The sequence below is a fragment of the Spinacia oleracea genome, chromosome 3, assembly GCF_020520425.1.
Source record: "Spinacia oleracea cultivar Varoflay chromosome 3, BTI_SOV_V1, whole genome shotgun sequence".
In the NCBI taxonomy this organism is placed as follows: domain Eukaryota; kingdom Viridiplantae; phylum Streptophyta; class Magnoliopsida; order Caryophyllales; family Amaranthaceae; genus Spinacia; species Spinacia oleracea.
The window spans coordinates 82,978,240-83,050,328 of NC_079489.1; the positions used below are offsets into that span (position 1 = coordinate 82,978,240).

A 72,089-nucleotide genomic window follows, 5' to 3' on the forward strand; every position below is an offset into this window, starting at 1 on the left:
CGATATAGGTCATTTGTGGCCAAAAATGGCATTTTCGAGCCCAACTACAAACAAACGAACCTATTTCCGTATTCTAAACGTTTTTCATGATTCATATGATTAGTTATATGTTTATAAAACTCATTTTAAGTTCGTTATGCATGCCTATGGGTCATTTGGGTCAATATAGGTCATTTGTGGCCAAAAATGGCATTTTCGAAGCCAACTACCAACAAACAAACCTCTTTCCACATTCTAACCCATTTTCATGATTTATATGATTAGTCAGATGATTATAAGACTCATTTCAAGTTCGATATGCTCGCCTATTGGTCATTTGGGTCGATATAGGTCATTTTTGGCCAAAAATGGCATTTTCGATCCCAAACTATCAACAAACGAACTTATATTCAAATTCTAAACCTTTTTAATGATTCATATGATTAGTTATATGTTTATGAAACTCATTTCAAGTTCGTTATGCACGCCTAAGGGTCATTTGGGTCGATATAGGTCATTTATGGCCAAAAATGGCATTTTCGATCCCAACTACCAACAAACGAAATTATATTCAAATTTAAAACCTTTTTAATGATTCATATGATTAGTTATATGTTTAGAAACTCATTTCAAGTTCATTATTCACGCCTATGGGTCATTTGGGTCGATATAGGTCATTTATGGCAAAAAATGGCATTTTCGATCCCAACTACCAACAAACGAACCTATTTCCACATTCTAACCCTTTTTCATGATTCATATGATTAGTTATATGTTTATGAAACTCATTTCAAGTTCGTTATGCAAGCCTAAGGGTCATTTGGGTCGATATAGGCCATTTATTGTCAAAAATGGCATTTTCGATCCCAACTACCAACAAACGAACCTATTTCCATATTTTAAACGTTTTTCATGATTCATATGATTAATTATATGTTTATAAGACTCATTTCAAGTTCGTTATGCACGCCTATTGGTCATTTAGGTCGATATAGGTCATTTATGGCCAAAAATGGCATTTTCGATCCCAACTACCAACAAACGAACCTATTTCCATATTCTAAACGTTTTTATGATTCATATGATTAGTTATATGTTTATAAAACTCATTTTAAGTTCGTTATGCATGCCTATGGGTCATTTGGGTCAATATAGGTCATTTATGGCCAAAAATGGCATTTTCGAACCCAACTACCAACAAACGAACCTCTTTCCACATTCTAACCCATTTTCATGATTTATATGATTAGTCAGATAATTATAAGACTCATTTCAAGTTCGTTATGCACGCCTATTGGTCATTTAGGTCGATATAGGTCATTTATGGCCAAAAATTGCATTTTCGATCCCAAACTATCAACAAACGAACTTATATTCAAATTCTAAACCTTTTTAATGATTCATATGATTAGTTATATGTAAACTCATTTCAAGTTCGTTATGCACGCCTAAGGGTCATTTGGGTCGATATAGGTCATTTATGGCTAAAAATGGAATTTTCGATCCCAACTACCAACAAACGAACTTAAATTCAAATTCAAAACCTTTTTAATGATTCTTATGATTAGTTATATGTTTACAAACTTATTTCAAGTTCGTTATGCATGCCTATGGGTCATTTGGGTCGATATACGTCATTTATGGCCAAAAATGGCATTTTCGACCCCAACTACCAACAAACGAACCTATTTCAACATTTTAACCCTTTTTAATGATTCATATGATTCATATGATTAGTTATATGTTTATGAAACTCATTTCAAATTCCTATTTTGGTTCATTAGTTGCGAGTTGGGAGCAAAAACGACTATTTTAGTCAAAATATGACATATAACGATCAAACGAGCCTTAAATGTGCATAAATTGACCAAAGTAGATGAGGATGAGGATTGGCAACCTAATACTAAGTATTTTAAACATGTAAAGGGTTAAAAATTCCTATTTTGGTTCATTAGTTGAGAGTTGGGAGCAAAAACAGCTTTTATAGTCAAAATATGACATGTAAGGATATATCGAACGAGCCTTAAATGTGCATAAATTGACCAAAGTAGATGAGAATAAGGTTTGGCAACCTAATACTAAGTATTTTAAACATGTAAAGGGTTAATAATTCTTATTTTGGTTCATGAGTTAAGAGTTGGGAGCGAAAACGGCTATTTTTTTCAAAATATGACATGTAAGGATCGAACGAGCCTTAAATGTGCATAAATTGACCAAAGTAGATGAGAATGAGGATTGATAACCTAATACTAAGTATTTTAAACATGTAAAGGGTTAAGAATTCTTATTTTGGTTCATTGATAACCTAGTAAGGATCACATCTTATCTCCCTTTTCCTAGTCCCTTCTACTTTTTGCTTTCCTTCGTACAAAACATTTGGCCTCTCATACACATATACTCATCTTCTCAAGGAATATGCTAACTTATCCTTAGATTTAGGCAAAGGCAATAACAGTAACGGTATAACATGCAGATAAAACATTTTCTTAATGCCAATGGAGCACTTATTTCTTTATTCAAGTACAATAGAACAAGTCACATTACTTGTTAATTCTACAATCACATAAATCATCATTACTAGCATTCGATGTTTTGATCAGATCAGTTGCTGATCTACTACTGCTGATCTAATCAGCAGCAGATCAGTAGCTGATCGGATCAGAGACTGCTCAGATCAGCTGCTGATATGCTGCTGATCTGATCAGCTTTTAAAGCTTGAGCCTACTATCCATATTCTACACAATTGAGATACTCACCCAAAATAAAGAAAGAAAAATACAAGTAGAAATAATCATAAAATGTCCGACTTGGCTGTTTTGTAAAAAAATTGCATGATTTTGGGCCAAATTAAACGCCAAAAGTGTGCAGAACTATGGCTGAGTATAGATGATCGAACACATATACTTTACGGTTTTTTCATGAAATGCCCCTGAGGTTTCACGAAATTCACCAAATACCCCTGCGTGTTTGAAAATACATAGTATACCCCTATTTAAACTTAAAGTGCACCAAATACCCCTAGACTTAACGGCCGTTAGTGCTCCGTTAGCATTACTTTACCTTTATACCCTTACTCACCCATTATTCACATTTAACTATTTCTTAAAAAAAAAAAGTTATTTTCTCTCTTCTTATTCTTCTTCTATCTCCTCCCCTCTTTGTTGTTCAACACGTCTGCCATCATTTCTCTCTTCCTCTTCTTCTTCTTAATGATTTCAATGGAACAAACTTGCACAATTCTTCTGAGATTTTGCACTCGATCTCTTCCTCATATCATCATAACTCTATTTCTCCCAAAACCCAGTGCACTATCTTCCTCATATCATCATCATCGTCGATCGTCGATATCATCGTCATGAACCCAGAAATTCTATTTTCTCTTTGAACCTAGAAATTTTGTGGGAGAGTAATTTCTTACCATTTAAATTCAATCTGTTACACAATTTCGTTCAAATTTGTCTCTATTTCAATTCGTTCAAAATTGTTGAATTTTGAGTCGATTTTGCAAGCCAAACCCTTGATTTCGAATTTGGGGTTTTTAATTTGTTATTTGTTTAATGTAATTGGGAATGTATAATTGATGTTAAACATATATATATACTCATTTTTGAAACCGCATCGCTCCCTGAAACAGCGTCGCTCCCTCGAGGTCTAGAAATGTCGGGGATTTGAAACCAATTAGAAGAAGAAGATGATGAAGAGGAGGAAGCTGCCGGGAAATCGGGTGCACGGGATTGGATTGAGAGGGTGTGAATAAACCGAGGAGAGAGGAAGTGGGGTATTGAAGTTGAAGTTGAGGGTGTGATTAAGGAAGAAGATGTGATTAAATTTGCCGAAAACATGCCTCTTTTTTTTTTATATATATAAGGGATTAAGATTGTATTGCGTGACTTTTGTGATTAGGTGAGAGTTTTGATTAGAAATGGTGAATTAGAGTTAAAGTGATTGGGGATTTTGGGTTTCGAATTGTTGTTTTGTCGCCATTGAAGCTGGAGGTTGAGAGTTTTGTTTGGCTGGACTAATGAGAGTCGAAGAGATAAAAAGGGTGAAAGAACGATCCAACTTAGGCTTACTATATAATCATTTAGCTATCATACTGCAATTTAGCTAGATTCATTTGTTGTTGACAGTCTGGTTGCTGCAAGCCCCGCAAGATTGTAACTTTGAGTACACAAGTCCAACAGTTTGGGTAGAGCCAATGAACAGATCTTACTCCAATTACAATGTCGACTGCAATAGATGTGGAAACGATCCAAACACACTATGCTACAACTGCCAATCGTGCAAGGCTGCTTTTTTCCAAGACGTAACTAGTCATTGGTTTAGCTTTCCTTGTTAGGCGGCTAGCTATTAGAGCTGCACTTGTGCGGGTTGCCGGGTCAGTCATTGGTAGGCAGCTAGCTATTAGAGCTGCACTTGTGTGTGTTCTGTGTCACCCGGTTCAATTCCTTCAATCTTTATCTATCTTTCCTGCCATTCCTCCCCAAACTGACACTTCTCTATATGAGACAGTCAATATTCACTATTTTTCTGTCTGCCTTAACATCTTCAGATCTTGGCACTTTTTAAGTATTGAATGATTCGCCATTTGAGTGCTGGACCTGTTGTAGCAAACATGAACACACATTTTGTTCAAGTATAAACCGGGTCAGGAGTTCTTTAGAGGGTGAATCTTGGTGCTTATAATGAACTTCCTGCATATTTAGATTTTGATGTAAACATAAAATTACTGATAACATACGCAGTTGGTTCAACGAGAACACTAAATTTGTAAGAATTATTATTTTTATTGTGACGAAGTCCACGATGGTTATATCTTATGTAATCAGCTTTTTATGGAATATAATCCCGATTTATTGCTAGAAGTTTATTACAAAATGCTCTATTTTATTGCTAGGAAATTTAGAAATGCAAACTAGCCGTTAGAATTAAATTCTGCATATTTAAAAGCAGTTTGGGTATTTGGTGCAAATAAGTTTAATAATAGGTGTATATTGTGCAATAGGTTTATAATTAGGTGTATTTGGTGAATTATAAACATGACTTAACGGAGGACTAACGGAAAGTCATAATAGGGGTATTTGGTGAACAGTACGAAAAAAATAGGGGTATACTATGTATTTTGAAACACGCAGGGGTATTTGGTGAATTTCGTGAAACCTCAGGGGCATTTCATGAAAAAACCGTATACTTTAAGTTAAATGAAGTCCGAGTAACTTTAATAAATTCCATAGCTTCAATTAGTGGTCCAATTTGACATTGCTTATAATTTATAAACCCCAGCACTAATACAGTATATAGAAAGCTAGGCTCCAACAACCTAATCTAAGAAAAAGATACTAAGATACCTAGTGTAAGCAGGGAAGGAAAAACAAGAAGATTCATTTTCAGACATCTTGAATAAAATGCACTATCAGAGCCTTAAACGATGTGTTATTCCTCTTTTTTAGATCAGTGTAAAAAGCTTTAGTCCGTACCTGTTACTATGTGATGCGTTGATTGAGTGCACTTGCATTAAACAAGAGATTTGAAGTTTCAAACCTCGACCCCTTGCATTTATATTGGGCAAGATCCACCACATTCATTACTATCATCATCTACATGATCTTAATATGTGATCTTATCGAAATTAAGGATGCATATGAAGAGATGTACAATGAAAATCTTACAATATGTTAATATGCAGGTTAAAATAGAGAATACATAGAACTTACAAATCTGTGAAGCCAGTTTCCATAAAATTTGTCCAGTAGACTTGCAATATATCTCATCATGGAGGAGAACGCGAAATAGATTCACCAAATTCCTGCCATCCAAACTGTAATGACTGCAATTTAATCTACAGGCAAAATAAACCTCAGAGACCAAATAATTTCCTTAAAGATTTGATAAATGCATGCTGTAACAGAAACAGCTTCAGCATGCAACATTGCAACTTGATGAAAGAAATATTCACAAATAAACTATAAATGTTAACATTTTAAATATCCATTAACAAATAGTAGAAAAACAGTGTGATACATGAAACAACAGAATTATATTCACATTATTGAAAATGACAAATCAGCCTTGATCATCTATACTGATACAACACTAAAAGCCTGCAATAACGGCCAAACGACACAATAACCATTTGTTGAACACTTACTCACGAGTCATGAGTCATGAGTCATGAGTCATGAGTCATGAGTCATGAGTCATGAGTCATGAGTCATGAGTCATGACAAGTGAGAAATGCAGATTAGAATAGATACAGAAGTACCAAAATGTAATGCAAAACAGAGACTATGCGGAGTGCATTAGTGAATCATCAAAATTCTTGATACATGTGCTTGCAATGCTCTATGCTGTTACTACATGGGAAGGAAAACACAATGAAGTCATCCTCTAAACTCTAAATTATAGATGGACTGTACAGCATATTATCCATAACAATACAAGGGATGCAAGACAACATTTCCCACATTCGGGATTTCTCTCCTAGAAATTGTTGTTTAAGGCTACAACATGTAAATATGTGGATCTGCAGAAGTGATTGCAGAAGACCAGTATCTGGAGATAATGTGAGCTTGGGGCAGTTCTGAATGGTAAGGGAAATTAGGTTTGGGATGCCTCCAATAAACAGGTATTTCAGGTTATATAGTTCACCAATCCGCAAGGAAGTTAATGACGAGGGAACATCCATAGTTTCCTCAGGAAAAGACACCAGTGATTCTAAGCATCCAACAGAAATAATCCGGAGTTCTTTAAGAGTGGTGATTATGCCAATCATCTACAAGAAGCAGACACATATTTTCCCATTTTTTTCCCAGCTAAACTCCAACTAATCTCTACTGCTAGAATTATATGACACCATTAGATTTAATGAGATTGCAATGCGCGCAGTTGCTTTCTCCTCCAAGCATGTTGCATGCAGTTGCTTTCTCGGAATAGAAGCTAGCTACATTCTTCAACTAATAAAAATAAGCACAGACCAACACTAAATGCTTATGATTTTACAAACCTGTTTAGCATCATCCCTGAACTTTTCTTTGCCAACAGCCATGCCAACCAAACTAATGCATTCCATTGCTTTGGCTCGAAGCATCCGATTGGATGTGTCTGTTGCATTCATCAAGATAGCTTTCAAGTAAGGCATGACGGCGTCATAATATTTTTGGAAATGCTCCTGCCAATTTCATCATGTGAGAATCCTCATTCTTTTTTTTTCTTTTTTTTTTGGCAATTAAAGATTTTATTACCAAAAGAAGGAAGGCCCAACAACCTTTTACAAGAAAGAGCAAGCCTCAAAGCCTACAGAACACCAAACACACCAAAACAACACTGCCTAGATGCTTAACTGAAGAAGCATATCAGATAGTTTATCACTAGCTCTAGCTGCTACTCTAAATTGAACCTCTTTATACAGTTCATCAGGAGATTTACAATGCTGATTATAAACTTTATCATTCCTATTAAGCCATATAGAGTAAATGCATTCTGCAAAGAAAATCAGTAATAGCTTGTGCCTGTCACCACCTCTTCTGCTACTGTTTATCATCCATTGCAGCTCAGTTGGAAACCCACCAGGAGCTCTGTAGAATTTGAGCAGCTTCAGACTTTTCTGCCATACTTGTTGAGAAAAAGGGCACTAAAAAAACAGATGCTTAACAGAATCAGTGCCTGAATTACAAAACAAACACCTATCATTGTCCACAACCTTCCACTGAATTAGCCTATCAAGAGTAGGCAATCTATTCCATAATGCCAGCCAAAGAATGAACTTGCTTTTAGGAGTAGCACTATTGTTACAGAGAACTCTCCTCCAAGGGACCTTAGTCTGTATGCCTCTCAGAAATTGGTACATACATTTGATAGAGTAACAACCCTTCTTTTCAACTACAGACCATCCTCCAACATCCTCCACCAGTTGAAAACTTCCAAAGATCTTCTTAAGAGCCCATGACATGTTGCCAGGGCATTTAAACTCAGTTAGGGGTTTGTTTTTCATATAGTAACTGTTGATCCACCTGACCCAAAGAGTGTCTTTCTTGTGAGTGACAGCCCAAAGCAATTTGCACACAGCAGCTTTGTTCCAGATTTCCATGTCTTTAATGTTCCACCCTCCAGCACATCTAGGTAAACACATACTGCTCCAAGACACCAAAGCTTTTTTTGAAGTTGTTGTGTTCCCAGTCCACAAAAACAACCTACAATAACTCTGAATCTCCCTAATTATCTTCTTGGGAAGAAGAAAGATCTGACACCAGTAAGATTGCAGACTAAGTAAAACAGTTTTCACCAGTTGGAGTCTTCCTGCATAGGAGAGATATCTAACAGTCCAGCACTTTGTTCTTGCAAGAACCTTATCCACCAAAGGCTTACATTGCACATAAGAGAGCTTCTTAGTTGATAGTGGCACCCCCAGATACCTGAAAGGAAACTCTCCCCTAGAGATCTTGAGGCAAGTAACAATCTGGTCTTGAATCAGTGGAGACACTCCACCAAAATAAATATCACTTTTGTCCAAATTTGCTTCCAATCCTGAAGCTTGAGAAAATAACTTAAACTTTTGAAACAGCAGAGAGGCAGAAGGGAGATCACCTCTACAGAACATCAATAAGTCATCAGAAAACATCATGTGAGTGATGTTAAGCCTTTTACATCTTGGATGAAATTTGAAACTAGAGTCATATTTCAGCTGCTGCATATTTCTAGAGAGATACTCCATCCCCATAGCAAACAAGTAAGGTGATAATGGATCACCTTGCCTTAGACCCTTCTGTGCTCTAAATGGAACACAAGGTTTACCATTGATGAGTATGCTGTAGGAAACAGAATCAACACAAGCAAAAATCCAATCCAGAAACTGACAAGGGAAGCCAAGCTCTGTCATCACTTGTCTCAAGAAGCTCCACTCCACTGAGTCATAGGCTTTTTTCAAGTCTACTTTAAGCATACATCTTGGGGAAAGGTGCTTCCTATTATACCCCTTGACAAGCTCTGTAGCTAATAAAATATTGTCAGAAATATGCCTACCGAGAATGAATCCAGCTTGGCATTCACTCACAACACTTTCCACCACCTTCTGAAGTCTAGCAGTTAGGATCTTTGAGATGATGTTATACATTACAGTGCAGCATGCTATTGGTCTAAAGTCCTTAATTTTTGTAGGATTAGGAACTTTAGGCACCAAAGTGACAGCTGTGCAGTTCAATTGCCTCAGCAAGTTCTTCTTCTCAAAAAACTCCTTAATTGCCTTGTACATATCACCCTTTACCACTGGCCACACTTTCTTGAAAAAAACAGAATTAAGCCCATCAATCCCTGGTGCCTTGGAATCACCAATGCTTTGTAAAGCCATATCAATTTCTGAATCAGTCACAGGGAGACATAACTGAATTCTTTGCTCATATGTGAGTGTAGGCCCTTCCCTCATTGCTGGAGTATCAATCATAGGGAGGTGAGTAGCAGTAGAACCCAATAATTTCTTGTAAAACTGGGTGATCTCTTCCTGAATATCCTCTGGTTTCTCAAGCTTCCTGTTGTTATCATTCACCAAGGTGGAGATTCTATTAATTCTGTGTCTCTCTTTAACAGCTGCAAAGAAGAACTTGTTGTTCTCATCTCCATGTTTTAGCCACTGTAACCTGGCCTTCTACTTCATGGCTGATTCTTCAATTTTTAGCCACTTCCTGAGATTAACTGAACACAAATGTTCCTGCCCTAACAACACAGGGTTGGAAACATCAGCTTGTAATTGCAATTAGACATCTTCCAGATCCTGTCTAGCATGTTCTATCTTCTCACAAATCCCCTTAAACTCTCTATGATGAAGCTGTTTAAGTTTGGTCTTAATGACTTTGAGTCTCTCCCAAACTGTATACATAATATTTCCTCTACCTACTTGCTTCCAGCTGTCTTCAACTACTGGCATGAATTCCTCATGGTTCACCAGGTGATTGAAAAATTTGAAAGGTCTTCCCTCTCCCTTCTCCTCAGGCAAACACTTGATCAAAATAGGACTATGATCTGAAATGCCTGGATTCAAATACTCAGTGCATACTGCTCCTTTCTTACTCATCCATTCAGCATTTCCAAAGCATCTATCAATCCTACTTGCAGTCTTGTTCATGTCCCCCCCTTTATGCCAAGAATAAAAGTGACCACTACTCTTAAGTTCAGTGAGCAAACATTGATTCACACAATCAGAAAATTCCTTAATTTCAGCCAAAGTAACTGGAGCACCATTGATCCTATCAGTCACATTAATCATGGAGTTAAAGTCTCCTGATATAAGCCAAGGAGAATTACCAATACTTGTATGCAGCCCCTCTAACCCTTGCCACAACTGCCTTCTATGCCCTACAGTATGGAGACCATACACTGCTGTAAAGAAACATTCAAAGCTGCCTTTTCTTCACACTATAATGTATGAACTGCTCATGAACTACCTCAATCTGAACTGCAACCTCACCTGGATCCCAACCAAGCCAGATTCTTCCTTTATCAGTATGAATATAATTATTACCCCACATCCACTGACTACCCAGCTTCTGAGCAACAACTTGACTTCTTCTACTTTTCACCCTTGTTTCTAATATAGCTAAAAGTTTAATATTGTGTAACTTTATCAACCTCTTCACTTCAGTAACTTTTGAGGGATCATTTAGCCCTCTAATGTTCCATGTACAAATACTAATCATTTCTGACCAGGGGGAGAAGGTATAAGGTCCTCCTCATTCCCTTAATCATCATCCCCATCCCCTGCATCCCCCTCTACTCCATCTTCACCCTCTTATTCACCTACATCAGTATCTTCTTCATCAAGTACTCCAAAATGGTTACTTGTAGAAGATGGCACACCTCTCACTCTAGATTTTTTTTTTGTAGCTACCCTCCATCCCCCATCATCTCCTGAGTGTGACTGAGCAATCACCTGATGCATAGGAGTAACCATAGGAGTAGCTTGCACCTGGTTAGTCCCCTGTTGTTTCTTTGGAACCCACACTTTCTTAGTAGCTGGCTGAGTTACTTTAGTAGTTGGCTCTTTCCTAGTGGATACATCATAGCAGTTATGCCCAGGCATCTTACATTTCTTACAATACCTAGGTTTCCAGTCATACTGAACAGCTTGTTTGAACTCCTTCCCCTTTGTATCCAAAATCCATACATGGTCTGGTAGCTCCTCTGTAACATCCATTTCAACCAAAATTCTTGCAAAGGAAACCCTTTGTTGTTTAGAAGTACAATCATCTGCACAAATAGGTACTCCTAGCAAGCTACCTATCCTGCTCAGGGACTCACTACTCCAACAGTTCAAAGGTAAATTAAGCATCTTAATCCACAGGGGAATAACCCTCATTATTATAACAATATAATATGATCACACAAATTTAGTTGAGGAGGCACCTGAGAAGAATCAGCGACTGATGCCAATGCAATCAAGGCTCCCTCTTGAACCAATTGTTTTCCATTCTGAATCGATTCGCAGTTAAATGTTCACATAAATAGTGGAAACAAAAATAGTCAAGAAACTATGCAACATGATATGATAATTTCTTACTGAACAAAAAGAGAGAAATTACATATAGCTTGTATATACCTGTAAAAGAACAAGCAATTTGCTCACTACCCCATCCATGTAAGGAGTTAAGATATCCGGAGTGCAGTTCTCACTAAAATGAAGAACAGCTAAAGCAGCATGTGCCTACATAATGCGGAAAAATAAATGCAGAACTGTGAACCTTCAAACATATACTTTATAGTTTATACTACTCGGCAGAATGCAAGTGTTGTTAGATACAATAATGTTAGTTTGTTGAACATACCCATCCCCATCAATTGGGATGTAGTTTGTGATACCATTTAAAAGCTAATACTCAAGAGTGCCTTTATCCCAGAACAGGGCATTAACAAGTAGGAACACAAATCTTTTCAATGTAAGCAGCCTTAGTCCTATCCTAACAAGTGAAAACTAGTGTATATTGCAACACATGATCTATGAAACAGATAAGTTGGAACTCTGTCAACTTTCTAGGTTCTCAATAGTTAACAATCATTGAAGGAGTCAACTAACCTGCAATCTAGGATTTTGAAAGTCATCCATGGCATTAGCCAGTGCTGGAAGAACCCTCTAGTGATACTGCAATTGCAAATCTGGACCCAGGTCAGTAGACAACTGCCCGATTGCATTGATAGCTTCCCACCTCACTCGTGGATGAGGATCTTGGAATGAACCCAAAACCATATTCAATACTTGTTCCAAATTTTTAACCATCACCTAAAACATCATTAAATGAAACAAGATAATGTGAATAACTCAAGCAATGCAGAAACTACACAATAACATAAGTCATATTCAATCAAATACAAAACAATAACATAAGTCATATTCAATCAAATTCAATCAAATGAGCGAGTTTGAAGGTGAGTGAATTACGATCGGTTTGCTTGCAGAGATTGAAGGCAATTTCAGCCTGAGATCGCTGTTCATTGGAGGATGACATTAGATGAGAGATGAGAGTCTCGAATGGAGCCGGGTCAGTTTCGAGTAGTGCCGCCAGTTGGGCTTGCTGGATCTGAGTTGACTCGGCATCCATGGCTGGCGATATCTAGGGTTTAAGCGGAGGCAAAAATGGAAATGGAGATGCCACTGGTTTTTTTTTATGCTGGTTGTGTAGGAAGCATGGTTTAACAAACAAATAACCTTAGGCCTAGGATAGGCAAAGGTTGCGCTTTTTAGAACAGGAAAGAGAGACTGACGTTTTTTAATTTTTTTTTTCTCAAAGGTTGCTCTTGTGTGATAAGGGCAACCTTTGATGAGCCACCTATAAGGATTTTTCCTCTAGTGATAATTCATTCCCATAATCCATAAAACATGTCAAAACATTAAATTCATAAATTCAACCATAACCTCATATTTTCATTAATCACATTTATAAGGGGATTGCGGGTACTAGCAATAGTCGTTACCTAACTCCGCGATTTGCTAGGGATTTTCCTTGGTTCGTTCGTCCTGAGCTCCGAGTCCAATTTCTTTCAAAATAATAAATCATTGAATTAGTACTAGATCGATAAATAATTTAAAATCCATATTTTGTAAAATCATAAATTTTTATAAGTAACGAATTATAAATAACGAATTTTAATAAAATATAATTTCGAAATTTAACGAAAATATTATTATCAATCGAATTTTCAATCGAAATACATATATATTTATAAATCGATTTTCAAGAAAATATTATTTAAATTCCATTTGATAAGTAAAACTAGAATCTTATTCTCATAAAATCGTTAATAAAAGCTGAAAAATAATAAAAAATTTATGAGTAATTAATTAGATTATAAAAATAATTTATTAAAACGTAAATACTATGGAAATTCTGAAAATTTAGATTGTTCTTACCCAAAGCCAAAATGGTTATGTTTTTGGCCCAACTCAATTTATGGTTTTAAGGAAACAAACCAAAGTTTTAAAATGAAACTAGTTTGGTTTTTTTTTTCGGGAATGGGACGCACGAGAGGGGCAAGAAGCAGGGGAAAAAGGGAGGAGTGGAGGAGGGAAGATTGAGGTGGATGGCTTGGTTGGGAGGCGTCGATTAATGCGACAGTGATGGTGGGTGGTTTGCGGCGGCGGAGCAATGAGGGGGAAGGGTGGTGAGTTGCGCGAAGGGAAGGAGAAGCAGGGGAGATTTTTGCGGTGTTTGGGGTGAGTCTGGGAGGAGGCAGGGGACGGCTCGCCGGGGTTTTTGGGGCGGTAGTTGGCTGGCAAGGTGGTGATGGTGGCTGGAGGTGGTGGTGTGTGGCGTGGGTGGTGTAGCGTGGCAGAGAAGGGAAGGGAGACAGGGGAACGGGGCAGGGGATGCGTGCGGAGGAGGGAGAGGGTGAGGGAGGTGTGGTGGTGGTCAAGGGTGGTTGGGCGGTGTTGGGTGGTGATAATGGTGGTGGACGGTGGTGGCTGCAGTGGTGGAAGACGGTGGTTGTGTTAGGTTATGATACATATAATTGAATATAAATCATGCGGAAAAACCATAAAGCCAGGAATCCAAATTAATTTCCACATAACAATTAGCATAATTTAGGATACATATACTTTGTAGCGTGCCCTCCCTAGCTGTGCCCAAACCGAACAAGAACAAGTCTAGGACTCCAAATGTCATCCCTCCGTGGATAGTCCACATCACTTCAGATCCGCCTTAGATTTAATTAACTAGAATTGCACCTAAGGTTCTATGAATATATTCGAATATTTTAGGCAAATATTAGACTTAGTTTTAATCCTTCAAACTAGGTGAATGATTGAAATTATGTGTTCTTAAATTTGTGAATGCCATCACATATTTATAGAGTAGGAAAAATGGAATTAGAAGTCTACTAGGATTTAAGTATTCTAAATCTATTAGAATTAGAGTTTACTTAAAACTAGTAACTTAGGAAATTAATCTAATCCTAATCGCTTAAGGATTCGATGCATGCACAAACTTCAACACACACACGAGCACGACCCTCAAGCGAGCAGGCCATGCCCGCGCGCGCGAGAAGCCCATCGCAGGCTCGCAGCCCACACGAGCTCGCTGCCCCTTGCTCGCAGCCCGCGTGCTGCTTCGCAACCCAAGGGCGCGCTGGGCCTGGCCTTGCGATGGGCCTTGCGTGCCTTTGGCTGCTGTGTTGCTCATGCCTTGCGCGCTGGGCTTGCTAGGCGGGCGCCTGGCTTCGTGCTGGGCCTTCGTCTAGCAAGCTCGTCCGATGCTTATTCGTACGACGCGCTTCCGATTAATTTTCCGATTCCGAAATTCATTTCCGATTCGAACAATATTTAACATTTCCGATTCCAGAATTAATTTCAGTTTCGAACAAATATTTAATATTTCTGATTCCAGAATTATTTTCCGATTCCGATAATATTTCCGATTCTGACAATATTTCCGTTTCCGGCAATATTTCCGATTCCGGCAATATTTCCATTTCCGATAATATTTTCCGATACGTACCATGTTTCCGTTTCCGACAACATCTACGACTTGGATAATATTTATATTTCCGATACGATCCATATTTCCGTTTCCGGCAATATCATCGTTTCCGGAGTATTCATAATTTGCCTTTTGACGATTTCAGCTCCCACTGGAACCGAGATCCGTCGATTCCGAATATTCATAAATAGAGTATTTAATTCCATTAAATACTTGATCCGTTCACGTACTATTTGTGTGACCCTACGGGTTCAGTCAAGATTAAGCTGTGGATTAATATTATTAATTCCACTTGAACTGAAGTGGCCTCTAGCTAGGCAGACAGTTCACTTGATCTCACTGAATTATTAACTTGTATAATTAACACTGAACCGCATTTATTAGACTTAGCATTAAATTCATAATTGGACCAAGGGCATTATTTCCTTCAGTCTCCCACTTGTCCTTAGGGACAAGTGTGCATTTCCTAATTCCTTTGTCGCTTGATGCTTGCTCATGAACATAAGGTAAGAGTTGACATCCTTATTATGTCCAGAGGTATTTCTCGGTTTCAGAGTTCAACTGATCAAATAAACAGATAATCATAGCCTATGATTCATCTGAGCACGGCATGCATTTTACAGTTTCTAGCTCTCAGAGTGGTCTTGTACAACTTTCAGCATCTCATCCCGATTTATGGGAGGACAATCCCAATCTTGCGATCTTGAGATTAGACTTGTTTGATAGGTGATTACCAGAGCGTTGCCTTTATAGCCTCCTTTTACCGTGCGACGGTTGACAACGTCAAAGTAACCAGTTCTCAAACATGTAATCTCAAATCACTCAGGTATTGAGGATTAGTGTCTAATAATTTTAATGAAATTTACTTATGACAGATTTTCATCTCTTACAGTAAAGTTTCATAGTTCTGTCCGATACTAGTCTTCCGTAAGTAAGTATCTATGCAAATTATTACGACATTGCCATGTCCACATATTTCAAGAAACAGAACTACTAGTCATCTTGCATTCTAGTCGTCTAACGTTTTTTTATGCGTCCATCTTTATAGAAAACTCCGACCCGGGACCATTTTCAACCTTTGACATTCAAGTTCACTTGATAGACATTTCTTAGTCACAGGACTGGTCCTGACAGTCTATCTTGAATATATCGTCAAATTGAAGGGAATCATCATTTAATAAACCACAAATTAAATGGGAAAAATGAATTCTATTCATTTATATGAATGGTTAACCAATAACGTTTTACAAAGTATTAAACTCTAAAACTTTATAACATTAAATAAAGACATCAATGCCATTCTCCAACATGCTTGATTCCCATAGCTGCAGTGTGCGAGTTGTGCTTCGCCTGCGGCAGAGGTTTAGTTAATGGATATGAGATGTTGTCGTCAGTTCCAATCTTGCTGATCTCGACTTCTTTTCTTTCAACGAACTCTCGTAGAAGGTGAAATCTACGAAGTACATGCTTGACTCTCTGGTGGTGTCTAGGCTCCTTTGCCTGTGCAATAGCTCCGTTATTATCACAATATAGAGCTATTGGTCCTTTAATGGAGGGGACTACACCAAGTTCACCTATGAAATTTCTTAGCCAAATAGCTTCCTTTGCTGCCTCATGTGCAGCAATGTACTCCGCTTCAGTTGTAGAATCCGCAATGGTGCTTTGCTTAGCACTTTTCCATCTTACTGCACCTCCGTTGAGGCAGAAGACAAACCCAGACTGTGATCTGAAATCATCCTTGTCGGTTTGGAAACTTGCTTCCGTATAGCCTTTAACAATTAATTCATCATCTCCACCATAGACCAGGAAATGATCTTTGTGCCTTTTCAGGTACTTTAGAATATTCTTGGCAGCAGTCCAATGTGCCTCTCCTGGGTCTGACTGGTATCTGCTCGTAGCACTGAGTCCATACGCAACATCCGGGCGTGTACATATCATAGCATACATTATTGAACCAATCAATGATGCATATGGAATCCCACTCATTCGTCTACGCTCATCTAGTGTTTTTGGGCACTGAGTTTTGCTTAGAGTCATTCCATGAGACATGGGTAGGTAGCCTCGCTTGGAGTCTTCCATATTGAACCTTTCAAGCACCTTATTGATATAAGTTCTTTGACCGAGTCCAATCATCTTCTTAGATCTATCTCTGTAAATCTTGATGCCCAGTATGCACTGTGCTTCTCCTAGATCCTTCATCGAAAAACATTTCCCAAGCCAAATCTTGACTGAGTTCAACATAGGAATGTCATTTCCGATAAGTAATATGTCGTCGACATATAATACTAGAAAAGAAATTTTGCTCCCACTGACCTTCTTGTATACACAAGATTCGTCTACTTTATTGATAAAACCAAAGTCACTAACTGCTTCATCAAAACGTATATTCCAGCTCCTTGATGCTTGCTTCAATCCGTAGATTGATTTCTTAAGATTGCATACCTTTTTAGCATTCTTTGGATCCTCAAAACCTTCAGGCTGTGTTATAAACACAGTTTCTGTTAAAACGCCATTTAAGAAAGCGGTTTTAACATCCATCTGCCATATTTCGTAATCGTAATATGCAGCGATTGCTAACATTATCCAAATAGATTTTAGCATTGCAACTGGGGAAAAGGTTTCATCGTAATCCACACCGTGGACTTACCTGTAACCTTTTGCAACCAATCTAGCTTTGAAAACTTCTAGTTTCCCATCCTTGTCCTTTTTCAGTTTGAAAACCCATTTGCTTCCTATGGCTTGGTAGCCATCTGGCAAATCGACCAAATCCCAAACTTGGTTTTCAGACATGGAGTCTAATTCAGATTGCATGGCTTCTTGCCATTTCTTGGAGCTAGGGCTCGTCATAGCTGTTTGTAAGTCGCAGGTTCATCACTTTCAAGTAATAGAACTTCACAGCTCTCGTTCGTCAAAATACCTATGTACCTTTCCGGTTGAGATCTATATCTCTGTGATCTACGCGGGGTTACATTTCTAGATGGTCCTTGATTCTCACCAGATTCTTCTAAAGATCTCTGAGTTTCAACCTGAATGTCATCTTGAGCATTCTCTAGAGTTTGTTGTTCGACTCGAATTTCTTCGAGGTCTACTTTTCTCCCACTTGTCATTTTGGAAATGTGATCTCTTTCCAAAAAGATACCATCTCGAGCAACAAACACCTTGTTCTCAGATGTATTGTAGAAGTAATACCCCTTTGTTTCCTTTGGATAGCCCACAAGGATACATTTGTCAGATTTTGGTTGAAGTTTGTCTGAAATTAATCGTTTGACATATACTTCACAACCCCAAATCTTAAGAAACGGCACTTTTGGAGGCTTTCCAAACCATAACTCATATGGAGTTTTTTCAACAGCTTTAGACGGAGCTCTATTTATAGTGAGTGCAGCTGTGTTTAGTGCATGTCCCCAAAATTCTATTGGAAGTTCGGCCTGACCCATCATTGATCTAACCATGTCTAGCAAGGTTCTATTCCTCCGTTCTGACACACCGTTCCATTGAGGTGTTCCAGGAGGAGTCAATTCTGATAGAATTCCACATTCTTTCAGATGGTCATCAAATTCATAGCTCAGATATTCACCGCCTCTGTCAGACCGCAGTGCCTTAATCTTCTTGCCTAATTGATTCTCTACTTCACTCTGAAATTCCTTGAATTTGTCAAAGGATTCAGACTAATGCTTCATTAGGTAGACATAACCATATCTACTGAAGTCATCAGTGAAAGTGATAAAGTAGCATTTGTACCCATTGGTCCACATACATCTGTATGGATTAAACCCAATAGTTCATTTGCTCTTTCTCCAACTTTAGAGAAAGGTTGCTTTGTCATTTTGCCAAGTAAACATGATTCGCATTTACCATAATCCTCTAAGTCAAATGGTTCTAGAATTCCTTCCTTTTGAAGTCTTTCTAAGCGTTTCAAGTTTATATGGCCTAATCGACAATGCAACGGATAGGTGAGTTCTGAATCATCCTTTTTGGCCCTTTTGGTATTTATGTTATATACTTGTTTGTCGTGATCTAATAAATAAAGTCCATTGACTAATCTAGCAGATCCATAAAACATCTCTTTAAAATAAAACGAACAACTATTGTCTTTTATTAAAAAGGAAAATCCCTTAGCATCTAAGCAAGAAACTGAAATGGTGTTTTTAGTAAGACTTGGAACATGGAAACATTCTTCCAGTTCCAAAACTAGCCCGGAGGGCAACGACAAATAGTAAGTTCCTACAGCTAATGCAGCAATCCGTGCTCCATTTCCCACTCGTAGGTCGACTTCACCCTTGCTTAACTTTCTACTTCTTCTTAGTCCCTGTGGATTGGAACATAAGTGTGAGCCACAACCTGTATCTAATACCCAAGAAGTTGAATTAGCAAGTATACAGTCTATAACGAAAATACCTGAAGATGGAACGACTGTTCCGTTCTTCTGATCTTCCTTTAGATTCAAGCAATCTCTCTTCCAATGCCCCTTCTTCTTGCAGTAGAAGCATTCGGATTCAGAAGTGGGTTGACTGACCTTCCTCTTTACAGATTTGGCGCCAGTTTTCTTAGTTGGGCTGGCCTTGTTGCCACCTTTCTTAGCATTCCTCTTCTTTCCAGATTTCTTGAACTTGCCCCCACACACCATAAGCACATCCTGCTTATCACTTTTGAGCGTCTTTTCAGCGGTCTTCAGCATACCGTAAAGCTCAGTGAGAGTTTTGTCCAGACTATTCATACTGTAGTTCAGTTTGAACTGATCATACCCGCTATGAAGAGAATGGTGGATGGTGTCTATAGCCATTTCCTGAGAAAATTGCTGATCCAGCCGACTCATATTCTCAATGAGTCCAATCATTTTGAGAACATGTGGACTTACGGGCTCGCCTTTCTTAAGCTTGGTCTCAAGAATTTGCCTATGAGTCTCGAATCTTTCGACTTGAGCCAGATCTTGGAACATGTTCTTCAACTCACTGATGATTGTGAAAGCATCTGAGTTGATGAACGTTTTCTGCAGATCCGCACTCATGGTGGCGAGCATTAGACATTTCACATCCTTGTTGGCATCAATCCAACGATTGAGGGCTGCCTGAGTGACCCCGTCGCCTGTGGCTTCGGGCATCACCTCTTCTAGGACATACTCATTTTCTTCCTGCATAAGAACTATTTGCAAGTTCCTTTGCCAGTCAAGGAAGTTCTTCCCGTTCAACTTCTCCTTTTCGAGAATTGATCGAATGTTGAATGAATTGTTGTTTGCCATATTTAAAACTACAATTGAAAAGAATAAACAAATAAATAACCATTCACAGTTTCTCTTAATAAACTTAAATTCTAGCATACATGCATAATTCAATGTTTATTAAGCATTTTATTCAAGTTATGTGTTCCGGCAGGTGTGAATAAAATGATTCCAAGATCCTAAAATCATTGAAGAACTAAGCACAGTTTGTCGACTTAATCCTAAAACATCTTAGGTAAGCAAAAGCCTTTTGCTAATAGTCTAGAAACTATTCTTGGTTGATAGGTACGTCTAAGAACTTATTAGGTAAACCTATCGATTTTGCCACGACATAAAAGGACTCCTTACTTATATCGTTGAGTTTCACCAAAACTAACATGTACTCACAATTATTTGTGTACCTTGCCCCTTTAGGACCAATAAGTATTACCTCGCTGAGCGAAAACTATTACTAGATTGATGTAAAGGATATCCAAGCAAGTGTATATTTTGGCATGGCACCTTTTAACTCAATTTTTAAGTTTGGAACTTAAGGCTCTTACTATGTTGGTTAGATTTTAAGTGAACTAAAATCCTTAATCATGCAACATAATCAAGCTTTTGATCTCATGCATTTTAAGACATATTTAAAAGCAATAAATAACTTAAAACATGCATAAGATAAATGTGATCTAGTATGGCTCGACTTCATCTTGAAGCTTTAACTTCAAAGTCCGTCTTGAAAATCTCCGTGGGAGGCACCATTTTCTTCAAATAGGATAAGCTATAATTAAAACTAATTACAACCAATGATGGTACGCAGACCATATTTGAATTGAAAAACAACTTTGGTACTTTAGACCAATTACATTCAAATTAATGGTACGCAGACCATATTTTCTATCCTATTTGGGCCATACTAGTCACTTCATAACCTGCAAAACAGTACATATACAATATATACCATTCACCCATTCATTATCATGAATGGCCCACAAAGCTGGTTAGTAAAACACATTATGCATCACGTAAACATTTGCAGCAATTAATCAAGGGCACCAATAATATACCAATTATTCAGTCCTTATTAATTCTAATCAAGTTGTTTTAACCTTAAGGATTTGTAGACCTAATCAAGAGCTTATGACTAAAAGGGCTCCCACTTAAACCAATAAATTCATATGCTTTACTAATTTTAAACATAAAAATGTATTTCTAGTCTAACCGGAAACATACAAATTTAATTAAAATTTAAAGCTCATATAAATTTATAATTGAATCCAAAAAGTTTAATTTAATTTCAGTCGTATTTAAATTAATTCATGATTTTAATTTTAGTAAAATAATTAGAATAAATAAAATTTATTATAATTACAATATTCAAAATTAAAATCCAAGAAAATAATTTAAATTATTAATTTTAAAATTAATTAAAATTACGTAAACTGAAAATTTCAAATTAAAATTTCAAAACGATCCAATCGCAACGCAACAACCCCACGCAACGCACGCCCATGGGCCACACGCACACAACCATCGCTGGCCATGTGCGCGCAGCCCATGCGCTGCGTCGCATCGCTGCTGCTGCTCTCCTTCGCAAGGCATCACGCGAGCTGGTGCTCGCTGCGCGCGCCAGCACTCGATGCACGCGAGCCATCGCTCGCTGCGATCGTTCGCCAGCGCTCGCTTCATGCGAGCCAGCGCTCGCTTTATGCGGGCCATTGCTCGCTGCGCGCGCTCGCCAGCGCTCGCTTTATGCGGGCCATTGCTCGTTGCGCGCGCTTGCCAGCGCTCGATCCTGCGAGCCTCGCTCGCTGCGCGAGGCATCGACGCTGGGCGTAGCACTCGTGGCACGCGAGCTTGCGCTCGCTGCGCGCGAGGCTCCGCACGCTTGCGCGAGGCAGTGCGCGCTGTGGCGCAGCTCGCTTGCTGCCCACATGCGACTGCTGTGCCTTGCTTTCGCCCTCGCCCATTCGTCCATTGCTCACAGCCCACGACACAAGGCAGGGCTGCTGCCTTGTGCTCGTGCACCATGGCCTTGTTCATTACATTCGTGCCGCATGGGCGACGAGCTCCCTTGCTCGTCGTCACATGCCCGCACTACACAACACCCCTTAAGGGTAACACGTAGCGTCCATTGCTTTGTGCGTGCAAGTTATATGAGCGAATCGCATAAAATTTAAAAAATTTATATTTAAAATTAATGACAAATTAATAAATAATACTAATTTCATAATTTTAGGGCGAAAAATCGAAAATTTATTATTCAATTGATTTCCGATTAACATGGATTCAAGTCTAGGTCATAAAAATTTAAAATTTAACATAAATTTACAATTTTTATGGTGGTTTTTAATCATAGGTATCTAATTAAATTATAATTAATTATGAAAATCAAATTAATTCTAAATTATTCTAATTTTCAACAAATTAATCATAATTACAAATTAGATTGCATAATTAACAAGGCTAGGCATTCAAACTTGTTAAACATATACAATAGGTCAATCAAAAATTCAAGATTTATCAACAAGAATCGCAAATATTTAATTTAACATCTTAAATTTACGAAATTTTGCATTCGAAAAACTAAAACCTCCGAAAAGTCATAGTTAGGCTTCGAATTTGAGAATTCTGGGTTCGGCAGAAAAATTTTAGAATGCCTTTTACATGCGGAATTGACACAAAAATCACTCGATTTGGATGAGTAACGAAGAAACTGCCGAAAAATTGCGTACGTATAATTAAATAAACGCAATTTGCAATTAATTAACAATTACGAAAATTAATCACCCCTTTTAATTCTTGCAAATTTGTAATATTTAACCATGTTCATGCAATTTTAGATTATGAAAATAATAAGAGGCTCGTGATACCACTGTTAGGTTATGATACATATGACAATTCATAAATCATGCGGAAAAACCATAAAGCCAGGAAAACATATTATTTACACATAATCATTTAGCATAGTTTAGATGCATACTCTTTGTTGCGTGCCCTCCCTAGCTGCGCCCAAACCGAACAAGAACAAGTCTTTAGGACTCCAAGTGTCGTCCCTCCGTAGATAGTCCACAGCACGTCCGGATCCGCCTTAAGATTGACCAACTAGAATCGCCCTTAAGGTACTTAGAATTTTCGGCACTTTATAGGCAATTGTATGACTGAATTTTGCTCTCAAAAACTCACTTTGAATACTTGAATGCTCGATGTAAATATGTGACCCTAGGCACCTATTTATAGAGTTATGGAAAAGGATTTGGAATCCTATTAGGATACTAATTTATTTAATTATAATCCTACTAGGACTCTAATTAAATAAACTAAATCTTTTAGGATTAGATTTAATCATATGACAAATCCCGGTAGCTTTAGGATTCGAGTAGCACACAAACACACACGCACGCACAGCAGCCCACGAGGGGCGCCATGCGCGCGCGCGCAGCCCGCGAGCTCGCAGCCCACTGTCGCAAGCCCACACGCTGCCGTAGCCTTGGCGCGCGCTGGGCCTGCCTTGCGGTGGGCCTGGCGCAGCCTTGGCTGGTGCGTTTGTGGCGCGCTGGCTTGCTGGGCGATGGCCCGGCTTCGTGCTGGGCCTTCGTCTGGCAGGCTTCGTCCGATGCTAATTCGTACGATACGCTTCCGATTAATTTCCCGATTCCCGAATTCATTTCCGATACGAACAATATTCAATATTTCCGATTCCGGAATCAATTTCCGTTTCGAACAAATATTTAATATTTCCGTTTCCGGAATTATTTTCCGATTCCGATAATATTTCCGATTCTGACAATATTTCCGTTTCCGGCAATATTTCCGATTCCGACAATATTTCCATTTCCGATAATATTTTCCGATACGTACCATGTTTCCGTTTCCGGCAACATCTACGACTTGGATAATATTTATATTTCCGATACGATCCATATTTCCGTTTCCGGCAATATCATCGTTTCCGGAGTATTCATTTCTTGCCTGTGACGATCTCAGCTCCCACTGAAACCAAGATCCGTCGATTCTGAATATCCATAGATGGAGTATTTAATGCCATTAAATACTTGATCCGTTTACGTACTATTTGTGTGACCCTACGGGTTCAGTCAAGAGTAAGCTGTGGATTAATATCATTAATTCCACTTGAACTGAAGCGGCCTCTAGCTAGGCATTCAGCTCACTTGATCTCACTGAATTATTAACTTGTTAATTAATACTGAACCGCATTTATTAGACTTAACATTGAATGCATACTTGGACCAAGGGCATTATTTCCTTCAGACTTTACCCTTGCTTAACCTTCTACTTCTTCTTAGTCCCTGCGAGTTGGAACATAAGTGTGAGCCACAGCCTGTATCCAATACCCAAGAAGTTGAATTAGCAAGTATACAGTCTATAATGAAAATACCTGAAGATGGAACGACTGTTCCGTTCTTCCGATCTTCTTTAAGCTTTGGACATTCTCTCTTGTAATGGCTAATTCCATTACAATAAAGACAGCTTAATGTGGACTTGTCATGCTTTGTCTTCTTCCTTGACTCAGCATTGCCCTTGGACTTTCCACCTTTCTTGAAGGGTCTCCCTTTAGCCTTGAGTAAATATTTGGCTTCACATAGCTTGTTAGCCAGCGGTGTTCTTTTCTGGAATTTTCATGTTTATAGAAGCAGGCAAGCAGCAAGAAACAGAGAAACCCGGTTACCCCTTGTCACCCCCCGCTCCCCAAAAAAGGGAAAGAAAAGAAAAGGTGCAACTAATAATAGCAGAGTAAATGGAGGTTACTGCTATGAATTACATAGCGTAGACATCAAATAAGCAGATTGCAAGGAACAAGATGGGTGATTTTTATTAATAATCTGGAATATACAGAAAATATAACCTGTATTCAAGCTTTCGTTGTTCTTGATTCTCTCACAAGTGATCACTTCAAAACTCAATACAACTTTATACATATATCCAACATCACATTCCCTCCCTAACATGCTCTGCTACTTTATACATATATGGAAATATTCCCTCCATATATTTCCAAGTTGAAAACGAGTAGCAGTAGTATAACAGTAGCAGTATAGAACAGGGTAGCGCAGAGCAGAACGAGAAAAAAAACCAACATAGCATCATCACCGAGCAACCAACTGATCCAAACTTAATAAATAAGCCAAAATAACCATTGAAATCAACAAAAACACCATGAATAAAATCAACCAAATTCTCCAATCATCCAAATTCCCCAATTAACCGAATTCCCTAATTAAGAACCCTAATTTAGAACTCAAAAAAACACAACAAAAATCTATTATAATTGATTGAAAACTTAAACAGCAAAATTATGAAATTTAAGAGCAAATTCGATCAAATTTAAGAGCAAATTCGATCAAATTTAAGAGCAAATTTAAGAGCAATTATACGTGGTTTTTCTCGCAAATTCAGAACTGGATTTCGTCACTTTCTATATGTTGCTTCAAAGGAACGATGATGGAAGATAAAATTTGTTGCTTCAAGGAACGCAGAGGAGGAAGGCGAAAGAGAACAAGGAACGCAAATCTTGAAGAACGCAAAGCCCTAAACCGTGAAAAGCAGTGAGAGGGAAACCCAAAATAAACGCAATCTGTTGGGAAAAAAACGCGCCCATATGAAATATTTTTAATAAACCTATTTATTATTTGATTTTATTTTTAATTTTTAACATGTTTTAGATGTTTGACAAAAAAAACCGTTGCAATATCTCATTAAAATATTAAAAAACTAAAAACTGTTGCAATAAAATAGTCATAATATATAAGTATTGCAATAGCTTTTCTATAGCAACGTTTTTTCAAACTCAAAGTCTACTAAAATTAATAATTATTTAACTGTTGCAATAGCTATGATATAGCAACGCCAGGAAAACTGTTATCTAAAAAGGCGTTGCTATAGCCCTATTTTGTAGTAGTGACCATAACTCATATGGAGTCTTTTCGACAGCTTTAGACGGAGCTTTATTTAGTGTGAGTGCAACTATGTTTAGTGCATGTCCCCAAAATTCTATTGGAAGTTCGGACCCATCATTGATCTAACCATGTCTAGCAAGGTCTTGTTCCTCCATTCTGACACACCGTTCCATTGAGATGTTCCGGGAGGAGTTAATTCTGATAGAATTCCACATTCTTTCAAATGGTCATTAAATTCATAGCTCAGATATTCACCGCCTCTATCAGACCACAGTGGCTTAATGTTCTTGCCTAACTGATTCTCTACTTAACTCTGAAAGTCCTTGAATTTGTCAAATAATTCAGACTTATGCTTCATTAGGTAGACATAACCATATCTACTGAAGTCATCAGTGAAAGTGATAAAGTAGCTGAAACCACCTCTAGCATTTGAACTCATTGGTCCACATACATCTGTATGGATTAAACCCAATATATCAGTTGCTCTTTCTCCAACTTTAGAGAAAGGTTGTTTTGTCATTTTGCCAAGTAAGCATGATTCGCACTTACCATAATCCTCTAAGTCAAATGGTTCTAGAATTCCTTCCTTTTGAAGTCTTTCTATGCGCTTCATGTTAATATGGCCTAATCGACAATGCCACAGATAGGTGAGATCTGAATCATTCTTTTTGGCCTTTTTGGTATTTATGTTATAAACTTGTTTGTCGTGATCTAGTAAATAAAGTCCATTGACTAATCTAGCAGATCCATAAAACATCTCTTTAAAATAAAACGAGCAACTATTGTCTTTTATTAAAAAGGAAAATCCCTTAGCATCTAAGCAAGAAACAGAAATGATGTTTTTAGTAAGACTTGGAACATGGAAACATTATTTCAGTTCCAAAACTAGCCCAGAGGGAAACAACAAATAATAAGTTCCTACAGCTAATGCAGCAATCCTTGCTCCATTTTCCACTTGTAGGTCGACTTCACCCTTGCTTAATCTTCTACTTTTTCTTAGTCCCTGTGAATTGGAACATAAGTGTGAGCCACAACCTGTATCTAATACCCAAGAAGTTAAATTTGCAAGTATACAGTCTATAACGAAAATACCTGAAGATGGAACGACCGTTCCGTTCTTCTGATCTTCCTTAAGCTTCAAGCAATCTCTCTTCCAATGTCCCTTCTTCTTGCAGTAGAAGCATTCAGATTCAGAAGTGGGTTGGCTCACCTTCTTCTTTTCAGACTTGGTGTCTCTAGCTTGCTTAGTTGGGTTGGCCTTCTTACCACCTTTCTTAGCATTCCTCTTCTTACCAGATTTCTTGAACTTGCCCCCACGCACCATAAGCACATCTTGCTTATCACTTTTGAGCGTCTTTTCAGCGGTCTTCAGCATACCGTGTAGCTCAGTGAGCGTTTTGTCCAGACTATTCATACTGTAGTTCATCTTGAACTTATCATACCCGTTATGAAGAGAATGGAGGATGGTATCTACATCCATTTCCTGAGAGAACTGCTGATCCATCCGACTCATATTCTCAATGAGTCCAATCATTTTGAGAACATGTGGACTTACGGGATCGCCCTTCTTGAGCTTGGTGTCAAGAATTTGTCTATGAGTCTCGAATCTTTCGACTCGAGCCAGTTCTTGGAACATGTTCCTTAACTCACTGATGATCGTGAAAGCATCTGAGTTGATGAACGTTTTCTGTAGATCTGCACTCATGGTTGCAAGCATTAGACATTTTACATCCTTGTTGGCATCAATCCAACGATTGAGGGCTGCCTGAGTGACTCCGTCGCCAGCGGCTTCGGGCATCGCCTCTTCAAGGACATACTCCTTTTCTTCCTACATAAGAACTATTTGCAAATTCCTTTCCCAGTCAAGGAAGTTTTCCCCGTTCAACTTTTCCTTTTCGAGAATTGAGCGGATGTTGAATGAATTGTTGTTTTCCATAGTTAAAACTACAATTGAAGAGAATAAACAAGTAAATAACCATTTACAGTTTCTCTTAATAAACTTAAATTCTAGCATTCATGCATAATTCAATATTTATTAAGCATTTTATTCAAGTTAAGTGTTCCGGCAGGTGTGAATAAAATGATTCCAAGACCCTTAAATCATTGAAGAATTAAGCACATTATGTATTTAGACTCAAATCTAAAATATTTTAGGTAAGCAAATCCTTTGCTAATAGTCTAGAAACTACTCTTGGTTGATAGGTACGTCTAAGAACTTATTAGGTAAACCTATCTCATTTGCCACAACATAAAAGGACTCCTTACTTATATCGTTGAGTTTCACCAAAACTAACATGTATTCACAATTATTTGTGTACTTTATCCCTTTAGGATCAATAAGTAACACCTTGCTATGGCGGAAAACTATTACTAAGATTGATGTAAAGGTTATCCAAGTAAGCGTTATTTTGGCATGGCACCTTTTAACTCAATTTTTTAAAGTTTGGAACTTAAGGCTCTTACTATGTTGGTTAGATTTTAAGTGAACTAAAATCCTTAATCATGCAACATAATCAAGCCATAATCTCAAGCATAATTAAGACATATTTAAAGCAATAAATAACTTAAAGCATGCATAAGATATAAATGTGATCTAGTATGGCCCGACTTCATCTTGAAGCTTTAACTTCAAACTCCGTCTTGAAAATGGATTTGAAACTTCGTCTTGAATTTCACCATGGGAGGCGCCATTTTCTTCAAATAGGATAAGCTATAATTGAAACTAATTACAACTATTTGATGGTACGCAAACCATATTTAAAGTTAAAAACTTTGGTGCAGTAGACCAATTTTACATTCAAATTAATGGTACGCATACCATATTTTCTATCCTATTTGGGCCATACTAGTCACTTGCCAATAATCTACAAATTATTCAATCCTTATTTTTTCTAATCGAGTTGTTTTAACCTTAAAGGAATGTAGACCTAATCAAGAGTTTAATGACTAAAAGCTCCCACTAAAACCAAGAAATTTACATGCTTTACAAATTTTAAACATAAAAATGTATTTCTTAGTCCAACCGGAAACTTACAAATTTAATTAAAATTTAAAGCTCATATAAATATTATTTAAATCCCTTTATTTTATTTTCAGTTGATTAAAATTAATTAATTTAAATTTTATCGAGGTTTTAATTTTAGTAAAATAATTAGCATAAATACATTTATAATAATTAAATTAATCAAAATTAAATTCCGAGAAAAAATTAAATTACGAATTTGAATTTAATTAAATTCGTTTTCAACCGGAAAAATAAACAAAACGGCCCTTACGTACTAAGGCAAGGCCTTAGGCCGAAGCCCAAGCCTCACCCAAGCACAACACAGCCGCAGCGCCATGGGCCGCGTGCACGAAGCAGCGCCCAGGCCTGCGATGAGTGTGGCCGAGTGATGCCCATCACTGCGGGCTGTGCTCGTTGCCTTGTGGCTGCTCGCTTGCTCGCTGATGGCTGCCAGCGCTGGGAAGTGGAAAACGCAGCGCATGCGAGCTCCCTTGCTCGCTGCTGCCTTGCCTCGTGCCTGGCGCTACGTAGCATCATTGCCTTTCGTTTGCTCGATGACCTACACGGCACACATGGCACAGCCTATGGCTGCCGCGCGTGCCTCGTTTCTCGTTGCCTTGTACCGCATGGGCGACGAGCTCCCTTGCTCGTTGCCGCATGCCGGAACAATGCAACACCCCTTAAGGGTAACACTTAGCTTCCATTGCTTCGTGCGTGCAACATTGGTGATCGGTTGTATAAAAATTAATAATTATTAAACTTTAATTTAATTCACGAATTAATAAATCATATTAATTTCATTAAATTCAAGCAAAAATCGAAAATTTATTATTCAAATTATTTTCCGATTATATTTATTTTCATGGATTCAAATATAGGTCATAAAATTTTTAAACTTTTCAATTTTAACAAATTTTATGGTGGTTTTTAATCATAGGATCCTAATTAAATTGCTAATTAATTATGAAAATCAAAACAAATTCTAAATTATTCGAATTTCAACAAATTAATTACAATTACGAATTAGGTTGTATAATTAACAAGATTAGGCTTTAAAATTGTTAAACATATACAGTAGGTCAGTCATAGATTCAAGGTTTACATACAAGATTCGCAAATATTTAATTTAACATCATAAAAATTACAAATTTTGCGTTCGAAAAACTAAAACCTCTGAAAAGTCATAGTTAGGTTTCGAATTTGGAAATTATGGTTTCGGCGACAAATCTTTGATTTTTGTCAAAATTTTAAAACGTCGTTTACATGCGATATTCACTATTAGATTACAAGATTCCGACCATTATTGACAAACTGTCGAAAAATCATGCGAACATATAATCAAATAATCGCACGAATTTGCAATTAATTACATCAAGAAATTAATCACCCATTTAATTCATTGCAAATTTATAAAACGTATCCATGTTAACTATAATTGATAATGGAATTAATTACGCTCGTGATACCATTGTTAGGTTATGACAAATATAAATCATATATTTCATGCGGAAAAACCTTAAAGCCAGAAATCCAAATTAATTGCCACATAGTCAATTAGCATAATTTAGGATACATACATGTGATGCGTGCCTTCCCTAGCTGCTCCCGAACCGAACAAGAACAAGTTTAGGACTCCAAATGTCGCACCTCCGTAGATAGTCCACAGCACGTTCGGATTCGCCTTAGATTCAATTAACTAGAATATTATCTAAGGTTTTGTGTTTATTCGAAAGCTTAATTTTATATTTAGGCAATTTATTAAATTCGTACTTGAACTTAAACTATATGAATACTAATTGATTGTTGTGTATAAATTGTGATTATGAACCAAGTATTTATAGGGTGGAAATAACGGACTTAGATTTCTACCAGGATTCAAATAACTAAATCAATTAGGATTCTAGTTAAATTAATCCATTAGAATTTAATGTTTAATCAAACACAAAAACATTTAATTCATGTAGAATTAGAAAAACGATTAATCAAGCAATCCTAAACGACCAAGGAATCGATCGTACGTAGCATTGCACACACGCAGCCCACAAGGGGCGTTTGGTGCGTGGCTCGGCCGAAGGCAGGCGCTGGCAGCACGCGGCCCATCGTGGGCGCTGCTGCTGGGCCTTGCCTTGCACGCTGCTCGCGGGCTTCGCTGGCCTTGCTGCGCGCGGGCTTCGCTAGGCGCGGGCCTGGCTTCGTGCTGGGCTTTGCGTCTAGCAAGCTCGTCCGTCTATCGTTTCGTACGTCGCGCTTCCGATTCGTTTTCCGATTCCGGAATTTATTTCCGATTCGAACAATATTTAATATTTCCGATTCCGGAATTTATTTCCGATTCCGGAATTTATTTCCGATTCGAACAAATATTTAATATTTTCGATTCCGGAATTTATTTCCGATTCCAACAATATTTCCGATTCCGGTAATATTTCCGTTTCCGACAATATTTCCGATTCCGGTAATATTTCTATTTCCAATAATATTTTTCCGATACGTACCATGTTCCGTTTCCGGCAACATCTACGACTTGGATAATATTAATATTTTCGTTATGATCCATATTTCCGTTTCCGGCAATATCATCATTTCCGGAGTATTCATATTTTGCCTTTTGACGATTTCAGCTCCCACTGGAACCGAGATCCTTCGATTCCAAATATTCATAAATGGAGTATTTAATTCACTTAAATACTTGATCTGTTCATGCAATTTTTGTGTGACCCTACGGGTTCAGTCAAGAGTAAGCTGTGGATTAATATTATTAATTCCACTCGAACTGAAGCGGCCTCTAGCTAGGCATTCAGCTCACTTGATCTCACTGAATTATTAACTTGCATAATTAATTAATACTGAACCGCATTTATTAGACTTAGCATTGAATGCATACTTGGACCAAGGGCATTATTTCCTTCAGATACAACGTCGTATCGGGAGAAATTCACCAACAAAAGAAGGGGTTACCTCAGTCATACCCTTCTCTAGACATACAGAAGACGGGGTTCCCAACATCACCTCCTCACTTTGGGTAGCATCATTATGCCTGTCGAGCATGGAAATCTTCTCATCCAAACGAATATCCAACAACTGAAATATCTCTACAACTACATCAACTGTTTCTTTGTAACTAGAAGCTTTCTTACAAATGGGATCAAACAACACCTGCAACTTATCATACCTACAGGCATGGCCATCAAACAAAACATATAAATAATCACCCTTAACTAAGAACAACAAACAAGATTTTATTATGATTTGAAAGAGGATTGGATCTGACCTGCAAACAGTCTCTGTCTTCAAGGGGTCATGGTACATTACCTTCACCTTCGTATGTTTTCGTTCAAGATCTTTCCTCCAACACCGAAGTATATATTTTTCAGGAACTTCTGTTTGGTTATTTAAATCATACAAAAGAATCATGTGCTTACACATGATTCCATGGCATTCAAAGTGCTTGCACTGACAACTAACTTCTTTGGTCAAAGAATTAAACGTCGCGACATACTTTATCTTACGTTTCGTTAGGATATCCTTCCTATAGTATTTAGGTTTTGTCCACACCCTATCCTCAAGCTCATACTCTTCCACAAAATCATCCAACTTCCTCCTTCTAACACAATTCACATAAAGAATTTTACTACATTCTCTTTGAACCTCATTGAACTTAGCATCAGTATAACATTTCTGGAAGACTTCTTCTATTGGAAATCCAGTAAGAATTTGCCTAATATTTCTCGTCGTACTTTCATCTGCCTTACTTCCTGCATTTTCTCTTCCCTCCATTGCTTCACAGTAAGACTCAGCAAACTCATACAAAGGCGTATGTTTGTCAACATAACAGCCAAAACAACTGTTAATGCTTTCAACCCGTTGTGTCATCTTCACCCCAGCCCAAAATAAATTCTTCAAATACGCGGGGCCCCACAAATTCCTTTTCTCATACATATCTACACATACAAAAAAAAAGGAAGTTCAATGTCATGTCTTCTACCATACAATCAAATCAGTTCAATTGTTTATAATATATGGTGTGGTCCTGTTTTTTCAAGTGCAGTTATGAGCCTAATGAGATCCTGTACAAATCAGACTATACTAATATGTTGAAGATCGTTGTGTGCACCTCCATTTTCTTTTGTGCAAATCATTTAAACTAATGTTCTGTGCACATCATATCAGTCTCATGAAGTGTGTACTGTGTGTAGATCAGATCAGGGTGCAGAACAGTTCAACATCACGCTGTGTGTGACTATGTGCAACACTTGAACTAATCATGCATAACAATCTGATCCTCTGCATTTCATATCAGTGCAAAATTAATCTGTGCAGATCAGATTGTGAATATGAGATAAATCTGATCACCATGGTGCAAAACTAATATGTGTATAATGTGTGCAGATCAGATCAATCTTGTGCAGAACATATCAACCAGTTCTTCTCATTTGAACAACAAACAAGAATTTTATCAAGATAAACTACATCAAAAAGGAGGTTACGAGCGTACTTACCTTGAAGCCAATCATATTCATTCTCTGACAGGTTGTACCGCTCCATCACAGTTGCCCAATTCATTTCAAATTCATCACCATCAAGACTATCATAAATTGCATGCTCCAAGTCTTCCTTCAAATCAAGGTACTCTACATTCTTTCCGAGCTTCCTACAAAACTTCTGCATAATGTGCCATAAACACCACCTATGACATGATTCACTCATGGTTGACCTTAAAGCCTTCCTCATCACGGCATCCCGATCGGTCAATATTCCTATGGGTGCTTTACCTCCCATACACTCCAAACAATTACTAAATATCCACTCAAAGGTGTCGGCATTATCACGAGAAACCAACGCACATCAAAGTAATATGCTTTGACCATGATGATTTACACCAACAAAATTCTCAAATGGAATTTTGTAATGATTGGTCAAGTAGGTAGTGTCAAAGCATACAACATCACCAAACTTCTCATACGCCGCTCTACTACGAGCATCAACCCAAAGAACATCTAGAAAACGCCCATCTTCACCTTGCCTAAACACATGAAAAAAATTAAAATTATCGTCTTTCATCTTCTCAAAGTAAGAAAACATCTCCCTAGAATCACCGCCTTTCGTCTTTTCCTTTTTCATTTTAGCAACATAATCATGAATATCCTTCTGTGAAAAGGGCATGTACGCTTTACCATTCCTTCCCGTTGACATAAAATCATACACTTGATTTGGCAGCATGCCAGATTTCCTACAAACCTCAAATTCCCAGCCTACATGAGGATTATCTTCAATGAACTGCTTCTGGAATGAAGCAATTGTTCGGGACTTACCCGGGGTTGGGTGGTGATTTGTGTGTTCCATGACTGATATTCGTATAACCCACTGCCCTACCTCATTCACACTAGAAAATACATGAACGAGACATTCACATTTCTTAGAGTTGCGTACACCACTGCCAACATGAACCTGCAAATCAGAAGAAACAACACCACTGACCTTCCGTTTCCGGTCAGGCAAACCATAACACTCACAAGTCCACATAAAATTACGCTTATGTTTAACTATTATTCCGATTTCAGACCCATCATGTGACAAGCTACTGCTAGTACATTTCTTCGATGAACCACAATGACGGACAAAACAAAACCCCTTTTGCCTCCCGTAAGCCTTCAATTGAACATCAATTCCCTCCCAATCGGGGAACACCATACCCTCCTTCACTTCAGGAACTTCCTCTTCCTCCCCATAGGCAGTCAATACCAATTCTTGGAGGGAGTTTTGAAACCATCACCCCCATCCTAAAATTTCCAACAACCATATATTATCACTTCTAACAATCTTTTCACAAACAACAACAACTACTGCCACTGCATATTATCTTTAATTTTATTTCTTATCATTTTCATTCACAATTTATAACCACATATCTAATCAGCTCTAACACATGTTATAAATTATTAATAATTAAATTAACTTGCATAATATCTATCTAAAACAATAAAAGGTTCAATTACAATGTGAAATAATGCCACTAGATCAGTCCAAAAATAATCAATCAACTATAATCCTAACTACTCATACCTAACAATTACCCATTAATAATACATGGAAATCAGAGCAATCATTAATACAGATTAAATCATGAAAGTTCAATACTCATAATTATTATTCAATAATATTCATTAATTCGATCCATTTCATTCATTTCATAAACACTAACCTCTAACTAACATAATAAACACGGAATTCTTACCTCATAACTAATTCATAACTAACATATTAAACACGAAATTATAAACCTAAAAAACCCTAATTTCCGAGTTGAGAGAACAATAAAAAAAGGCTCCATTTACCTTGTTCAGATCTTCTTCATCGTCGGGAGATTGAGGTTCCCACCTCCATTCGAACGCCCCCTCTTCGTCGTTTAGTAATTGCCCAGATTCACCGTCTATTTCCCTCAAACTCATCGAGATAACATTAATCCGTCTAAAAAATCAGAAGATAATTTGTTTGTGTTTGTGGTTGCACTCAATTTGTTTGTTGAGTTCAATTTGTTTGTGTTTGTGGTTCATCAATAATTTATTTCAATTGAAGAACCAGAGGAGTAGGGATGAGAATTGGGGATGAAGAAGACGAATTGGGGACCAGCTCAATTATTTCCATGTCGCCAGGTCCAAGTTGGCACTTCTTCCATGTGTGTTTCACTATTCATTTTTAGTTTCCCCCCAAAAACAATTTACTTTTCAATTTATCTTTTTTTCTTGGTTCTGATATGTATTGGGCTTGACATATCAGATATGTGAAAATACTTCCTCGGCCCTGTACCTTGGTTCGAACGTAACTTGGGAGGTTTGCATGATGTTCACCTGACACGTCTCGAACCTTAGGAACATGTGGTTGTTCGAGAAAAAGAGAACTGATCCCTCGATGGTGTGTAATAGGAATATGCATACGCCTCCTTGGCGAGTCGAAGCTTCCATAGAGCGTTTGGCCCCTACTGATGTTGTGAGGTGAACGAGCAATGAGGACGGATGTTGTCCCGCTCAGCCCGTAGAAACTCAACATTTACGCGTCAATTGGAGACGGTAAGAATGGTCTTGGTATGGTGGTGAGGGATAGGGAAAGTGATGTGTTTATGGCTACTGGACTATGTAGCACGACCAATTGGCCAATCCTTTAAGCGGAAGCTGACGCTATTCGGTTTGGTCTACAATACTCTTATGAAGCTGGGTTTTGAAATATTGAGGTGAATCGAATCTGATTATCTCTCCCTAGTACAGCTGCTGCAGTTAGGCTCCGTTTGGTAGGGCGTAAAACGTTTTCATGGAAAACGATTTTCCCCTTTTAATCATTTTACGTTGTTTGGTTGGGTAAGGGATGTAAAACAATTTTTCATTACTCTTTCAAAGATGGAAAACCCTTTTCCATTTGAAAGGGAGGGAAACCACTTTCCTTCTTTCCTCCTTACCTCCCTCTCCTTTCTTCCCCTCAATCTTCACGATTTTCTTCCATTTTCCTTTAAGTTACCAAACAAAGGAAAACTAGTTTGGAATTGTGTTTTCTTTTGAAAACTATTTTCCATGGAAAATCATTTTACAATGAAAATGTTTTACGCCTTACCAAACGGATCCTTAGTGAGGCGCGAATGGACTAATGTCCAAGTAGTAGTAGATGATATCCTAGTTATGGCTTCTAATTTTACTTCTTGTTCTTTTGGCTTTGCCCATAGATCTTATAATATGGTTGCGCATGACATTGTCAAATCTTCCTTCTCCCTAAGTGAAGTTATGGTTTGGATGAAGGATCACCCAGCTGTTATATTACCCCTTTTCATGACTGACAAGGCCTTCCTAAATCAATGAAGTTGAGTAATATTTCCATAAAAAAAGTAAGAAAAGTTGCATGTTGAAATAATATGAGAATTTGTAGAATTTTCTAACTTTTCACTGTTAAATAAAATAAAATGAAATTATAACTACAATAATTTTTCACGTATTTTCACACTTTTACTTTTCCATAATTTTATCTCCCATTAAACAAACATGGTGAAATTGAAAATTTTACACATTTCTACAAAGTCCAATGCAACACATTGTTAGAGATGCGAACATGAGTATGATTAAGGTGGTGTTTAATACTACTTGAACTTATCTTCTAATGTGTACCGTTAAATACGGGCTTGGCCGTACCCGTATTAAAGGAGAAAGTCCACTTTACAAAACGAAAGGAGGTTCCACCTTAAAATCATATGGCAATAGGGAAGTAACCCTTTAACCTTAATAAGTGATTAACTCTCTCATCTTTTATCAATATGGGTCACTCACATATGTTATTTGAGAAGGTTTGCTTCAACACTCCCCCTCACGTGTGAGATCACTTTTCATTTCGGTCACGTGCAATATTTCATGGGTCGGAGAGTGTTTCTCGACACTCCCCCTCACACGTGACATTTTAATTTGGCCCAATGTATTAACAGTCCAAAGTCTGAGTCGTGGGTCAGGCTCTGATACAATGTTAAATACGGGCATGGGCCGCACTTGTATCAAAGGAGAGAGTCCAGTTTACAAGATCAAATGAGGTTCCTCCTTAAAACCATAGGACAATAAGAGAAGTAACCCCTTAGCCTTATTAAGTGAGTTTTTCCTCATCTTTTATCAACGTGCGACACTCACATAGTCACATGTGTTGTTTGACAATACTTGCTTCAACAATCACTAGTATCTTGTTTGCCTGTTTGGACATGTAGGGTCTTAAGCAATAAGACTCTTATCCGAACCACAATGTCTAATGAATTCTTTATCAAATGTTTTTAAACTTTTACATTTTTATGTATATGAAATATGCGGGAAAAAAAAAGAAGTTGTGCATGAATTATATTTGTATGGTAGTATTATTAAAATTTATAGTCGCCACATATGGCTACAACACAATCCGATGCATGATTGATTTCTCGATACACACGATGAGATGTAAATTTTCCTGAATGAGTTAGCAAATGCTTAATATCATCTGTTACCAACTGAATCTTCTATGGATGTTGTGGACGTTTACCCTGCAAATATGTAGTACCTCTGTTTCATGAAGATGTTTACAGTTACTATTTGCACAAAGATTAAAACAAAAGTAGAAAAGTTAGTAGAATATAATAGCATATGGATAAAGTAAAATAAATGTGTAAAAAGGTGGGTGAGTGTAAGAAAAAAATGAATAAAGTAAGGGAAAGTGAGTGAAAAATTGTAAAAATTGTGGGGGTAAGAAGGATAAGGTAGTAAATTTTTATGCCCAATAATAGAATAGAACAAAATCTAAAGAACATTATGAAACGGACTAAAACGAAAAGTGTAAAGATCATTTTGATACGGATGTACTCCCTCTGTATTTATTTAAGAGATACACTTGTCTTTTCCGGCCGTATTTATTTAAGAGATACACTTGCCATTTTTAGTAACTTATCAACCCCACCATCTAATTAAATAATATATCTACACCCCACCCCCACTCCCTAAAATGACATGGTCCCCACTTATTTTTCTTATTAAAATATCTATTCCACCCCACTTGTTTTATTACTTTACTTCATTCAATTTTTTTCTTAATACCCGTGCCCGACCATGTGTATATCTTAAATAAATACGGAGGGAGTAGTATAATTAAGGATGGAAATATCCAGTGGATGATCCATGAACCCGGTCACCCGATATAATTAAACGGATGCCGAATTAAATGGATGAAAAGCTGGTGATGGATGAAGCGGGTGATGGATGCGGGTGATGTTTTTTTATCTATCACCCGGTCCATCACCCGTTTACCGCCCGATCCGTCACCCGTTTATTTTAAATATATTATTTATATTTATATTTAAACATAAAACGTATTGATAAATCCATTACTTATTAAAGTTAGTGCTTGTTTTACTTTTTTTTAGTTATAAGTTATGCGTAATAAGAAATAATTATATGTTTCGGAGATGAATGTAGGTATATTTTTTTTTTTTCTTTTGGTTAATTATTATGCATATTATTAGGTGGTGATTTTTTAATGGTTTACCATATTCACCCGAAAATCACCCGATCCACCCGGTTCACCCGCGGGTGATGGATGGACGGAATGCGGGTGATGAGTAAAGCGGGTGACGGATGGACGGGGTGGAGCGGATGGATGCGGGTGATGCTACACCCGATCCAAATCCCACCCATTTCCATCCCTAAGTATAATCAATAAGTTTCATCATATCCTTAATGAAAATATGACGAATATGCTCAACAGCTAATAAATGACCGTTTGTAGGGAGATATTACTTCCATAAGAATCAGAGATAATGTATCAATATTGTATATACGACTGATAACATTACTCTGTATTTCCCAACATGAATTGTGATGGTTTTACGGAATGCTCCATATATATGTTAAATTGTTAGATTGCAAATAGACCTATAGAAAATCGACTCGACCCAAAATATTGGGTCTTGAACAAGATTGTGCGATTCCTAACCCGATTTAATTTGAACCCGAATAACTTGAAAAATAATGGGTCAAAATCTGACTGAACCCGTTTTTTACATGGCCGATTGAAAATCTATGTATTTATAATAATAAATTAGATAACGATGAACTTTAACAAAATAAACACATTTTTGTTATTATGATTTTGATTTGAATTATACGCCACTTTGTAGTTGCATTTGACTTAATATAAGTTTGTGTATGAAAATTTGTTATTTTGTGCGCAAATTTTGTACATTTATTACTCAAATTAATAAAAAATATAATATGTAATTTAAAATCTATCAATCCGTTCGGTTGACCTGAATTGAAAGTTTTAGGTTTTGAAAAACATTTATAAACCCGAATTTAAAAGTGATTGATAGAAATTAACCCAAACCCAAAAATAACTTTTTATACTCAAACCCGACCAACCCGTTTCTCACAGTTGTCTGACAACGTTTCAACGATGAGAAGCAGCATACGATGAAGCGTGGTGTTTGGGCGTGCGGATCTTGCCTATCATAACAGTCACCAGACGCGCAATAATGTGCTTAAGGTACTCGCCCCTACCAAATTTTTTAATCTTTGTCAATCATACCGATGGGCCTACACCCAATCCCATTCCATACATTTTTTTTGAGGGAAAATCTCATTCCATACATAATTACAAAAGTTTGTTTTTTAGGAAATTATAAAAGCTTTTAGTACAATGAGATCCCATTAGAGCATGAATAAGGGGAAGCTCTTAGGTGTCTTTTAAGGAGAGAAAAAAAATTAAGAGCTAGCTCTTAGGTGAGAAATGGGAGACTCTTAATTAGAGTTTGCAAGTAAAAATTCTGAAATAAGATCTAGTTCCAATAAATAAGAGCTAGTGCCATGTCAACATTTTTGCATGAAAATAAAATAAAATAATAGGGTAAGAGAGAATAAGAGCTAGTGTTAAGAGTTAGCCCATTTTTACAATTTTTGTGAGGGGGCTCTTATGTGGAGTTGATGCTTAGTTGTCATAAGAAAGAGAGTAAGAGACCCTTAAATAAGAGTCTCCCCTTATTGTTGCTCTTATCATCGTTTATTATTCCCTCCGTTTCTAAATAAGTGTCCACTTTAGACATTTACGTAGAATTTAATAAAACTGAATTGTGTGTAAAAGGTAATGATTGAGAATGTTTTTTTTTCGGGAAACGAAAAAGTAGAATTGTTTATTGATAAAGTATATATAAAAGTTGATGTGGTGATTGAAAAGTGGTAAAAGTGTAGAATGTGTAAGAAAAAGTAATAATGATTTATAGAAAAGTGGGAAAAGTGTGTGGAAAAGTGCGAAAAGTGTATAGAAAATGGGAAATGTGAATGTCCAAAAATAGAAACTCGACATTTATAAGGGAACGGTATTTATGAAAATTGGACACTTATTTAGGAACGAAGGGAGTAACAAACGATGATAAAGGGATCTCATTGCACATAAAATTAATTAACATTATAGTTTGAATTTGTCAAGTACATACAGTGATACAGATCCATTCATCCATCATAAGCTAACCCTTCAAAAACTTCGGTGATATAAAGATACCATTTCTAAATCGTTTCTTCAACAATATTAAACCTAACCTCCTCCTTATAAGATCCAAAAAGCATGTAATTATCTTAAGGCTCCAAAATTATTCCCAAAAAATTGAGAAAGTTATGGAGTCATACAATTAATGATTATGAGTAGATTTAATAAACGGAAATCGATTTAATATTTACATGCTCTGTATCAGAAATCACCACTTTGGGTTGATTTCTTCACAAGCTAAATATCAGCTTGCTGATTAGAAAGAGAGAGAGAGAATAAGGAAACAGAATTTAGCTAAAGCTTTCTTTTTATTGAATTGAATTAAACGATTTACAGCAAGCAACATATATATATACAAGTGTGATGATGTGGCTCAACCAATAAGATGGCCTTATATGTACACATCAGCTGTTACAAGCTAGGAGAGAATCAGTTACAAGAATGATGTCATTACATGATGCATAACAGAATCCATAACTGAATGAGAAAGTTGTTAGAGCTGTGATGTCATCATGAAGCTTCTAGAATGTTGCATTGCTGTTGTGTTGTTGCCTCGAGCTGTTTAGATGCTTGTGGTGTAGGACTGCAGAAAGCAGAAGGGAAGCAGTAGCAGTAGGTGAGTAAACACCAACACCCCCCCTCAAACTTGGGGTGGGAAGAAAATTTACCATGCCAAGTTTGGAGGATAAAACCCTATGCTGTAGACCAGGAAGGATTTTAGTAAAAATATCAGCTAATTGATTAGAAGTAGGAAGATAACTTAGATGAATTAAGCCCTCAAGAACCTTGTCTCTAGTGAAGTGACAGTCAACTTCGATATGTTTAGTTCTCTCATGGAAAATGGGATTCTTGGCAATATGCAAAGCAGATTGGTTATCACAATGAAGGTGAACTGGTTGTAGATCATGAATACCCAATTCTGTAAGCAATCTAACAATCCAAGTCACTTCACTAGCTGCTTGAGACATAGCCCTGTATTCTGCTTCAGAAGAACTCCTGGAAATTGTAGATTGTTTCTTGGATTTCCAACTGATTGGTGAGTTTCCAAGAAGAAGAATATAACCAGTGACAGATCTTCTGGTGGTAGGGCAAGCAGCCCAATCAGAGTCACAAAATGCTTGTAAAGTGAGCTGTTCAGTAGCCTTTAGGAGAATTCCTTGCCCAGCTGTGTGATTAACATATCTGGGAGTATGAGTGAGGGCATCAAGATGAGAAGTGGTTGGAGCATGCATAAATTGGCTGAGAGACTGAACAGAAAAAGCCAAATCAGGTCTGGTGTGAGTGAGAAAATTAAGTTTGCCAACAAAACACCTGTAAAGATCAGGATTGGGGCATGCTTGACCTTCAGTAGTCAGCTTGAGATTGAGAGGAAAAGGAGTGACAACAGGCTTAGAGATATCAAGTTCACAGTCACTAAGCATTTCCTTTGTGTACTTTCTTTGTGTAAGAATGTAACCTTCAGCAGTGTGAGTAACTTCAATCCCTAGGAAGAAACTTAGGAGACCAAGATCCTTAATACTGAAAGTATGATGCAAATGAGCTTTGAGAGCATCAATGGTGGTTTCATTTGATCCTGTGATAATAATATCATCAACATAGACAGCAACTATGGTGATATCAGAAGAATCATGTTTAATAAATAAGCTGTAGTCATTTTTGCTCTGAGTGTACCCTTGGGATTTCAATTCATCAAGTAGTCTAGCAAACCACTGCCTAGAAGCTTGTTTTAGACCATACAAAGATTTTGTAAGCTTGCAGACATGACCAGTAGGAGCTGAAACACCCTCAGGAACTTTCATATAAACCTCCTCATCTAGATTGCCATGTAGAAAAGCATTGTTGATGTCAAGTTGAAACAATTTCCAGTTTCTGCTGGCAGCAAGAGAAATGATGCATCTAATAGTTGACATTTTGACAACAGGAGAAAAAGTTTCATGGTAATCAATGCCATATTTTTGTGTGAAACCCTTAGCTACCAATCTGGCTTTGTATCTTTCAATGGTGCCATCTGCATTCTTTTTAATTCGAAACACCCATTTACAGCCAATAGCTTTCTTGCCCTTGGGAAGCAAAACAAAATCCCAAGTATGATTGTTGTTCAATGCTGTGATTTCCTTTTCCATAGCAACTAACCAATTGGAGTCTGTGGCTGCCTCTTGATAAGAAGTTGGTTCAATGTAATCCATGTGAGCAGCAATAAGGGTCTTCTGTTGCTCAGGGAGACTATCATATGCAACCAAATTACACCAATGTTTCACAGGTTTTGAACACACAAAATCATTGAGATGAGAAGGTGGTTTTGAAACTCTTGTTGATTTTCTTTGAGGTTGTTCAGGTGGTTCTGTGGGAGAAGAAGTAGAAATATGAGGTGGAGAATGTTCAGAAGTGTGAGTGAGAGAAGAAGGTGTTGATATTGGTGTTGATATTGGGGATGGTGAAGCAGATGGAGAATGAAGGTTGTCTAGTATAGGAGAAGAGATAGGATTAGAATCTGTAAATGGAGTGGTAATAGGAAGAAAAAATTGGTTAGAATATGCCTGTTTGGGAGAAGAGGAATAATGGAAAGGGAAATGTTTTTCATAGAAGGTTACATCTCTGGAAATGATCAAGCTGTTGGTAGCTAGATTTAGGACTTTATAAGCCTTCTGGTTTGGTGGATAACCTAAGAAAACACATGGTTCTGCTCTCTTGTCAAATTTGGATCTGTGGATCTTAGGTGTGGTTATGTAACATAAGCAACCAAATATTCTCAAGTGAGAAAGATCAGGTTTGGTTTTGTATAGTCTTTCATAAGGAGTGCAGAAGTCAATGCTTTTCAAGGGCATTCGATTTATCAGATATGTTGCAGTAAGAATACAGTGGTTCCAGTGTCTGTCAGGTAGCTTTGATTGAAAAGCTAAAGCTCTAGCAGTTTCTAGAAGGTGTTTGTGCTTTCTTTCCACAACACCATTCTGTTGAGGAGTATAAGAACAACTCTTTTGATGTAGTATGCCTTTGCTAAGGAACAAATCCTTCATTTTTCCTTCAGTAAGATCAAGAGCATTATCTGACCTAATATATTTGACTGATAGTTCAAATTGTGTTGCAACATCAATGAAAAATTGAGACATAATCTTGACTGAATCTGTTTTATTTTTCATGAAATATGTCCAAGTCATTCTGGTGTAATCATCAACAATAGTAAGAAATTGATTACATCCAGAGAAATCTAAAACTGAATATGGCCCCCATACATCAATGTGTAATAGTTCAAAAGGTCTAGTAGACTTAGTACAGCTATTTGGGAATGGAAATCTAGTCTGCTTTGCTAGAGGACAAATCTGACAGAAAGATTCAGCTATACAACCCTGTACATTTACACCTTGTAGGTTTTTTATTTTGCCAAATGACATATGTCCTAGTCTTAGGTGCCATAATTTGGCTTCTTGAACTTCAGCTGAACTGGTAGAAGAAAGTGCACATTTAGGAGATGCTATATTGGATTCTGTCACCAAGAATTCCTCACTTAAACTGTATAGACCTTTCTCCAATTTACCAAGCAGAGTATGCTTGTTCTTGGAATGGTCTTGGATAAGACATTCACCACTTGTAAATGAAACTGAACAGTTTGCATCATGACACAATTTTGATATAGAAATCAGATTGAACTGGAAAGTTGGAACATGAAGAACATCTCTGAGTGTGATTCCTCCACTCAGATTAATGATACCTTTATGTTTCACTTGGAGTTCAGTACCATCAGGTATAGTTATTGAATGTTTACCATCAATCACAGGTTCAAAAGATTTGAATAAAGACAAATCAGAATACATGTGATCACTGGCTCCACTGTCTAAAATCCAATTTCTATTAAATTTAGACATGAGACAGAATGTACCTTGAGGTTGATAGGTAGTTGCTAGACCAAGAGAGTGAGAGCTAGAATTCTCTGCTTGACTAGCAACTTGTTGAGTATGCAAGCATTGCATCAGCTGAGTGTACTGATCTTCAGTGAAAGTAGCATGAACTACTCCTGATCCTTCATCTGTCTTGTTTGCTGTTGGAATGTACTCATCTAACTGAGCTGCTGCTGCTATTCTTTTTCCTTTTCCCTTGAAATCTTTAGGATACCCATGTAACTTCCAACACTTGTCAATTGTGTGATTTCTCATCTTGCAATGTTCACAATATAGGTTGTTTCTGTTGGTGAAATTTTTGTATTGATTTCCAGTTCCTGTATTCTGAGAATTAGGGCTGTTATTGTATGGTCCTTTGTAAGGTTTATTGTCAAATCTCCTAGCATTAAATGCAGTGGACTCTGTGTGTGACTGATGTTTGTGATTGTGTACTTCTTTCTACTGTTCTTCTTGAAGGAGCAGTCCATATGCCTTTGAAATTGTAGGTAAAGGACTCATCATAAGTATAGTGCTCTTAGGATGCTCATATTTGTCATTCAGCTTCATTAAAAACTGAATTAGCCTTTGATTCTGCTGTGTTTTGAGCAACTGTTGTGTGAGTGTGCAGCTACATCCAGTGCAAACACAAACAGGTAATGGCTCTAGTCCATCTAGCTGATCCCATAGCATTTTAATCTTTGTGAAGAAACTAGCTACTTCTTCTTCATCTCCTTGTGTTAACTCACTCAATTGTTGTTGAACTGAGAACAGTTGAGGACCAGATTCCCTGCAATATCTATCTTCCAACTCAAGCCAAATTGCTCTTGCAGTTTTGAGATAAAGAACACTCCTAGCAATCTTTGGCTCAAGAGAAGCTAGCATCCAAGAGATTACTAGATCATTACACCTGATCCATATTCTGTGATTTGCAGAATTTGGTGCTGGCTGATTCAAACTGCCATCAACAAAACACAATTTATTTCTGGCTGAAAGTGCAATCATCATTGACCTCCTCCAATCACTGAAACATTTTCCTTCAAATTCAATGCTCACTAATTTTGTGGCATTCAAATCACTATTGCTTAGATAATAAGCAGAGTTAGGATTCTGAGAAGGTTCTTGCTGATCTGCAGGCATTTTGTTAACAGAAACACACAATCTCTTCGAAGAATTTTGATCAGAAAAATTTATGATCAATTGATCAAACTATGAACAAAGCTAGGAGGAATTTGCAGCAGGATCATACGATCATCTGCTCTGATACCATATCAGAAATCACCACTTTGGGTTGATTTCTTCACAAGCTAAATATCAGCTTGCTGATTAGAAAGAGAGAGAGAGAATAAGGAAACAGAATTTAGCTAAAGCTTTCTTTTTATTGAATTGAATTAAACGATTTACAGCAAGCAACATATATATATACAAGTGTGATGATGTGGCTCAACCAATAAGATGGCCTTATATGTACACATCAGCTGTTACAAGCTAGGAGAGAATCAGTTACAAGAATGATGTCATTACATGATGCATAACAGAATCCATAACTGAATGAGAAAGTTGTTAGAGCTGTGATGTCATCATGAAGCTTTTAGAATGTTGCATTGCTGTTGTGTTGTTGCCTCGAGCTGTTTAGATGCTTGTGGTGTAGGACTGCAGAAAGCAGAAGGGAAGCAGTAGCAGTAGGTGAGTAAACACCAACACTCTGATCGTAAAGATAGTTGTAGGCCATGCAGTGCTGATGAGAACGTGTGGTCGTCTTTAACCTGTGTAGGACCAATTCACGCCAAGTCCTCTAGTTTCGTGTCATATTGTATTGAGTCGGAAATTTCAAGATGGCGGCCTAGACCCAACTCAATCCCATATAGCTAGTCATATCGTGCTTAATTACGTGTCTAAGCTTATACTCCGTATTAAATTGCCACGCCATGCCTTGTCATACTTTTTAAAAACAAATGTAATCTGTGCATAATACACGACCTTGCCTAAAGTCATATTTTCAGATGAGATATGAAAATGCGTGGGTACAAAATATACGGATTAGAAGAATGAGGTATAGTCACTTTCCCATTTCCATTAAATAGACAAGACAGTGTCTCACTTTTAAATATTCATCACGACACGTCAAACAACCGCAGCTTCCAAAATGTTGCAAGCAATCCATGTTTGTACGGAATATCAGCTTCAGGTCGGGGCTCGATGTCATAGCTCTACACTAGTACGACTGTACGAGTGTCTAGTACAAAGTCAGTACACTATTTAAGGTGCATTGGCGGCAAAGTTATTTAAATATTGCAAGGAGTATTTATTGCTAAATACTTCCTCCATTTTTTATTAAATGACACAAATTTTTTTGTCACGTTTGCCAATACAATATTTCAACCATTAATACCTTTTATTACCAATGGTTAAAAGTTATAAAAGTTTGATATTATAAATCTATAGGATGAGACGATTATAACAAGACCCCACATGACTATATTTTTTGTTAAGTATAAATCACAATTGATGGTCAAAGTATATTATATGAATAGTGTCAAAAGTATAATTGTGTCATTTAAAAAAGAATGGAGGAAGTACGAAGTACGAAGTACTACTGAAGTAGGTTTTTAGTATAGGCCGTGTTTGACGATTGAATGTTGGTTATCGCGGTTGATTTTCTCAGCTAATACTAGCAGATTGGTTTAATAGATTGTTTGTATTAACTGATTTGACTATTTATTGGTTATTTGGTGTTTATAAACTTATTTAGTACGGAGTAAAACATTCACTTGACGGTATTGGTCGTAATTATGCAAGATGAAGGTTATGGTTTTGGGTTTCGTTGATACCCTGAGTGATGTCAAAATAATGCTAGCTAATTTCCTTTGTGGTAAGATACTACATTTGAAGGTAATTTGTTAGGTCATAGTATGGGGGGAAAAGTTAATTAGTTTGATTTGGTGGGAAAGGAGTGTTTGGTGGATGCGAATGTTGGTTGTGCTTTTTAGCTAGGTTTGTGAGAAATAGTTCTTTTGCTCTCCTCACTCTAAAGATCTTTTATCTGCTGTTCAAATGTAACATTTTTTGGGTTCATAGCTTGTCTAGTTTGAGTTTCTCCTTGTTAAAGGGGAGAGACTTTGAGTACCCATTTATTTGGGTGTCGAGTCGTTTTTAGTGGCTCAGTTTGTGTGAGAGTTTTTGCTCACAATATATGTTGGATACGTCAACCATTCCGTTTCTTTCTTCGTCTTATAAGTTTTATAGGGTTAAGGGGTCTTCAAGGTGCTATTTTTCCAAGATGACACAAGTAGAAAAAGGAATGGCGATGTGCAAGATAAAGCCATCATTCAACGTCCGACGAATAAGGCGATTACTACCTCCGTAGTTTCTTTTGGTATTTGCAAGCGATTTGTCTTACGTAATAGAACACATATAAGCAGCTTTGAATTAATGTATATGAGTTTTCTTTGGCCCCAGAGCTTTGCTAATGAGTTTTAGGCTGTAATTTGTGAACTCTTTGTTTTAGGTAAGTTAAAGCTTAGGTCATACAAAAATAAAAGTAAAAACAATGCAAGATGACATTTAAAGATGCTAATTAATACTCCGTACTAAGGAATATATTTCTCTTTTCGGTACGAATAAGCTATAAGAGCAATATACATTACAATCAAGGGCATAGAGATTCGAATTCGAAACCTATCTACTATCATATGCAGATTTTCAATTTTACCCAATAGGCAAAGACCTCATTAGTACAAAGTTTATTTTATAACTTACCCATTAACTATTACTCCCTCCGTTTCTTTTTGTTGTATCCGTTTCCATTTTAAGCGTTTCATATTGTTGTATCCATTTAGAATCTATTCTATTTTTGGACATACATTTTATCCTAAAATACCCTTACATTTCTATCTAATTACCAAAATACCTAAAGATTCTACCCATATTCCCACCTAATTTTCCCCACCCATAATATTTAATTCTTTTCCCTTCCCCATATACCCACTCTCTCACCTCCTTTATCACCCATCATTATCACTCCTCTCTCTTACCTTATTTCTTTATTATTTTTTCACTCCTTTATGTATTATAATCTCTTACACCCAATCATTTTTCTTACACCCAATCATTACACTTATACCCATACAAACCAATATTCCAATTTTCTTAAAAACCACACCAAATTCCAAATGGATACATCAAAAAGAAATGGAGGGAGTACTTTAAATAATTAACTTTTTAATTAATAGTTAATTATCGACTAACTTTCACATGGTGGATGAATTAGGCTTTGACTAGTTACAAGGTACAATATTTATTATTTTATTATTTATTTAGGTTTATTAAGTTCAATTCAGTTCAGTTCAGTTTAATTAATAAAGTTCATAAGAACATGGTCTAAAATGTGGGTACTGATTCTTTTATTTTATTTATCCAAAACGTGACATTTATTATTGTCTTTTTGAATAAAGTAAAACTACTCTTATTCTTTATTAAAAAAAAAAAAAAACTTAAGTTCACTAATTAAGCTAAAGTACTTTTCCACTGAATAGTTGCGACCTTTTTGATTTTTCTATCTTTAATGATATGAACTTATTTAGTTGAATTTATTTTTTCTAAAAAAACTTATTTTTGCTGGAAAAAACTTATTTTCTGAAAAATACTTCGTATATGTTTGCTAAACTTATACTACCTTCGTTCCCAAATGATTTATACGCTTACTATTTGTACGATAATTAAGTAACTTTGATGAGCATGTGATGGTGGCCTGGTGGGATAATAAGTGGGAAACTAAGTGACTATAAATTGACCAACAATGCAAGTTGATGGATATCTACACCTAGTATGTTAAAGAGCGAAATCGCATTTGATTAGATGCCACGTGTCATTTCATTTTTTCTCCATAATTTTGGTTGTTTTTTTCATTTTTTTTGTTCTTTGCTTTATTTTATAACTCCAACCGTCTCTTCCACTTCATCTTCCTCACACAACTTCAATTCACCAATTTATTCAATCAACATATTCCACTCTATCTCCCCATTTAACCTTCAATATTATTTAATATTTCGTATTAATTTATGTATTTATTTCAACCTTCAAATTCTACCTCTATTTAAATCATATTCACACTAAAATAACAAGCCCAATAAAATTAAAACTTAGAAATGCGATTAAATAACCACTTTATAACCGCTCGTTATTTGAAAGGGCTCAGAAGCTAGTTAATATTAAATTATTGTGAGTGGGTAAGTACTTTATGATGGAATTCTCAGTAAAATATTGTAATTAAGTTGTATGTTGCCGTAGGCCAAACAAAGGTATAAATGTAATATTTATATGTTAGAAATGAAATAGAGTAAAGTGTAAATAACTTTTAGAAACAGAATAAAACGGTAAACGTAAAGAACTTTCAGAAACGAGGTAGTACTTCCTATGAACTCAGGGGCGGATGTACCTTGTACATTCCAGTTTTTTAATTATAAAACCATTTTAATAGGCTGAGTATTTAAAAAAAGGAAAAAAAACACAAATTTGTTCAATGTAGGAGTCGAATATGTGACCAAAGGGGACAATACCATAACTTGATTTCTTCACTAACCACTCCTACATCTTGTCTTTATGTTTATTTGTTGCAGATTAAATATATAAATCTTATTTTTATTTGGACACGTATTTAAAATTCTAGTTTTTTTTTCTTTTTTTCTTTTTTCCGGTTAATTGGGTCCGTTATTGCGTACAACTACTTTGTTGAATCTCATATTCTCATCTGATTTGTAATTTCTATTTCGTATATTTTAAAGTTTTATTGTTATTAGCGTATATAATACGGAGTACTCCGTATACATTTATCTTGTATAATCTTTAAAATCTTAGAATTTATAAAATAACGGTGAACGTTAAAATTTGTACATTTTATGTAAACGTTGTCATTAGTACTCCGCAAATTGTCATTTTCATTGTATCATTTTTTTAAAAATTGTAGTTTTTATTTCTTTATAAAAGTGTCTACCCTATTTAAGAATCCTGGATACGCCACTGTATGAACTTATTTTTCGTGAATTTATTTTGTCTGAACTTATTTTATCCGAAAATAAATAAAGTATTTTCCTCAATTTTTTAATTCTTGTTGAACTTATTTGTTTTTTTTTTTTAGAATAAATCAACATAAGTTAAATTAAGTTGAAACAAACAAATACGAATTACGTTACTAGATTAAATTCTTTCCCTCCAAAAAATACACAATAAATTAAGTCAGGCTAAAATAAGTTTTGAAACAGCACAACTTTCACTGTACTATCACTAATTAACTACACTCCCTTTCTACCTTTCCCTATTTTTGTATCATAAAATATCAACAACCCACTTCAAATCTTTGTCCTTTCTTGTAATAGTCCAATTTACAGTATTTCCAAAATTCCACAAGAGCAAAACAACCATGAAAGACAGGGGGAAAAGAGAGCTTGAAGCATATAACAATGGAGATAATGGTTTTGGTGAAAACTCTCCAGTATTTCCATGTAAAAAACACCCAACTTCTGCATCTTCTTCAGGCGGAATCTGTGCTTATTGTCTCACTGATAGGTTAGTTCAGCTAGTTTGTCCATATTGTGGGGAACAGAAACTTTCCTCTTGTTCTTGCTCTGAGATCATCCCGTCCCCAAACTCCTCTTCTACAGAAATGGGCAGAATGTCATTCTTGCTTGAAAATGAGAAAAAGGATGTTCCTGTGAATACAGCTTCGAAGTCGAAACTCGACCGAAAACCATCAAACAATAACGATGATGGTTTCTCCTATTTGAAGAGAAGTAACAGCATTTCTGCTGTCAATGTAAATGACAGCAGTAAAAGATCTGAAACAGCAGGGAAATTTTGGAAGATTAAGAGGCTGTTTAGGAAAAAAAGAGAAAAAATAAACAAAATTAAGAATAATGAGGAGAATAATGAGTGTAATGGGGTTTCAAGATCAAGGTCACTTTGCAGTTTTAGAGGGTTTTATGATATTACTGAAGAAACTGGAGGATTTCCTGCTTCATATTCTGCTGCAAGAGCTTCAAATGTAAGTGTTGGAAATTTCATGTCAGATTCTGCGAAAAGGAGCTGTTTTAGTGAATCTGAAGCAAGAATCAGCAACTTTGATTACTGTGATTCTGCTAATCTCGTCGGTCTGAACAAGAATACTAATATTTTTTCAGTAAAGGAGACTGAATTTGTGAGTTGTGATGATCCTGCTTTTATAGATTTAAAGCTACATGACAATAATAATAGTAGTAATAGTAGTATGTTATCAGATCATTCAAAGGTGCCTGATCTTGCTGCTACGAAGAGAAACGGGCTCGGGTATTCGACCAAAGAATTCGGGTTTCGAAGGGGGGATGAGATGTTCAACAATGGTGGAGGATCATTTAGGATTAGTAGTAGTAGAGAGAGGGAATTGAACAAATGCCGGAAGAATAACAAGGTTTGGAAATGGTTTTTCAGGCCTCAGACAAGATCTGGTAAATTTGATGATCATGATTTTAAGTCATGAAAAACATTGTTTTTTTCTTTTAACTTTATGTAAATTTTTTTTTGGGCTTTAAGTTGATTTAGAAGATGGAAATGCTAATTTTACATCGAACAATAATCAAATGGGATTTGTTTTGTTTTGTTGATTCCCCTGTTTCAGCTTGTGAATACAAGTTTGTTTCGTTTTAGGATTTCATGAACTTCATTATCCATACGTGTTACACATTCATTACACTACGGAGTACTGAGTATATACTTGTGTTGCGTGTAATTTATATTGACCGTATGGATCACTTCACTAAAACAAAAATATAATTGTGTTGCGTTACTTAATCTACACTTGATTTGGTCACATTTTAGCTACTAACATGTGTCAACAAAGTACTCGTATGTGTTTTGTTATTACTCTCATCTTGTTGATGTATCATACATTATCAAACATGAGGAATAACACTCACTTAATTAGCATTATAATGTGTATCATTTATGGTTGCATAGATGCTACTCCATGTTCAAACTTAACTATAAGGTCTTTGGGATTATATCCTAGAACATGGATCAAATCTCGATAAACTATACAAATATGAGATACAAATTAATATTAAATGACTTTTGCCGATATTTTACTAAGAGAGTGTAAAAGTAAACTTGATCACGGGTCAGACAAGACATGACCCAAAATTATGACCCATTGATGTTCGTGGCTTCGTGCCCAGACTTGCTATTTCATAAGGAGCTTTTGAACCAAAATGAGTACTTCATATCGAGCTTTGTGCTGCCCAAAGTAAAAAGAAATGGGTTGGACTCGAATAGAGTTTGATCATGGGTGGGACGACCCGCTAAGCCCGGCCCAAACCTGCAAATGATCATCTCTAGAGTCTAGACTTGAACTGACTCCAGAATTATGTCCAAATACGGGTTATTGAGGTTGGTCGTGTTGCGATTAAAGCGAAAATTAGAACAAACTTATCTGATTCGATGAACTGAACGAAGAACAATTGTTGCGTCGTGGACACCCACTGTCCTAAAAGACGATTCCGCGCTACCTCCCGGTGCAGTAGAACAGAATGCGGTCGCCCTCCAGGATTAGCGCAACTCCGACGTTGTGTGCACTCACAAAGCCGGATGGAGTCAGAACGTATGCCCAAAACCGAGAGCAATTTTGTGTGAGAGTAAGAATGTGTTTTCGTATTTTGTGTGTATGATTCTCTGTGAGAAGGGAACTGAAACTCTGATTTAAATAATTAGAAGGAAAGCATTGCAACAGACAAAAACGGCTGAGGGAATGAATGTTGCAACAGCCAAAAACGGTCAGAGACATTGAATGTAGTAACGGACGTAATTAATGGTAATTAATCCAACGGTTACGTAATCAATACAGATTCCCGTAACAATGACTTAAGCAAAACGGTCCAGTTACCAAAAAGAATAGGGTTGACCCACAAAACCCACCCCACGCCCGCGAACCGCATTCCCAAGTACCAAGTACCAAGTACCAAGTACCAAGTACCAAGTACCAAGTACCAAGTACCAAGTACCAAGTACCAAGTACCAAGTACCAAGTACCAAGGCCCAAGTACCAAGTACCAAGTACCAAGTACCAAGGCCCAAGGCCCAAGGCCCACGGCCCACGGCCCACGGCCCGCGCCCGGCCCGGCGCGCGCGCGCGTGTGTGTGATGTGTCCACCCATACCATTCTCACACTTTCTTAAACAAGAGTTACACTCATTCCCCAATTAATAAACAAGAGGAATATGAAGAGTTTTTCCAATGTGGGACTCTTGAATTTTCACTCACCCTTTTTTCCTTTGTGTTTCCCAATGAGAATTTCCAACAATCCCCCACAGGTTCGAATATGCGGAAAAGAAAGAAAAGAAAGGAGAAGGATATTGGTTTTGGGCAAACAAAACAATTGAATAGGTGTCAATGTCTTTCGACTTGAATTAACACTTAGTGACATTTAAGCTATGATCTCTTTCCTACCAAGTGACTTTCGTATTGAACTTGATAGGGAGATAGAAACCCGTCACTTAAAGCACGCAACTGAATATGTATGACATTCTGACTCCGCGAATAAAGTGACGCCTTATACTGGCCATACGTCCGACCTGGATATGCTCATAGGTGCTCTAGAGAATAGCCCATATCGCAATTCTCATAGGAAGCGGCCACACTTCCACACCTACGTAGGTGAATCCCATCAAGTGTGAGCTACATTCACACCACCAAACATATGGTATGGGTTCATTAAGAGCCGTATGCTCAACCTCTTTCCTATTGTAGCAAGCACATTATAACATCTAGGGGATGGACAAAAAAATAAAATTTTGTGCTTCCGAATTATAACAATAATGTCGTCCTTTGAACTCTGTGAGTAGGAGTTCATTATTTTACAATTCATTCAACGGGCTTCAGGCCCATCCCTTCCGATGTTTCCAAAACTAGTTTTCTACATAGGCCTTTCGTTAACGGATCCGCAATGTTCATTTCAGACTTTACATAGTCTAGTGATATCACCCCACTTGACAACAATTCTTTGATGGCCTTGTGCCTCAAACGAATGTGCCTTTTCTTCCCATTGTAGGCATGGTTGTTTGCCACAGCAATAGCCGCTTGCGAATCACAATGAAGTGCAACTGAAGGAGCTGGCTTCCCCCACAGCGGAATATCTGCAAGCACATTTCTCAACCATTCTGCCTCATGACCTGCCAATTCAAGAGCAATAAACTCAGATTCCATAGTAGACATAGCAGTACAAGATTGTTTACAAGATTTCCAAGACACAGCTCCACCCCCTAGGGTGAAAACATAACCACTGGTAGAGTTAATTTCATCATTGCCAGAAACCCAGTTAGCATCACAATAGCCTTCCAAAACTCCTGGAAACTTGGAGTAGTGCAAACTCCAATCCATGGTACCCTTAAGGTACCTGAGCAATCTCTTCAAAGCATCCCAATGTTCATGACTTGGGTTATGAGTATACCTGCTTAATCTACTCACAGAATAAGCAATGTCAGGTCTAGTGTAGTTCATCAGAAACATAACACTACCAATAATCTTAGCATATTCAGATTGGCTAACAGGATCACCATTATTTTTCCTTAAGTGGATGCTTGGATCATAGGGAGTCCTAACTGGATCGACGTCAAAAGAGTTAAATTTTTTAAGTAACTTTTCAACATAGTGAGCTTGGCTAAGACAAATGCCATTTGGAGTTCTCTTGATTTTCACTCCTAAAATCACATCTGCCTCACCCATATCTTTCATTTCAAACTTAGAACTTAGAAAACTTTTTGTCTCATTTACTCGATCCAAATTAGTCCCAAAAATTAACATATCATCCACATAAAGACAAATAATCACACAACCATCAGAATCATGCTTAGAGTAAACACAAGAATCACCTTCATTTACATGGAACCCATTACCTGTCATAGTCTTGTCAAATTTGTCATGCCATTGCTTTGGAGCTTGCTTAAGCCCATACAAGGACTTGACTAATTTACAAACCTTATTCTCTTGACCAGGAACAACAAACCCTTCCGGTTGAACCATGTAAATTTCCTCATCCAAATCACCATTTAAGAATGCAGTTTTAACATCCATTTGATGCACAACAAGATCATGAATGCAAGCAAGAGCAATCAAAGTTCTAATAGTAGCAATTTTAGTGACAGGAGAATAAGTATCAAAATAATCAATACCATGCCTTTGGGTGAATCCCCTCACCACAATTCTAGCCTTATACTTGTCAATGGATCCAGTGGATTTCAATTTTTTCCTAAAGATCCATTTACAAGTAATGGGCTTGCAACCCCTAGGCAGATCAACCAACTCCCAAGTATTGTTACTTAGGATTGACTGAAGTTCACTATCTATTGCCTCTTTCCAAAACACTGCATCAACAGATTTCATAGCCTCTTCATAGGTCCTAGGATCATCTTCCAAAATAAAGACATAAACAAAGTCATCATCAATCAAGTAAGGTTCAGTTAAGAAAGCAGTAATAAAATCATCACCATAACTGGTTTCCTTTCTTGCCCTCTTGCTCCTCCTTGGCTCAAATTCAGAATTCACATCAGAGGTGGGAGGAGCAACAACAGGCATACTAGAAGAAGTGCTAGAAGAAGGCACATCATTGATACAAGATATTTTCAAAGGAAATACTGTTTCAAAAAACTCGGCATCTCTTGCCTCAATGATGTTACCACCTGCATAAGAATTGTTAGCACCTTTAACAAGAAAACGATATGCAACACTTTGGTAAGCATAACCAATAAAAATACAATCAACCGTTTTAGGACCAATCTTGTCCCTTTTGAAGCTGGGTATAGCCACCTTTGCTAGACACCCCCACACTTTCAAATAACTTAGGTTAGGTGCACGACCCTTCCATATTTCGTATGGAGTCTTGTCTAGCTTCTTGTGAGGTACCCTGTTTAAAACATGACAAGCAGATAATATAGCTTCCCCCCACATGTTATCAGAAAACCCAGAACTAATAAGCATAGAATTCATCATGTTCTTCAATGTTCTGTTCTTCCTTTCAGCAATCCCGTTCTGCTCGGGTGTGTAGGGAGCCGTTGTCTCATGAATGATCCCATTCTGCTCACAAAATGCCTTAAGAGTGTTAGGGTCATATTCACCACCCCTATCACTCCTAAGTCTCTTGATCTTCCTATCAAGTTGGTTCTCCACTTCGGCCTTGTATTTGAGGAACATTTCCTCAGCCTCATCTTTTGACCTGAGAAGATAAACCATGGTGAATCTTGAGCAGTCATCAACAAAAGTAATATAATACCTTTTACCACCCCTGCTCTCATAATTTTTAAAATCCCCCAAGTCACTATGAACAAGCTCTAGTACTTTAGTTTGTCTATCTATTGATTTAAATGGCTTCTTTGCAAACTTGGCCTCAACACATACTTCACATTTTGCAAAATCAGTTTTAGAAAAACTGGGAATCAAGTTAAGTTGTTTAAGCCTTTTAATTGAAGCAATGTTAAGATGACCCAACCTTGCATGCCATAAATCAATAGACTCAGCAATATAAACAGAAGAAGTACTAGCATTCTTATTCATAATTTCAAGTTTGACATCAAGAGTAAATAAACCCCCATTACAGAAACCCTTTCCCACAAACTCCCCATTATGAGTAATAACAAGCCTATCAGAATCAAATGAAAGCTTCAATCCAGCCTTCATTAGCAAGCTACCAGAAATCAGGTTCCTACGCATTTCTGGAACATGCAACACATTGGTAAGAGTAATAAGTTTTCCAGAGGTAAGAGTGAGAACGATCTTCCCTTTGCCTTGAACAGTTGCAGAAGCTGAATTACCCATGAAGACATTTTCACCATCAGTTTTTTCGTAGGTAGTGAACATGTCTTTGTTGGTGCAGATATGTCTCGTTGCTCCAGTATCAACGATCCATTCAGCAACATTACCTGTCAAGTTAGCTTCTGAAACAACAGCAACAAAATGGTTAGGATTAGAAACTTCATTAGCTTCAGCAAGGTTGGCTTGGTTCTGATCCGACTTCTTCTTGGATCTGCAATCTACAGACTTGTGACCAGTTTTCCCACATTCAAAACACTTGCCCTTGAACTTATACTTCATTGGTTTCCCTTGAGGCTTGAAAGGACTTCCCTTTCCCTTAAACTTTTCAGAATATGCATGAGGCTTAGGTTCTACAAGGTTAGCCTTAGCAGATCCGGAAAACACAGATTGACCCTTATCCTTAATACGATTTTCCTCCTCAATTTTCAGGTGACCTACAAGCTCCTCTAAGGTAAGGTCCTTTTTCTTATGCATTAACTGATTACGAAAATCTTTCCAAGAGGGTGGGAGTTTCTCAATTAAAACTATAGCAAGGGTAATATCACAAATACTCAAACCCTCGGCAGCCATAGCAATGCAAATATTTTCATAAGCATGAATCTGATCAATAATTGGTTTATCATCTTGGACTTGAAAAGCTAACCACTTACTGACACAATAACGCTTAGTACCAGCATCATCAGTTCCATATTTCTTTTCTAATGCATCCCAAATATCCCTAGCATGATTAAACCCCATATAGATATCAAGCAAGGTATTCGACATATGATGCAGCAACATGCCCTTACATGTCCTATCATCTTTAGCAAATTTCAACTCAAAAGCATGCAATTCAGTTTCATCATCAGGTTCGACAACATCATCAAGCACATAAGCAATCTCAATTTGTTCTAAATAGAATCGCATCCTAACAGCCCAACGTTTATAATTCTTGCCATCAAGAGGTTCTAACTTAGACATATCAGGAATCATGAATTTGGAAGTCAAAGCCATAATAATCGTCTTTTAGATTGTTGCGATTAAAGCGAAAATTAGAACAAACTTATCTGATTCGATGAACTGAACGAAGAACAATTGTTGCGTCGTGGACACCCACTGTCCTAAAAGACGATTCCGCGCTACCTCCCGGTGCAGTAGAACAGAATGCGGTCGCCCTCCAGGATTAGCGCAACTCCGACGTTGTGTGCACTCACAAAGCCGGATGGAGTCAGAACGTATGCCCAAAACCGAGAGCAATTTTGTGTGAGAGTAAGAATGTGTTTTCGTATTTTGTGTGTATGATTCTCTGTGAGAAGGGAACTGAAACTCTGATTTAAATAATTAGAAGGAAAGCATTGCAACAGACAAAAACGGCTGAGGGAATGAATGTTGCAACAGCCAAAAACGGTCAGAGACATTGAATGTAGTAACGGACGTAATTAATGGTAATTAATCCAACGGTTACGTAATCAATACAGATTCCCGTAACAATGACTTAAGCAAAACGGTCCAGTTACCAAAAAGAATAGGGTTGACCCACAAAACCCACCCCACGCCCGCGAACCGCATTCCCAAGTACCAAGTACCAAGTACCAAGTACCAAGTACCAAGTACCAAGTACCAAGTACCAAGTACCAAGTACCAAGTACCAAGTACCAAGTACCAAGTACCAAGTACCAAGGCCCAAGTACCAAGTACCAAGTACCAAGGCCCAAGGCCCAAGGCCCACGGCCCACGGCCCACGGCCCGCGCCCGGCCCGGCGCGCGCGCGCGTGTGTGTGATGTGTCCACCCATACCATTCTCACACTTTCTTAAACAAGAGTTACACTCATTCCCCAATTAATAAACAAGAGGAATATGAAGAGTTTTTCCAATGTGGGACTCTTGAATTTTCACTCACCCTTTTTTCCTTTGTGTTTCCCAATGAGAATTTCCAACAATCCCCCACAGGTTCGAATATGCGGAAAAGAAAGAAAAGAAAGGAGAAGGATATTGGTTTTGGGCAAACAAAACAATTGAATAGGTGTCAATGTCTTTCGACTTGAATTAACACTTAGTGACATTTAAGCTATGATCTCTTTCCTACCAAGTGACTTTCGTATTGAACTTGATAGGGAGATAGAAACCCGTCACTTAAAGCACGCAACTGAATATGTATGACATTCTGACTCCGCGAATAAAGTGACGCCTTATACTGGCCATACGTCCGACCTGGATATGCTCATAGGTGCTCTAGAGAATAGCCCATATCGCAATTCTCATAGGAAGCGGCCACACTTCCACACCTACGTAGGTGAATCCCATCAAGTGTGAGCTACATTCACACCACCAAACATATGGTATGGGTTCATTAAGAGCCGTATGCTCAACCTCTTTCCTATTGTAGCAAGCACATTATAACATCTAGGGGATGGACAAAAAAATAAAATTTTGTGCTTCCGAATTATAACAATAATGTCGTCCTTTGAACTCTGTGAGTAGGAGTTCATTATTTTACAATTCATTCAACGGGCTTCAGGCCCATCCCTTCCGATGTTTCCAAAACTAGTTTTCTACATAGGCCTTTCGTTAACGGATCCGCAATGTTCATTTCAGACTTTACATAGTCTAGTGATATCACCCCACTTGACAACAATTCTTTGATGGCCTTGTGCCTCAAACGAATGTGCCTTTTCTTCCCATTGTAGGCATGGTTGTTTGCCACAGCAATAGCCGCTTGCGAATCACAATGAAGTGCAACTGAAGGAGCTGGCTTCCCCCACAGCGGAATATCTGCAAGCACATTTCTCAACCATTCTGCCTCATGACCTGCCAATTCAAGAGCAATAAACTCAGATTCCATAGTAGACATAGCAGTACAAGATTGTTTACAAGATTTCCAAGACACAGCTCCACCCCCTAGGGTGAAAACATAACCACTGGTAGAGTTAATTTCATCATTGCCAGAAACCCAGTTAGCATCACAATAGCCTTCCAAAACTCCTGGAAACTTGGAGTAGTGCAAACTCCAATCCATGGTACCCTTAAGGTACCTGAGCAATCTCTTCAAAGCATCCCAATGTTCATGACTTGGGTTATGAGTATACCTGCTTAATCTACTCACAGAATAAGCAATGTCAGGTCTAGTGTAGTTCATCAGAAACATAACACTACCAATAATCTTAGCATATTCAGATTGGCTAACAGGATCACCATTATTTTTCCTTAAGTGGATGCTTGGATCATAGGGAGTCCTAACTGGATCGACGTCAAAAGAGTTAAATTTTTTAAGTAACTTTTCAACATAGTGAGCTTGGCTAAGACAAATGCCATTTGGAGTTCTCTTGATTTTCACTCCTAAAATCACATCTGCCTCACCCATATCTTTCATTTCAAACTTAGAACTTAGAAAACTTTTTGTCTCATTTACTCGATCCAAATTAGTCCCAAAAATTAACATATCATCCACATAAAGACAAATAATCACACAACCATCAGAATCATGCTTAGAGTAAACACAAGAATCACCTTCATTTACATGGAACCCATTACCTGTCATAGTCTTGTCAAATTTGTCATGCCATTGCTTTGGAGCTTGCTTAAGCCCATACAAGGACTTGACTAATTTACAAACCTTATTCTCTTGACCAGGAACAACAAACCCTTCCGGTTGAACCATGTAAATTTCCTCATCCAAATCACCATTTAAGAATGCAGTTTTAACATCCATTTGATGCACAACAAGATCATGAATGCAAGCAAGAGCAATCAAAGTTCTAATAGTAGCAATTTTAGTGACAGGAGAATAAGTATCAAAATAATCAATACCATGCCTTTGGGTGAATCCCCTCACCACAATTCTAGCCTTATACTTGTCAATGGATCCAGTGGATTTCAATTTTTTCCTAAAGATCCATTTACAAGTAATGGGCTTGCAACCCCTAGGCAGATCAACCAACTCCCAAGTATTGTTACTTAGGATTGACTGAAGTTCACTATCTATTGCCTCTTTCCAAAACACTGCATCAACAGATTTCATAGCCTCTTCATAGGTCCTAGGATCATCTTCCAAAATAAAGACATAAACAAAGTCATCATCAATCAAGTAAGGTTCAGTTAAGAAAGCAGTAATAAAATCATCACCATAACTGGTTTCCTTTCTTGCCCTCTTGCTCCTCCTTGGCTCAAATTCAGAATTCACATCAGAGGTGGGAGGAGCAACAACAGGCATACTAGAAGAAGTGCTAGAAGAAGGCACATCATTGATACAAGATATTTTCAAAGGAAATACTGTTTCAAAAAACTCGGCATCTCTTGCCTCAATGATGTTACCACCTGCATAAGAATTGTTAGCACCTTTAACAAGAAAACGATATGCAACACTTTGGTAAGCATAACCAATAAAAATACAATCAACCGTTTTAGGACCAATCTTGTCCCTTTTGAAGCTGGGTATAGCCACCTTTGCTAGACACCCCCACACTTTCAAATAACTTAGGTTAGGTGCACGACCCTTCCATATTTCGTATGGAGTCTTGTCTAGCTTCTTGTGAGGTACCCTGTTTAAAACATGACAAGCAGATAATATAGCTTCCCCCCACATGTTATCAGAAAACCCAGAACTAATAAGCATAGAATTCATCATGTTCTTCAATGTTCTGTTCTTCCTTTCAGCAATCCCGTTCTGCTCGGGTGTGTAGGGAGCCGTTGTCTCATGAATGATCCCATTCTGCTCACAAAATGCCTTAAGAGTGTTAGGGTCATATTCACCACCCCTATCACTCCTAAGTCTCTTGATCTTCCTATCAAGTTGGTTCTCCACTTCGGCCTTGTATTTGAGGAACATTTCCTCAGCCTCATCTTTTGACCTGAGAAGATAAACCATGGTGAATCTTGAGCAGTCATCAACAAAAGTAATATAATACCTTTTACCACCCCTGCTCTCATAATTTTTAAAATCCCCCAAGTCACTATGAACAAGCTCTAGTACTTTAGTTTGTCTATCTATTGATTTAAATGGCTTCTTTGCAAACTTGGCCTCAACACATACTTCACATTTTGCAAAATCAGTTTTAGAAAAACTGGGAATCAAGTTAAGTTGTTTAAGCCTTTTAATTGAAGCAATGTTAAGATGACCCAACCTTGCATGCCATAAATCAATAGACTCAGCAATATAAACAGAAGAAGTACTAGCATTCTTATTCATAATTTCAAGTTTGACATCAAGAGTAAATAAACCCCCATTACAGAAACCCTTTCCCACAAACTCCCCATTATGAGTAATAACAAGCCTATCAGAATCAAATGAAAGCTTCAATCCAGCCTTCATTAGCAAGCTACCAGAAATCAGGTTCCTACGCATTTCTGGAACATGCAACACATTGGTAAGAGTAATAAGTTTTCCAGAGGTAAGAGTGAGAACGATCTTCCCTTTGCCTTGAACAGTTGCAGAAGCTGAATTACCCATGAAGACATTTTCACCATCAGTTTTTTCGTAGGTAGTGAACATGTCTTTGTTGGTGCAGATATGTCTCGTTGCTCCAGTATCAACGATCCATTCAGCAACATTACCTGTCAAGTTAGCTTCTGAAACAACAGCAACAAAATGGTTAGGATTAGAAACTTCATTAGCTTCAGCAAGGTTGGCTTGGTTCTGATCCGACTTCTTCTTGGATCTGCAATCTACAGACTTGTGACCAGTTTTCCCACATTCAAAACACTTGCCCTTGAACTTATACTTCATTGGTTTCCCTTGAGGCTTGAAAGGACTTCCCTTTCCCTTAAACTTTTCAGAATATGCATGAGGCTTAGGTTCTACAAGGTTAGCCTTAGCAGATCCGGAAAACACAGATTGACCCTTATCCTTAATACGATTTTCCTCCTCAATTTTCAGGTGACCTACAAGCTCCTCTAAGGTAAGGTCCTTTTTCTTATGCATTAACTGATTACGAAAATCTTTCCAAGAGGGTGGGAGTTTCTCAATTAAAACTATAGCAAGGGTAATATCACAAATACTCAAACCCTCGGCAGCCATAGCAATGCAAATATTTTCATAAGCATGAATCTGATCAATAATTGGTTTATCATCTTGGACTTGAAAAGCTAACCACTTACTGACACAATAACGCTTAGTACCAGCATCATCAGTTCCATATTTCTTTTCTAATGCATCCCAAATATCCCTAGCATGATTAAACCCCATATAGATATCAAGCAAGGTATTCGACATATGATGCAGCAACATGCCCTTACATGTCCTATCATCTTTAGCAAATTTCAACTCAAAAGCATGCAATTCAGTTTCATCATCAGGTTCGACAACATCATCAAGCACATAAGCAATCTCAATTTGTTCTAAATAGAATCGCATCCTAACAGCCCAACGTTTATAATTCTTGCCATCAAGAGGTTCTAACTTAGACATATCAGGAATCATGAATTTGGAAGTCAAAGCCATAATAATCGTCTTTTAGATTGTTGCGATTAAAGCGAAAATTAGAACAAACTTATCTGATTCGATGAACTGAACGAAGAACAATTGTTGCGTCGTGGACACCCACTGTCCTAAAAGACGATTCCGCGCTACCTCCCGGTGCAGTAGAACAGAATGCGGTCGCCCTCCAGGATTAGCGCAACTCCGACGTTGTGTGCACTCACAAAGCCGGATGGAGTCAGAACGTATGCCCAAAACCGAGAGCAATTTTGTGTGAGAGTAAGAATGTGTTTTCGTATTTTGTGTGTATGATTCTCTGTGAGAAGGGAACTGAAACTCTGATTTAAATAATTAGAAGGAAAGCATTGCAACAGACAAAAACGGCTGAGGGAATGAATGTTGCAACAGCCAAAAACGGTCAGAGACATTGAATGTAGTAACGGACGTAATTAATGGTAATTAATCCAACGGTTACGTAATCAATACAGATTCCCGTAACAATGACTTAAGCAAAACGGTCCAGTTACCAAAAAGAATAGGGTTGACCCACAAAACCCACCCCACGCCCGCGAACCGCATTCCCAAGTACCAAGGCCCAAGGCCCAAGGCCCAAGGCCCACGGCCCACGGCCCACGGCCCACGGCCCACGGCCCGCGCCCGGCCCAGCGCGCGCGCGCGTGTGTGTGATGTGTCCACCCATACCATTCTCACACTTTCTTAAACAAGAGTTACACTCATTCCCCAATTAATAAACAAGAGGAATATGAAGAGTTTTTCCAATGTGGGACTCTTGAATTTTCACTCACCCTTTTTTCCTTTGTGTTTCCCAATGAGAATTTCCAACAGGTCGGGCTATTGAATCTTGATCCGCCTTATTGGGTGAGAACAAAGATATGGTTGACATACAGATAACACATTGATGGTGTTGGTATTATGATTTATGAGTAAGAGTTATGAGTGATGAGTTATGATGAGAAGAACATAATTATGAAAAGCCAAAAGTGTGTGTCCGAAGATTTGCTTAGGTCACAGAACACACAAGCTTTTGTAACAGAAGCTATTGCGGCTTAAGGTCTAAGGAAGCATTTGTCTTCGTGTAATACTCCTAGTCTCCTACTATTATAATGTCTAATTTTGGTCTTATGCTGTCTGTTGTACATCTCACAACATAATTGTATTTTAATTATCAGTAATACTAATCATGCATGCATCTGAGTTTCCTTTTCATACTTTAACTAACATTTTCTCTGGTTAGAAATTTCCGACGACATAGAGGATTAAGGAGAACCATGACAGCGTAAACAACTTGGCAAGATTTCGATCACTTGGTAAAATTAACTTTTATCTTAGATCTTAATTAGAAGTCATTGTACGATAAGTCATACTCCCTCCGTCCCGGAATACTTGATCTGTTTTCCTTATCGGGCCGTCCCTTAATACTTGACTTGTTTCTAAAAATGGAAATATTTTAACAATATTATATTATTTCTCACTCCACCCCTATTAACCCACCTACCCCCTACTCCATATAAAAAATAATTAAAAATTCAACCCCTACTCTCCCCCAACCCCACATCTTAACCCACCTCCCACTAACTACATTAAAATAATACTCCACTATCAACTACTACCTATTAAATTAAATAAGCCAATTCAAGTTCCTTAAACTCTGTGCCGGTCAAATCGGATCGAGTATTCCGGGACGGAGGGAGTATGTTCAAATGTCACTTCCTCTATTGTAATTTATATTATCCTTATTCGCGCAAAATAAAAATAAAATGTTTGAGGGTGCTTGGGAGTAGACCTGGTTATCGAATAACCAAGTCTACTTGGTAGTGGTGATCCCCCTTACCCTTAATCCTTAAACACCCAAGTTGTAGATAACCAAGTCTTCTTGGGAGTGGTGATCCCCCTTACCCTCCTTGCCTCATCTAGACTTGGTACTCCCTAGCACTACGAAAAAATGTCAACCCATGATAAACATGGAGCATCTATCAGGATATAAGATGTACAATTTAAAATTCCGTATATTAAAAAGTCAATAACTGACTGTTTGAGCTGATCAAACAATTGACTTGTTATTTTCTTTCTCACAAGATTACCATCATAAAATCCTTCAACCTTCAAAAACAGAATGTAGAACTAGTAAACGTAAATGAATGAATATGTCATATTTTTCTTCTTTTCTTAATAGATACTTCCTCCGTCTTTTAATACTCGCAACGTTTGTTAGTTTCACGCATGCCGATGCACAACTTTGATCAATTATATCTTAAATTCTCTTTATGTAAAAATTATAAAAAGTTGATATTTTGAAAATACACATTGAGACGAATCTAACAAGATCCCACGTGACTATATTTTATCTTATATAAAAAACACTACGAATAGTCAAAGTAGATTATATGAATAGTGACAAAATTCCAAACGTTGCTACTATTAAAAGACGGAGGAAGTACATCATATTGGCTTTTTACAAGTCAAAATGATAACTCTATTGAGAAACGGAGAAAGTAGTACTTAAATTGAACTCATTCTCAATGTATCCCATGATCAATCACAAAACTTGTATTTTTCATAAAAATCTGTAGGATCTGAGTTCAATTCAAAATTCAAATGTATATGACAAGGCCTCTGTCCCTCTTTAAGAGTCGTTCGAGGTTGCTTTCTACACCAGTTGAAGGACCAGGTTCTGGCTATCTAGTACTTGAGGGGGAAGAAGATATTCAGTATGTCCGCTCGAGTTCCGGTCAGGAGATGATAGATGAGGCCCTTATGGATTTACCTTTTCCACAAAATAGGATCCTCACAGTAAATTTTACATACGGTTCTGGACCGTATGGTAAATATACTGAGAAGCATAATGTCTTGTTCATACCTGTCATCAACAAGCCCTTGTCCTCCCACTGCTTCTATTTGATGGTGGATGATAACAACGACCACAAAGGGTAAGTTAATCGACATGGTTTACATTAAGTAATTAGATATTTAGCATCTATTAGATCACCACTAAACGTTATCTTTGCATTCTAGTAGAATACAGTTATTTCATGAAATGATCTCGAGGTTTCACAAAATTCATGAAATTTCCTCATATTTTTCCTAATGCACCTACCTAATATCTCAGAGATTTGCCAAAATGTATCAAACGCCTTTAACATTATAGGTGCTGCATTACTTTAAGTCCGATTTCGCATTCAAATGATGACTTGTAATCTTATTATATGTGGGCCATTTTGTGACTAGGCCTTTAAGTGTCACGACTTTTATGGTTAGACAACCATAATCATGTACTCACATTTGTTAATTAGAGGTCACTTGAACCAAAATGGAAGTTATAACTTGTAACTTAGATTGAGGAGAATTTTTTATTTTATTTATTAAATCACGGTTTGATTTGAGTGTACCTTTTGTAAGTGAAAAGGGGTTAATTAGATTTTAAAAAAGTTTAAACAAATGATTACCAACTTCTGAACTTCATATAAGGTACTTTATTGTGAAATTGTATAGATTAGCTCACACAAGTTCAACAGAGGAAGATACAGAACCAAGTTGTTTGTTCCGGACCTGCACTCGAGATAGGAATCCAGAAAAACTCAACCCCCATAACAATTGTCAGCAGTTTCAGATCTTGAGAAAGAAGGCTGGCCGTTTTTCAGCCAAGTGTGTTGATCCTGAAGGTCGTCCTCCCATGTTCTTGAGGAGACTAGGATGGAACATCCATGCCTCAAAGCCTAAGATCACGTTAGGTGAGGCGGATGGCCTCAACCCCATACTCAGGTCACAACATCCAGATTTTGATTTCCCATTATCAACCGAGTATTCACAGTCGATGACTGTTGGGAAATGGTATTGTCCTTACATGTTTATTGAGGAGGGGACCGTGAAAGGACAAATGGAAAGGTCTCCGTTCTATGAAATGACATTAGAACAACAATGGGAGAGGATATTTTCATGTGAAAGAGAAAGAGAAAGAGAAAGAGAAAGCGATGATAATTCAGTGTGTGTACGTGTTGTGCTTCCTACTGAACTTGTCAAGATATCTTGGATAGATGTTGTTTCTCAAAGAGACGAGACTAACAACCGGATGTGGTTTTGGGGTATGAACAAGATAGGATCACAAACGCGGATAGGGTTGAGTTTGGTGATCATAGAAAGAATCATGTGGGAGCAAGAAAGAGTAGGGTGGGTTGCAGGGAACGATAAGCAAGTGATGGTTGCTAGAACGGAGACATATACCGGAGGAGATTTGTGGCAAAAGTTCAGTTGTTATGTGCTTGTGGAACGCTTTGTGCTGAAAAGGTTAGATGGAAGCTTAGTGTTAACCTACGAGTTCAAACATACTCATCGAATCAAATGCAAATGGGAATGAATCTCCTTCACTAAACTTGCTCTTCCTTAATTTTTTTTTTCAAGTACAGGAGTGTGTATTCTATATAATATTACGTGTTTGGCGATTGTAAATAGATGTGGTATACTGGTATGTTTTTTTTTTTTTTTTTTTTTTTTTTTTTTTTACGGGGAATGAAGAACAATTTCATTTATAATCAGCCATACGGCATCTACAATGATAAAGTAGATCTGCATACCACATATTCAAAGAAAATACGTAACTATTACAATCAAAACAATTACTATTCTACATCATAAAGCACATCTCGTACTCCACCGCTTCTAGCTTAACGCGAGCAGTGATTTTTGATGTTTTCGCATTTTCCAAGTAGAGCCCTTCGCAATTTGCGCACGAATTGTTCTGATCGACGAGTTGATGATAAACTCTAAACCTGTATGAATCCAAATCTCCTTCCCAATTATTGAAACCCTAAAAAAATTCCCTTACATGTATGAGAATCAAGAACCTAGAAAACTCTAGGAAAACCCCAAATAAATTGGGAACAACCCAAAAATAAATTGGGAACGAATCAACAGAAAACAAAACCAAAACAAGACAAGGGTAAAAAATAGTCTAATTTCCGAAGAAATTAGACTATTTTCGGCCTAAGCGGTAAAGAAAATTGAAACCCTAAAAGATGATAGAGAAGAGAGAAAGAGGAGGGTGAGAGGGTAGCGGCGATGTAAGTATTTGTTTCTTGTGGTATGTTCTTTCTTTAACTGTGTATAAGTTTTTTGTTTGCCATCTCTATGTTATAAAGGAACTCATAAGGGCAATTTAATAATTGCATGTTTTTTTGTGTCTCCCTATGGAATAGACTATACCTTAATGATAATTTAAATTAAAAGAAAACATAAAACTAATTTCATTAATTATTTCGATCATGCTAAAACATAACGTGCTATAAATGTTATATTATCCTTTTCCAATCAAATATTCAGTCACTCTATTATGTTGATTCATTATCTTAATCATGCCCAAAACTCACCTATAATTCCCTTAAGTAACAAAATACTCTAAATATTCCAATCAAATAATAAGTCATTAGGAAAGAAAAGAAAAAAGTAAATAAGTATCCCAATAATATCTCAAAATTTCCATATCATCCTAATCACATATCTCAATAGCGATTAAGTTATGATATCAACAAAACAGTAAAACACGAAAACTTAAGTAAAGGAAGGTAAACTTATGAGAGCAAAAAAAACAAAAAGCTGCAAATCGTATCAAAGAAAATTGTCTCCACTTAAGGAAATTACAATTATGCAAATCATACATGTCGCCATAACGCACTACTAGAAAAAGGGTTTTTAACGACAAACTTTTTCGTCGTTATAAGTCTCAAAAGTCGTCGTTAAAACATTTAACGACGAACAAAGTTCGTCGTGTTTTTTGTCGTAATAGCTCCCGACGTTATTAGTATTAACGTCAACGTTCGTCGTGAATTTTACACGACAAAATTATTGTTCGTCGTTATTTATTAACGACAAAAAGGTTGTTCGTCGTTATTTATTAACGACAAAAAGGTTGTTCGTCGTTATTATGTATTCAATGACGTCAAACAAACAGCAAATAACGACCAACAGAGTTGACGTAAAAAGAGAATCAAATGGACGCAATAATTTTAATTATCGTCCTACAACGACAAAATATTTCGACGTTAATGTGACTAAAATAAATATATAGTTTGTCGTAAATATGAAAAATATATGTAACCTGCCATTCATTCAAAACCATAAAAAGTATATAGAATAATATACTAAATTTATATTAATTAACGTAATTAATCACAAAAGATTTTTAATAAACAAATTCAATGTGAGTCAAAACAACCAAACTAATAAGATCAAATATATATAACTTGGTCCATACTAAGAATTAAATCTCAAAGATTCCTTGTTCTTAAAAAAAAAAGTAAGAAAATAAGATTACTGAAGGGGCTACAACAGCATAGGACCCCTTCACCAAGGAGCCAGCACACACAACAAGCCATTAGGGCTTACACTCAACTAGCCATCAGGGCTTATAAACACACTACAAAGTCAAGAACCTGTGTTGCGCAATTGGAATCGAAGTAAAGACATATCTCTAAACAACTGTGGTCTGCCCTCAACAAATGTACCAGAATGCTGGAAAATTGTCTCTTCAGTAGCACAATTAATTAACTCAATTAACTGTCTGATTAGACATAGGTAGTGTCAGTAGTCGTAATCACCTCCGCCATGGAGCTGGTGTCCACACATCCAACTGCAACTTCGCTATGCTAATAGTATCCATCACTCTTTCTCTGGTTTTGTTTTGTTCTGTTTCCTGTTTCCTGTGAGCTTGAAATAATTATTTGAAACAAAACATGTACCATCAGTAGGTTCATTCTTTAAAACTTGGACTTTTGAAATTAGATTTTGGCAAGGTCTGACAAGATCACGTTAAAAATGAAACCATAATTCTTATAGCACAGTCCAGATAAAACAAATACCTGTGAGAATCAGAATCATCTGGTGGGTCTAAGGCAAGTGCTGAGTCCCAAAACCTTTGCATCATTGAGTTTGCCATATCATTCATAGTTCCAGAGCTATTCTCAACCTTGTAAGAGGAAAGAAGGTAAGATAAATATGTCAAAACCAGAATTCCATAATAAAGTTAAATGTATATCTAGATTTAGTACTAAGAAACATAAACATAGACATATATCCAGCAAGTCTGGATTAAGGAAGGCCTTAATTCTAAACTTTTAAAATGTGGTACAAACAGAAATCATCTACGAGAAACAGTGATTTAGGTTAACCAGAAGGAGTGTCTATAAGCATGTTGGCAACATTTTAACTGCATCAAGATTCAGATAATCTAGAGACATGAGTTTTAAAAAATCAACAATACATATAAAAGAAGATGATGTAGTTGACATTTGATTCATTTCTGGTATCCTCTGTATAAGGTTTATTTTCACAAAACTTATATTTCTTTCCCTTTTTATGGTAGGCGAAAGCGCAAAAGGGTCCTTAAGCAGTTAAAAGTCTAGAAACGGGTTCCAACCCTAATTATCTTGTACAACCCTTTGTACTTGTAAAACAAATGCATAAATTCGGGGAAGATAGAGCAATTGCCAGGAGTAATCATCCTCTAAATCACAATTCTTAAAGATATGTTCTTTAGTGTTTCATTTATGTAAAGGCTAAAAGATAGATGCCAATGAGCTAACAATGGCAACCACTAGCAAAGGGAAAAAGAGAGATGATATTTTCCGTAGCAATAAATAACATTTTACACTAACCAAAGAAACTTCTATTTTATAACGATGATTTAGCAGAACAGCTATGACCACAAAATTTCAAATAAGCGTAATGGGAAACACTACATTTCCAACTTGTTAACTTACATGAAATCACAAAACATCAAAAAAAATGACAAATATGGAATTTTTTTGTTATTGAAAGGCATACCAAATAAATGTTCCACGATTTAAAAGATCACACAAACGGTAAAACATATTACCTAAAAATTATTTACCATGTATTCAAATATTAGTCT

General features: G+C 37.2%; 3 protein-coding genes across 3 annotated transcripts; 1 reads left to right on the top strand and 2 right to left on the bottom strand.

Moving 5' to 3' along the window:
- Positions 1 to 12,094: 12,094 nt before the first annotated feature.
- On the bottom strand, positions 12,095 to 33,834 carry LOC130469818 (protein FAR1-RELATED SEQUENCE 6-like). Its single transcript, XM_056839312.1, has 4 exons — positions 33,555 to 33,834; positions 32,327 to 32,996; positions 32,014 to 32,227; positions 12,095 to 12,241 (listed from the first exon to the last, which is right to left on the bottom strand). Exons 1-4 carry the CDS (start codon positions 33,832 to 33,834, stop codon positions 12,095 to 12,097), a joined length of 1,311 nt encoding a protein of 436 aa, XP_056695290.1.
- Positions 33,835 to 45,410: 11,576 nt separating this feature from the next.
- On the bottom strand, positions 45,411 to 46,088 carry LOC130469819 (uncharacterized). Its single transcript, XM_056839313.1, has one exon. It carries the CDS (start codon positions 46,086 to 46,088, stop codon positions 45,411 to 45,413), a length of 678 nt encoding a protein of 225 aa, XP_056695291.1.
- Positions 46,089 to 66,642: 20,554 nt separating this feature from the next.
- LOC110805419 (uncharacterized) lies at positions 66,643 to 68,841 on the top strand. The gene is made up of 2 exons (XM_022011022.2): positions 66,643 to 67,116; positions 67,679 to 68,841. The coding sequence occupies exons 1-2, from the start codon at positions 66,785 to 66,787 to the stop codon at positions 68,538 to 68,540; spliced, it is 1,194 nt and encodes a 397-aa protein (XP_021866714.2). The 5' UTR covers positions 66,643 to 66,784; the 3' UTR covers positions 68,541 to 68,841.
- The last annotated feature ends 3,248 nt before the right edge of the window (positions 68,842 to 72,089 follow it).

Bases quoted from the DNA above. Each gene is read 5' to 3' on its own strand.
- LOC110805419 (XM_022011022.2), top strand. From the start codon at position 66,785: ATGTATATGACAAGGCCTCTGTCCCTCTTTAAGAGTCGTTCGAGGTTG. The intron at 67,117-67,678 runs GTAAGTTAATCG...GAAATTGTATAG, and splicing joins GATAACAACGACCACAAAGG to ATTAGCTCACACAAGTTCAA.
- LOC130469819 (XM_056839313.1), bottom strand. From the start codon at position 46,088: ATGCCTGCAGATCAGCAAGAACCTTCTCAGAATCCTAACTCTGCTTAT.
- LOC130469818 (XM_056839312.1), bottom strand. From the start codon at position 33,834: ATGGGAGGTAAAGCACCCATAGGAATATTGACCGATCGGGATGCCGTG. The intron at 32,997-33,554 runs GTAAGTACGCTC...TTGTATGTGTAG, and splicing joins TGAATATGATTGGCTTCAAG to ATATGTATGAGAAAAGGAAT. The intron at 12,242-32,013 runs GTAACCCCTTCT...ATGATGTTTTAG, and splicing joins TAGAGAAGGGTATGACTGAG to GTGATGGTTAAAAATTTGGA.